A 72,089-nucleotide genomic window follows, 5' to 3' on the forward strand; every position below is an offset into this window, starting at 1 on the left:
GTTTTTTTTATATGTATTGGGGGGTTAAGTAAAATTTGCACGCTAAATTTGTTTTGCCCGTGGTAGGTGCGCTATGTGTTGGGGGGCCCTGCTCCTTTCATTTGTCCTGGGCCCCATGATTTCTGTTGACGGCCCTGCATAGGGTTCATATGTACACAGATCTGAAAGATATGTTTCCAACGTTATGTGCTTTGTCAGTGTTTTGGGGACCATGAATTATGTTTTAGGAAAGTTGACAACATGACAACAAAGAGAGACGGTTGAAAGTAAACATAATCTGTAACCACAAGATGCAATGTGGGAATAGATGCAGTCATGGTTGGTTTCAGTCCATGATGGCATCACAGCAATGCAAATGAAATTACAATTAATCCAGAATTACATAATTAATTATACTGTAATATCTTTCTCAGACTGTTCTTTGTAGCCAGGTTTTTTTCCCATCAGTCTTACAGAACGTCACTTATGGGAAAGTTTATGGCAAAAGAGGGCATTTTTCGAGAGCCACTTTGGGGGTTTAGGCAAATTACAATAGACTTCAGCTCTGTACTTGTGATTCAGGCCTTTCATTTGAGTGGCCGAATCCTAGAGGCTTCTTCAAATGAACAATGACCACAGATTATTTATTTATTTTTATTTATTTGTTTGTAACACACTTCCCCCCCACCCTCCCCCAATCGCAGATAGGGACCATGTGGGGAAATCTACGTGTATTACTGGGTGTGGTGCGTTACCTGTCAGGTTCACAGGAGGGCTGAGCCTCCGTCAGTGAGAGCCTGGGGTGTATCCTGGAACGTACTTACATAAACAGCGCCTCCACCTGTGCAGGATCCTAGAGTATAGAATAACCCCTGACACAGGACATCATACACAGTAACCACATGCACCAAAGTATATATAAACAGTTTACTGTATATGCAGAACAGAACAATAACATATCATCAACAGTACATTAGTGTCACCCTGTATCACTAATAATACAACTGCCTGGTCGCCTCGCAGGGCCTTCACCCCATACCGTGTACCCAGAGTCCCAAGAGTCCACAAGCCCACCCCTTAGGCGTGATCAGCGCCGTACCAGATGAAGTGTAAAGTTGCACTTGGTGACTGATACCTGCCCGGGGCTCCTGCACCCTGGTACAGCAGAACAGGAAGAGGATCCGTCTGCATCCAGCGCTGAAGCATCAGCGATGGCGTCCTCCTCCAAACAGGGTGGTCTCCCTCTGGATGATCTCACCATACAGATGGTCTCCAAACTGTAGTGAGATAGGTCTGGTCCCAGACCTCACTTGTCAGGGTCTGCGCAGTACTGCAGCTGTGTCCCTGAACTAACCCAATGCTAAAGGGGCGAAGTCCCTAACTGTAGGGGCCTTCCCTAAAGCAGCCACAATCTGGTATGAGTTGGGGCCTAGCTGGGGCCTAGGGGGTAACCTGGCCAAGTGCAGGAGCCACTTTCTCCCTGCACATACAACCTCCCCCTACCTTATCCCAGCACCGACTGACTTTCTGACTCAGCGTGCAACAATGTAACTCCTTTGCAGCAGGAGAATCTGTAAGCCCATTTGGCTGTAATGCAGTAGGTGATAGGGATCATAGGGCAGTCCCCAGAGGCTTCTGGTTGTTGTAATCCCTGCGTGACCTCTTTTGTATTGAGTCTGCGTGCGCAATCCTCACAGCGCATGCACAACAATGTAATGGCCACCGCTAGCCCTACCTGCGCATGCGCGCCCCTAGGGAGTCCCTGCACTAAGGGTAATGGACGCCACGACTCCAAACACGTACCACGCATGCGCGAACCTCGCGCCAACCGCAACATGGCTGCCGGATCGCCTCTGCACATGTGCGAACAGGAGAAACATGGCGGCGCCCTGCAAATGATGTCGCCGAGGGTACATGGTTACAAATACATGAGTACATTAGGTGAGCAGGGGTATAGATTATATATAAAGACATTGCAGATTGGCAGAATATACACAGTCTAGACTCTAGAGCTTTAGCTGAAATTACTGCAACAGAAGGACTTTGTTGTCTTCATCAAACACACACTGTACATAAATCCCATGTCACAATGATGCTTGCAGCGCAGAAAATAGCAGGAGCATGATCTTTATCCCTCTGCATTCATTTTGCGCAGGCCAAATGACGCAAAGCACTGCTTAATAAATGTACCCTGAATGCATCATTTCCACATTGGTTAGTCAGTTCAGTACATTTCAGCATGTTCTATTACAACTGAAAACATGTTGAGGAAACATTGAATAAACCCCCATGTTTAGGGTATAAATCTTGTCGTTAATAGGATTACTGTAATAAATGTGCTGTGCTGCAGTTGAAACCATTCACTGACATTGTGCATTAGCGCCATTTTATTTTACAGGCTTCTTGTGGGTCACGCGCAATCCCAGAGAAAAAGAGTGTACCATATGTGCCACAGAAACAAATCCCACGGAAAGCAATAGGATTTGTTCAGGTACATTTTTAATGGTTCAAACTGTGTCTCCTGGATATGGGATGTATTTTATATAGCCATGCATAATAATGGTATATTGCTTTCCTCTCTGTTGGCAGTAAGTCCTGGTAGGTACAGGTATGCCAGCAGTAGTTATGGAGGTTTTCCCTCATCCAATGGTGAGGTGCCCTATGTATGGAGGGGAGTGGCTGTATGCTCTGAGCCCCTGGATAGTGACATCAGGGATGCGCCTGCCGAATGAGATATATAAGGCACAACACAGTTAGTTAGTGTGTGGTTCGGCAAGAGTTCTACAGTGTTCTCTACGATGTAACTTGTATGGCCTGCATAAGGGATTGTGGGAACACTTTGTGACCCTAGTGACGTAACTAGCGGTCCAGGTTGATCAATCAGCCTGTCTAGCCACTCTGTGTCCAGGGACCTGGCACAGAGAGGGTCTCTCTAGGAGAAGAGGGAACCCCACTTCAATTCAGGAGGGCGTACCTGGCGAAGGGACAGCACAGAGAGATGTGCGGCTAAAGCCGGTAGCTGCATGTGGCAGTCTGCCACATCACCGTCTACAATAAAGATGCCCTGTTTAAAGATACCCCCACTGTGTGAGTGTGAAATTACTCGCAAGTGGATGGCACCACCGAGAAGGAGTTCCTCACCAGGACCATCTCCCTGCGGAAGCACAGATCCTGATGAGGTGGAGGCGCTGCACATGATGTAAATTGTACTCGCACCCACTACCTCAGCCACCTGTCTGTTGATAATCCCCTACTAACATCAAGCGGGAGACTCAGGAGTTCTGTTGCCTACAGGTGCACCACCACACACACACGTAATGGGAGTTGGTTATTAAGAGTACCCGGGCCAATGTGAGATGGGGGGGGGGGGTAAACCCGTTACATTTTGGAGGCGCTGCTGAGATATATATACCTATCAACAGGACAGGCTTTTGCTAGGCACGCTAAGAAACAGGGAAAGTGTATACTGCCACTTTGTGCTGCGTTGGGCAGGGACCGCAAGGATGGTATACCCTGGGAACCTGAGAGGAGTGAGTGGGTCTGGAGAGGGGCTATAGCTGTCCGAGTCACCTTGAGGTCGCGCTAGGGGTAGGACGCCTGAAGGGGTAGACTGTTAACTAATTGTCAGGAATCCTGGAGAGGGTCTGCACTAGGCTGACTAAGAGAGGTAGACGCCCAAGTACTGCATGGGAGCCCCAGAGTACTCTAGCCATTCCAGATCACTTACCAAAGGGAGCACAGACTGGGAGGAAGGAGATACAGTAGACACTGAGAGAGTGAGCCTAGCCTGAGGTAGTGCAGACACGAGTTGAACATATGTTAGGTACACGAGGTGGTGCACCGGGCATGTTTATTGTACGGATGTGGTAGCTGCCCAGCAGAGCGGAGCTCCATGTACAGTAACCCAGTATACCGTGAGCAAGAAGTGACCATCGGAATGGAGGATCTGCAAGGAGCAGAAGGTCCAGGATGTCGGGAAGAGGAAGGAGAACAAGCTACAGGAGAGACTCTTGTGTGTTTGCTATGGAATGGCGTGAAAGCCGTGGCTGCGCCGTGTTTGTCATGCTTTTGTTCTCATGATGACACCCCTGAGAATAGTGAGAACGACAGTCTTTCGAGATGGGAGGAACGAAATGGACTTTGTTACACGCCAATTAACAAACAGCCAGACGCTACCTCAAATGGAAAAAAGGACAGTACTTACCAAAATGGCGGTTCCCGCGTTCCCAGGACACCGCGTGGGCCAGCTGCAGAAAGCCTTGCAACTCTGCAGTTTGCAAATTGTTGGCCAGGATTGGCAGCAACGAGGAAACTCCACCCAGTTGGGGAGTTTGGCGCGAAAGCTGGAGCTGTGCCCTCATGGACGATGACTCACTCAGCCCCAGTGCTGGGTCAGCCTACAAAGAGGAGAGACATCCCCCTAGTTTCAACCAGGGGGAGTGGTCTAAAGTTCCACCGGATGCTGATGGAGGAAGTGGGGGGAAGGACAGATCAACCATCCCCTGCACTTCAGTTGCGAAGAGCCATCGATCACTACAGACCACTAGGAAGAGTGCTCCCGTTGGTGACCATGGCTGAGCAAGCGGAGAAAGTGGAACAGAGTCCCTTAATATCCACCCACCCCTACTCGGCTCCAGGAGGCTTCCTGATCATCCGAGTGGAAGGTGTGGAGACAGTGGTCTGTCTCTGCCTGCAGTGCAGACTGCCTGGTGGAGCCGTGGGCAGTGAGGCCCGATGCCCTCACTGTAGCCTGCAGTATATGTGGCCCATGACAACTTTTGTGCCGATACAAACTGTGGGGATGAAACATCCTACCCCGACGCTGGCAGCGGAGCTTCTGGGTACCCTGTGGAGGGAGAATACCGATGCCGTGGAGCCGGAACCCGACCGGGTTCTCCAGCCGGAGAAGCCCAGTCATCGCAAAGGTGACCGGAAAGGAGCCCATAGACGGTCCCCTACCGGAATACCCCGACCGAACTGAAAAATAGAGTCCTCGGACGAGGAGTGTGCCAGGCTGGCAGAGGCACAGGACTTGCTGGAGGAGTACCATGCTACTGGTATTCCGTGGCGAGATGCCATTCCCCGTGGTGTGGAGACACGAAGCTGTGTGTCTCCAGTGCCGCGACAACCCGATTGCCGGAGTCCCACTGCCGTGGTGACTAGCGGGTCGGAAGGAGGTCGATCTACTCCGACTCTGCGGAGCGGCAGGTTAACTCCGTGCTCACTGCAGATGCCGGAGTTGGAGGCGAGCGTAGAGCGGAACCAGGGTCAAGCTGGACCGCGCAGCAGATGGGCGCTGATGGATATCCTCGTGGAGGAAGAGGTCTCGCTTGGGGACCCAACCCAAGATGGCGTCGCAGCACGTGCGGATCCCGAGGCATTTCCGGACGACCTGGGAGGTGTCGAGTGGGAGGTAGTGGCGCCTCTACAGTCGAACAGTGGGAGTCGATCCCCTACGGACAGCCGACGGAGTGGGCGCTCGAATCGGAGGACGAGAGGACCCACTGCCGAAGGATCGAGCGGACATTGTGGTGCACGTGAGTCCGGTGTTGCGAAGGAGCAGGCCGTGACCCTGCCGGCACCTACCGTCCATTCCCGTCCCCCAACCCCGTCCATTCCCAGGGTTAGCCCCAAGGCCCTAGTTCAAACCCCTGTCCCTGTCACCTGTTCCTTTGGGTCGACATCTAGTCTGGGTATGTCAGGGGATTCCCGGGGTCCTATCACCGAACGGACTGGAAGCCTGGACTGGGGAACATCTGATGATGGATCGGAGGGTGGAGGGAGAGTTTCACCCCGAGGTTCCATTGTAAGCGCGCTGAGTCGTGAGGGCGGACATTGGTCACAAAGGAAGGAACGGGTTGTACGATCTGAGGGTACTTCGGGGGTATCCTCGGGCGGGCCTGATAAGGAGGAGGAGCCGCTAGAGCCTAGCTCCGAGGAAGTGAGGGAGACTAGGTGGTGGGCACCGTTATACGAGGGGTATGTCGCCTGGCTCGACCGCACCCATTTTTTTCTAGAGAGGGAGGGGGTGGTTGATCACTGATGGGCTCCCGGAGATTTTGATGATGAGGCATATCTTAGGGCCCTAAGGGTAAGATGGGATTGCATCCAGGGAGGCCTTATTACCCCAAAGGGATCAGCAGGGTTGGATGACCCGGTAGAATCAGATGAGCCCCTGTCATGGGTGTTGCCAGGAGCGGCTGGAAAAAGTAAATTGACTAGGACTTGCCGAGCTGAACGGGCTATCGCAGCTCAGTATAAGCGATCGCATGGGCTCGAATACCCTTATGTACCCGAACCTCTAATGAGAGAAATTGAGGAGAACCGAGAAAGGTGGCTCAAAAACGATATTGAGTACTATATTGTTAATAAGGGAGGGGCCATTAAGGGAATTCAGGCCGAGCAAATGGTTTCCCAACTCATGCGGGTCTGGAAAATAGGACGCAGTGTGTATATGCACAAGGTGGTGTACTGTAACGAGCGGGGGTTACCACGATAATACAGTGTAACTGTTCATGATGCAGCGGGGCGGGAGGTGAAGAAACCAGACCCTCGTCACTATTATTAGGTCCATCAACGAGTGGTCTGCCTTTTTTTTCTGTACTGCTTACGGCTGGTCCGTGAGCAGATGTTGTATCATTATTATGTGAAGTGATAATGTTTAAATGCTAAGTTTGTGTGTTCTTTTTCAGTGTTTCCTGGAGCAAGGTACACCAAATTTAGGACCCAGCCGGGACGGTGGGGATTCACCAGGGGGAGTATATAGCCATGCATAATAATGGTATATTGCTTTCCTCTCTGTTGGCAGTAAGTCCTGGTAAGAACAGGTATGCCAGCAGTAGTTATGGAGGTTTTCCCTCATCCAATGGTGAGGTGCCCTATGTATGGAGGGGAGTGGCTGTATGCTCTGAGTCCCTGGATAGTGACATCAGGGATGCGCCTGCCTCCTGAGATATATAAGGCACAACACAGTTAGTTAGTGTGTGGTTCGGCAAGAGTTCTACAGTGTTCTCTACGATGTAACTTGTATGGCCTGCATAAGGGATTGTGGGAACACTTTGTGACCCTAGTGACGTAACTAGCGGTCCAGGTTGATCAATCAGCCTGTCTAGCCACTCTGTGTCCAGGGACCTGGCACAGAGAGGGTCTCTCTAGGAGAAGAGGGAACCCCACTTCAATTCAGGAGGGCGTACCTGGCGAAGGGACAGCACGGAGAGATGTGCGGCTAAAGCCGGTAGCTGCATGTGGCAGTCTGCCACATCACCGTCTACAATAAAGATGCCCTGTTTAAAGATACCCCCACTGTGTGAGTGTGAAATTACTCGCAAGTGGATGGCACCCTCGAGAAGGAGTTCCTCACCAGGACCATCTCCCTGCGGAAGCACAAATCCTGATGAGGTGGAGGCGCTGCACATGATGTAAGTTGAACTCGCACCCACTACCTCAGCCACCTGTCTGTTGATAATCCCCTACTAACATCAAGCGGGAGACTCAGGAGTTCTGTTGCCTACAGGTGCACCATCACACACACGTAATGGGAGTTGGTTATTAAGAGTACCCGGGCCAATGTGAGATTGGGGGGGGGGATAAACCCGTTACATTTATAAATTAGCAGCGCCCAGTAAATAGGAACCAGAGTGTTTCCATTTTTGGTATAAGATACCAGGGGGTTATTTATCATTGTCTCCCACCTGCTATAGCGGCGCACAAAAACAGTACCATATTTATCAAAGAAACGGAATCCCATTCAAATCCTGATTGAGTTTTGTGGTAAATGCAAAACTAGCATAGACAAAAAAATATTAGCACTGCGCCAATGTCATTTATGCCTCTAGGGTGCAGTTGAGGTCTTAGATTAGCACCATCGCTAAACCTGGTGCATTACCCAGAATCCCAGGCTGCAGTGGAAGCATGGTCTTCTAAGAGATGACGGGGGAAAGACAGGGTTGCAGACCAGTCTGAGACATGCTCACATGTAGTATGTGTATTTGCTGTACGCTGTACGGAGGGTTTGCATCACTGTTTTACTCATCATAACTTGTTTTGTGTCTAATTTTTCAAATTTTCCTCTCTGTTAAATTGTATTTTTCTGTTTCTCCCTGCCGCTTGGTTGCCCAGTCATTGTATGGTTCGTGGCTGCAGACTGAGGTAAGTATGCGTGCTGATGCAATAAAGTACAAACGTTACGCGGACTTAATTATTAGACAGGCGAATGATTGCGAAAGACGTAAAAATAATTAACATCTAGTGGTGCTAATCTAATACCTCATTATCATATTTTCGGACCAGTTGCTAACAACTCTGTAGCACCCAACTATAAGGGGTGCATTCAACATCCGGTGAAGCAACCGATCGAGCTGTTTTCGGGCAACATTTCCCATTACCGTCAATGGGGAATTTTGGACAAGAATGGCACTATCGCCCGCTTTGTTGATCTACTCTATAATAAGGCCCAAATTGGGTTGTAATTCCAGAGTTAGTTATGGTGCAGCACTAAACACTCAACACCGCTGCTTTTTTGGAGTTACATCAAAACTCTAATTTTGGTCCAAATAATTATTATTACAGTTGTAATTATTGAGCATGTTGAACTAGATCAGGGGTGACCAACTCCAGCACTCAAGGGCCACCAACATATCAGGTTTTCAGGATATCGCTGCTTCAGCACATGTGGCTGAGTGAACGACTGCACCACTTGTGCTGAAGCAGGGATATCCTGGAAACCTGACCTGTTTGTTGCCCTTGAGGGCTGGAGTTGGCCACCCCTGATCTAGACATTTGCACTGGGTTTTATTATGATGATGTAGTGGTGAGATGGGGGAGAAAGGCAGGACACGTTGTTCATTCTGCACAGGGACGGTCAGCAAAAGAAAGAGAAAGGAAAAATGTGAGAAAAGGATTTTTTAAACAACATGTACTATATATAAGCTCACCCCACCCCACCCCACCCCATTTTTTAAGTGGTAGGTTTTTCCATGTACCTGTGCAGGACAGGTCCCCTGCGGCCATTCTCCCTCCACTGTAGATGTAAATGAGAATTTTTGCAGTTTAGTGTTAGGACCTGCATACTGGTCACACCATGACGTGGCTGCAGGCTTACAATGCTTTGGCCCAAGGGTTAAACTAAATGACCCATACTCATGAGATACTAACCTTGAAGTATTTAACTACAGTATGTATTTGGTCAAATTGGATGTAGCATTGGGTATCTTTGTCTTCTGTTTTAATACTGTAACAGTGTTTCCCCAACCCGATGGGAGATTCTGCCATTACAGTGTGTGGGGTGCATGCTACCTGTTGGTAAGCAGGAGGGCTGAGTTGTCCGCCAATGTTTGTGGGGACACAGGACAGGCTTCAGGGTACATACCCAACATAGATCTCTAGTGGTACAGCGCCTCCATCTGCCGCAGGCTCCAGATGTATGGAGGCGATCTCCTATGGTAGAACACAATCCCCTCTCCTTTCCCAGAAAGATCACACACCAGGCAGGAGGAATAATAACAGGAGCGGCTTTATCCTGTTCAGTACAATGCAGTAACAGCCGACCTCGGCCCTATGCAATCTCTGGTGTTGTATCCAGCTGTAGGATGGTCCCTGGACCTGCACTACGGGTCAAGGGCCCCCGCAGCAGTCCTTGCTCTTCCCTGATCCTCTATCAGGATCTGGAGAAAGGTACACACTCACTCTCCCCCAATGGGAAGAGGAACAGGGAAGGCCAGTATTCAGGCAACCTGTGAGATCTGCCTCTCAAGTGGGGAGAGGCAATGACTACATTTGGGCGGCAATCCCCTTAAGTATATCCAGGAGGAGGACACTAGGTCTGACCCATGATTGGGTGAACCCAGGCCTGATTCCACCTCCTCCTCTATCACTCAAGGGCAATGCTGAGAGTGGGGAAAACCCATGATAGGTTATTGGCAGGCCTGCTTTTACCAGGGTTTACTACCAGTGAGGGCAGACTGGTAGCCAAGAACCAGTCCTGGCTACACTCTCCCTCTGGTGGAATCTCCCATGTCCTCACTGGGACCGAAATTTGCAGGTACCATCCTTAAGATGCATAACCTAAACAGAACAGGAGAATCAATAACAGTATGAGAATCACAATATAAAAGATACATACATTTCTGTATTACAGTGCATATAACTTTGATTACATCCCAGCATTCCAACCCAGGACCCTCCCAAATGGATAACCTAATTTTGCAGTGGTAATGCTCCAGGTCTGGTTTGTTGACAAGTGCCCTAGTATTATCAGGCGCAGTTTCAGAAAATACCCTCTTAGGGTGCCGTTCGGATACATATTCTACCCGGTCCATGTATATGGATCTTCCTACTTTGCACACCCCTAGCGACCCTTTCCTCTACATGGTAGAAAGTACTCCTACTATGAGCAGTAATGTAGGCCCGGATTACATCAATCAACCACTGTTTCCTGTTCTCATCAATTTCCCACATGATAGGTTCTGGCACACGGGTTTTCAAATCCGTGGGACTGCCTTTAACGCAGAACCACATGTCTTTCAGCTCTACTGATTTAAGTGAGTCTACTGCCTTCAGCTTGGCCTGGCGTAACCCAGAATAAGGGCTCCTGGACAGTTGGTTCACAGTACCTGAATATGACCCCCTTGGGCTGGACTATCCCCAGACATAGGAAAAATAAGGGATGTCCCCATGGGACTGATGCTACAACTTTGTAGGTATAGTGTGGACAAGTGGAGAGAGTCAGTAAGAAACCACCGCAGCAACAAGATAATCAATAAGTCCATTAACATATGATTGTAGACCTCTATCATTGATGGGGGGCGTTTAAAGCACGGCTGGTAGAGATACCCCGGAGCCCTATCTGGACAGAACTCAGGAGTAAATCACAAATCCAGCTACTGCTAGCCTCACCTGCATCTTGTGATCGAGAGGTAAATCCTGCCGGTATACATCATTCCTTGAACTGAAGAACTACCGGGTGCTGCTGTGAAGGAGCGTTGCTTGTTGCTGTGTGATGCGGTGGTGTGCTCCTGCTCGCAAATGGTGTAGAGAGGTAGGCAAATGTTCACCATTTGCCTACCTATCCCCAGACATATTTCATGTTCTCTACGCCTAAGAGCCTCAGCGTTTCCTCGGGGTCAAACTCTCCCTCGGCCCACCAATTATCTACAATATCGCCCTCCTCTAACAGAAACCAGGTGTGGTGCATGTAGGGTACATACCCCTGAAATTTAGGATCCAACCAGGAAAAGGACTTAATAGGGGCAGCTTTAGTAGACCCCCAACCAAAGGTCATATGTGAAGAAAACCTGAAGTGTCGGAGTTCACTGACATTGCATACTGACTACCACCAGAGTTAACACTGTTGGCTGTGTTATCCCAAACACTATCCCCAAAGTCCCAATCTGACCAGTCAGTGAAGGGCTTCAGAGTCTTTGCAGCCCGCAGAATGCTCTCTAGAAGAAATTGGGATAGAGGTGGGCCTTGATGTTCAAATGGGCCCTGGGGACTGCCTGTGAAATTTTTTGTTCTTTTGCCTGCATAATTTCCTGCAACAGTCTGAGCAACAAAACATTGACCCCATCCTTCAGCTGTGCTCCGCTGCTATCCTTGGATAACCACTACTATGCATACCCACTCTGCGTGATGCACGCACACATGGACTAAGGATTCAAGAAGAGTTTTGTTTCTCCCCACTCATGGATTTAGGGGGAGTTGCTGACCAGTAACAGTGCCGCAGGTAAGAGAGTTTTTTTTAGTCTGTTGAGGTGCTTTTCTAGCATTATATATGTACCCTCATTACTAGACAAAATACTCTATCATGTTACTTCCTGCTTTATGATGCACTGGGTCCAATACTCTCAATCACCTTTCTAGACCTTGTCCTAACTTTGGTTATATTTTTAGGCACCAATTGCCGTTGTACCCCATTTGCTGTAGCACTGTTTATAGGGAACCTTTCCCTTACCTTCCATTGCAACAAAACATGTGCAGAAGTGACCAGAATTAAAGGGCTACACATCCAGGCAGGAAAACTACACAGCACTGGAGAAAACCAGAACACCACAGTTTGACTGGCAGGACTGCGACAGACAGTGACCCACACATGGGACTGATGCTGTGAACAGAGTCTACCCCACCACTGGTGAAAAAAAAACCCCATGGGATTTTAAAATGGTCGCCCAGCTGAAGTCAAATACAAACTGAAGGTGCACTGCAAGCTGCCAGGCATAACTGTGACTGCTCTGTAAATGATTGAAACAGGAGATGGAAGCTAATGCCAGCCTACAGAGTGATCTGTTCTCAATCGCCTTTGAATGTGGGACAGTGATGAACACAGAGCGTCGCTTACATAGTGACTTAGAGAACCAGATGACTGAGCTGAAGACAGCAAACCTATTACCGCCATGGATGAAAAGCAGAGCCAATCTGATAGAATGATTGCCAATCTGATGAAACAGAAGTATGAGGAGGCACTGAAAGAGATTAGTTTCTCTCAACAAGAGGTACACAATTGCCATAGAGGTGGAAATCTCTCAGAATGAGGTTCAAACTCTACCCGTAGCACTGGATGCCTCACACCAAGAGGTCAGCAGTTGCCGCACAGAATTGGAAGTCTCTAAAAAGGAACTTCACAGTCTCGCTGGGGAGCTGGGCATCTCTCAAAAAGCTGTCTACAGTCTTAGTATGGATCTTAAAGTCTCTCAGAAGGAGCTTCACACCCTCAACCTAGAGATAGAAGTCTCATGCCAGGAGACCGGGAGTCTCAACTCAGAACTGCGTAAATGGAAGGAGGACTACAAGGAGGCCCTGAATATTACAGACTGTGTAAGGGAGTCCAGGGGTAAAACTCCCTTTACAACGCTGCAAATTGCCCTGGTGTTGGGTTTCCTACCTGAACGTGGAGGTGGAAGTAATTAAATCCTGATTGAACAGGTAGAAAAGGCAGGCAGTGGCTGCTTTGCACTGTTCCTGTTTGGAGTCTATGTGAGGATCACAGAGCTCCCGCCCGCAGGGATCCAGGCTGGTTGACCAACAGATTTTGCCTGGCAACCATGAGGAACCCACAGCCTCACCAAGCAGAGAAGTCTGTACCAGAGAAGGGCAAAAGTACTTATTGGGAGAAGCAAGATTTCAAAGCTTGCAGCTGGAGAAATCGGAGACGCCGGACCAGCATCAATCAAAAAGACTATATACATTGTTCTCTTGTCTTGCTAATATTGTGGTTATAAGTTTTGGACTTACCCAGCCAGTCATATAGAAAGGGCCATTATAATGTTTAGTCAGTCTCCTGAAAGGAATAGCTGTTGGTTTTATGATTTTGTGTTTTGCCTTAAAGGGGTAGTAGCCCTACTGTTTGGTTGCTGTTTTGTGGAATAAAATCACTCAAGTTTGGTTTACCCTAAAAATTGCATGTGTGGAATCTGATCCCTTTTCCTGTGGCTGTCATCCTTTTCGGGTCCGATACAAGGATGCCGGGCGTCTTCATATGCATGTTACAAAGTGACCGAGGGACGAGCCATCCGACGGTGAGAGGAGACAAAGTGAAAGAGATTCCTTATGTGATTTAGTCTCACACATGGCCGTCTGAGTACTGATTTTATATTTATACTCTATCCCCGCTCACAAAATACTGTTTATCTATTTATTTTTCACCTGAGAAGGAACTATTACTACTTATAAGTGTTTATATGTTTTATTTTTGCATCCGCTCATCACCCCTTTTCGTACACCTTTTTAGCCTCGTGAATCACTGTACCAGGTGCAGAGAGCAGGGGAAGAAACTGTTTTTCACCTCTTCTGGGACTGTCCCTTTCCACGGCCCTTGATGCAAGCTCTGGACACTGAACCAAGGGACTATATACTGAGGAAGTACATTACATACCATTCGGTGTTCCATGGACTTTTCTCGGGAACACACACAGAGGACGTAATCGAAACCGGTTGGCGTCTAATGTGGTGTTTCAAGGGCGTTTTGCTATTCGCCAGGGAACGTTTGACCAAGGGGAAGAAGAGGATGTCGGTACGGAATTTTCGCAGGCTGATTCCAAGCCTGCTAAAAGACTATTCCATCATTGACGCCCTGAGGAGGATTAAACCCCTGCCTCCCCAAAAGTTTTTTTCTGTGCAAATAAAGTTGGAGATGATGTATGTATCACATGTATTGAACTATACATAGGTAATGCACTGCGCCATTGTGCACGTCAGCGTTTTTTCTACTTTTGGGAAAATATTCAATAAAGTAAATGTATGAGCGGTGTATCGGTTAGGCACTTCGCCGTTCACGCCACCGTTTTTTTTCTTTTGAAAAATTATTTATGTATTGTTATGATCTTGTTGTAAAGATTCACTGTATACTAAAAGAATTTTCAAAACAAAAATCTGTGAGTTGTTTTATTGGCTTTGCATCTAATCCACATGCTGTGCTTAAAAGCTGTGTGAACAGCAGAGCATTTTCTTATAAGGGTTCCACGTAAAAATGGATTTCAGGCAAAAGGGGGCACATTGTGTGCTCATTTGCATGTTATTTCCCAGAATTCCTTGCTGCAGTGGAAGCACTGTATGCTAGGTGATAATGATGAAAGGCAGGGTTACAAACCCAAGACATTTAAATATCTCTCTCTTTCTCTCTCAGAGAATGAATAACTGATATAATGATCGCATTTCAGAACAATATTCTTGGCAGTAAATAACGCTGAGACACTTTTCAGGCAAAGCATTGTTTAAATATTGCCCTCTGTAGGTACTTAACCTTTAACTTTTTTTCTGTACTGAGGCCACACATACTTTCCACACGTTGTTTTTTCTGTAAATACCTTCTACTTAGAAAAAAATAAATAAAACACACACACAAAGTACTGCATTATTATTGCTGGAAGTCAAAAAAGGTACTGAAGGAACACATGGATACGATAAAAAAAGATTCCTATTTGTTTGTCTGCTTTCTTTTGCCCTATTTGGTTCCAACCAAATACGATTGTCCTTTAACCGATGGCCGGCTTCGCCGACCAATCAGCAAAACCAAAACAAAATAAACATAATGATCAATATAAACAGAATAAAAAAGTAGAAAACACAGGCAGGAGAAGCATGGATTCGTTTTTAATATGTTTAGCACAAAAGTTTTTTTTTCCTCTCACAAAAATGCAACTACTGATGTGTAGCTATGAATGGTAAGGTGACCATACGTACCGGTTTTCACAACCACCATCTCTGCCATGGGCGCCAGGCATTGGACCCGCCCACAAGTCAGGCCCAACTTCTCCATATGTCAGTGGGGCTTGAATCCCCCCCACCCCCAAGCTAACATTATTGTGTGCATGTGTGTTTCTTGGTGGGGGGAGGTGTGTATCTGTGTGTGTTTTTTCTTGATGAGGTGTGTTTGTGTGATTTTTGGGGGTGGGGGTGTGATTCTTGGGGGGGGGGTGTGTAAGGAGGGGGGATGTGAGAGGAGAGGATATTGAGTGAGTGAGCAAAAGAGGGGGTGTAAGGGAAGGGATGAGGGAGAGGTGATTGAGTTAGAGGGGAATGTGAGAGGGAGGAGAAGAGAAAGGTAAGAGGGTAGATCGAGAGAGTGGAGAGAGAGAGAGATTGTGTGAGAGAGAGAGAGAGCTGCATGAGAGAGAGATGATTAAAAAAAATCATTTATGATTAATAAATAATTGTGTATTTTGTCCTGGTTTCTCACTTGAAAAATATGGCCTCCTTAACTAATGGTGTTCTCATAAATATCTTTGTCCTCTTTGACATCCTTTCACACATACAGTATGCCCTGAAATTGATTAATTGAAGACCAAGCAACGATAAGTATTAAAACATTATTATTTCTACCGGCTATCATGAGAAAATACAAAGGAAATATACGTTTGCGGTACAAACGTAAAGAGGAGTGGATACATTTGGTTCATTATACAGAGCAAGCAACTAATTTCTTGCATAGAGAGGTCACACAGGTCTTTAATTTAGATGCATATAATGGAGGGGAATCGTGTTTAAAACTTCCAGTAACAGTATCTCCTTGAGATTACAGTATTAAAACCACAAAAAAGTGGTTTGCATTTCCAGCATAATAGCCAAAGCAAGGCAGCATGCCATATTACTTCTGTTGGCTCGATTTCTTTGCATAACTGCCCTAAATGTAATTGCTCAGATTTGCTTTATCCATTCAGGTCTATGGAACGCCTTCAGTTCTGGAGAGGTCAGTATTGAATCGCAGTACTATCCCTTCCAGCCTCACTTGACCAGGTGAAAAAGGTGGAGAACCGGTTGAACCACAATGTGTTTTTAGAAGCATTTTACTAGTACGGATGAGGCAATGTGCTCATGTTAATAAATCCATATTAAGTTTAATCGAAATGCAAGTAGCTCCTTCGGTTGCTAGCCATTTTTTTTTACAGCAAGACATATGCTACAATCTGCCTCCTTATTGCATAAAGTGCGATAGCCCTGAGCCTGCGTTATTGCACAGAAAGCCGCTTTGACTTCAATGGGACTTCCTGTGTGATAGTGCCAGGTAAGCGCTATCGCACTTTATAAAACGAAGGCCACAACATGCAATAAAAAAAAGAGGCGGCGGAACATTGTGCACCCTTATTGTAGAGATGTTGGGAATGGCAGCTGTTACCCTCCTAGGGCTGAAGTGTACTAATGGCGCTGACATCTTTAAGGTTTATATCTGGGCGATGGATGAATTGACCAAAATCTGACACCTGTAAGGCCCAGATGCTCATAACGTTATGTTATCAAAATCAGTAACGGACGGTGTTTTCCCTGAGGTTAATGCAAATCCACAAAGCTAATTACAGTATGTGCAACGATAACAGCGCTTACTGATCTCATAGAATAAGCTTCACGCCATGATAAGTTAGCACTGCCTTGCGTTAGCTTAACATGGCTCGCGTTCTGCTCACCTAAAGGTGGTGTTAGCTCCATGCAGACAGACAGAGACGCGTGGAGAGACATTATTAGATATACTAATTGCCATCGCCCAACGTATTAGTAAATCCCTGCCCTAACATCAGATGTAGCCAGTCCCCGGTGCCGTGACCCCACCGATTGCAGCCTGGGAGGATTAACGTCACGGGGTCCCATTGAAAGGAATTAACCCCGCCACAGCGACGTCGCGGCTGCCACTTCACCCAGCGCAGCGCTTTTCTCCGTTTCGATGGCGGCGCCGGGAACAGTTAGACCAGCTCCATCTGTATAATGGAGCTCTGTGGACAGGCGTTGTTAGCGTTACCGTTATTGGCTCCCTAATAAAGAACAGGGTGGGATAAGAGTGGAGGAAACACTTGATTGACAAATACTCCCCCATTCAAAGGCACCAACAAAAAAAAGTGACTTACGCCTAATGTTAAAAGAAACAAAGGCAGCCAAAACTTTGCTTTAAGCACAGTTACATTTGGTTAAGAGAGCCCATTCTTAAATTATTTAAACATAATGTGTTTTGTTGTCAGCTACTGTACAGTACTTCGAACTGTCCTTTGATGACAGCAGTGCAAGAGGGTGTTGATTTACGTAAACAATTCACTGAGATAATACAGTATGCTAAACTTGCTTTCTTTTTTACATTGACTTTTTTTTCAAGTTGTTTCACTGTCTTTTAGGTTAATCTTCTTCGTTCTCATATGTTCCTTCTGTCACTATAATTGTTTAAGGAACAAGAGGTACCACAAGTGCACTCATATTTGCAAAATCCCACTTTTATTTTGCAAGGTTTAATTAATTATTTATTTATAAAAATGTGTTACCAGGAAGTAATACATTGAGAGTTACCTCTCGTTTTCAAGTATGTCCTGGGCACAGAGTTAAAATGACAAATAATACATGGTTACAAGAACAGTTACATAAATGAACAGGGTATATAATATATACAAGACATTGTATGCACAGTGAAGAAGATGTATATTATAGGCTTATGTAACAGTTACAGACCAGATTAAAATGTGAGACAGCCTTAGATTTGAAAGAACTTAAACTGGTGGTGGATGTGAGAGTCTCCGGTAGGTTGTTCCAGTTTTGTGGCGCACAGTAAGAGAAGGAGGAACGGCCGGATACTTTGTGGAGATATTTCTTTTTTGGTAACATCAAGTTTTTAAGCAATTCTCTCATTCCCCACATTGGTGATTCAGTTTTCCACAGTAAAGAATAATACCCCAAAATAGTCCATGTGAAGCTATGTTAAAGAATCAGTATATGTTCTTATAAAATGGGACTAAAACCCAGTGTTTAACATTAAACAAATCATATTACATCCCTGCCTTTCAGGCAGGGCCGGCTGGGATGTTTGCGGGGCTCGGAACCTGTGCGGGGCCTCGGCTCTTACCTTCTCCGGCGGCATCATCTGGCGTCATCTCCTCCTCCCGGCATCTCCCCCTGCATGGGTCGTCATCATGACTCTGCAACGTCAAATGGGGTTGTGTTGCCATGACAATGGGAAATCATGTAACGTCGCAGCACCATGAGGCGTCACATTGTCATGGCAATGTGACGCCATCTGACGTCGCGTAACCATGATGGACCATGCAGGAGGAGATGCCTCCGGTGGAGGTAAGAGTTACAGAGGCCTCCACGCTCACAGTTTAATTGTCGTAGGGGAGAGCGTGGGGCCTCTGTAACTGTGGGGCACCGCCATCATGCCGGCCCAGCTCTCAGGCTTGCTGGTGGCATTCCCAGGTCCAGGATTGAAATCTTGACCTGGGCCCAAGGCATCTAGAACCTGTCACTGACCTTTCACTGCTGCCACTCCGCCGCATACACTTTGCATCCGCCAGCCATTTTTCCTCCAAGGTAATGTATACCATAACCCTCTAACCGTACCCTAAAAACCTGTAACCTTACCCTAAAACCCCTAACCTTAACCCCTGATGCCAACACTAATTTTTACCCTTAAAACCTTAACCCCTAACCTTAACCTCTTACCCTAAAATTCCAGACTTTAACCCCATATCCTAACCCCCTAACCATACCCTAAAAAGCTTAAGCCTTACCCTTAAACCCCTAAAGTTAACCCCCTAAGGCTAACACTAATCACCTTAGGGTCAAAACAGCCAGCGTCTGAATGGCGGCAGCAGCGGAGTGGCTGGGGCGGAGTGGCGTCAGCGGTAGCGACGAAGCAGGGGGAGGGGCACAGAAAGATTGTTAAGCAGGGAGAGGGATGGGGGGGGGAGGTTAGTGGATGACCTGTTGGGTACCGTGGGGTCCAGTTTGTTGAGGTTGGGCCTGACAGAGGAAGGGGCCCAGACGGCAGATCATGAAGTTATTAAAATACTTGATTTTGCTGTACTTCAGCACTTGAGATTTTTCTGAAATTAATGAGAACATTTTTTTTTCTTCATACAATGATCCACTGTGTCCATCACCTCAGGTCCAGTTCTCCCCGAAGTTTGTAGACCAGTTAAAAGCAATCTCTTTCTTACAGAAAAACACTCTTAGTGCCCTGTTTAGTGTTACTGATCTATTCTTTGCAAATACGGCATGCTGCAGTTTGATGGAAATGATTTCCGGAAAGTGGGGAAGTTTCCTCAGCAGTTTTCAAGTTGGCTCAGACTCAGGAAGCCTCCTGTGAGACTATTTAACTGGTCATTAGGGAGACAACAAAAAGGCATTGTGGAATTTCATAACCAATATGTGCATCCTCTTTGAGAGACCTCTTGAGTATTCCTTCTTCTATTCTCTAGATGCTCTGCATAGCTAAGAGATTTTATTAATGTTCTTGAATTTCTGTAATGAAGTATTATTGTAACTTGCCAGTTATGTGTGGATATATTTAAAATGCAGTCCTACACTGGTTCCAGAAGTGGAAGGCATTAGCGTCTGTTCTTCTACAATATAGTATTATTAGATGGTACACTAGATTAGAATTCAGTTTTAAAGCAGAGCATGTTTGTAAGGCCTGGGACATAGAGGAGCAAACAGCGCCTCGCCGCGCTCCTGCTCTGCCTCGCCTGCTCCAAAATGCTGCTTTTTCCTGTCCTTGCAGGCGAGGCAGTGAGCGCGCTCAGGGGGCGGAGCGGAGGCGGGGGCGGAGCAGAGGCGGAGCGGAGGCGTGCCAGGAGGCAGAGCGGGAGACGAGGCTAGTCCCTCGCTCCCATTGGATGTGAGCGGTCACGTGACCGCTCACATCGCTTCCCCGAGCGGCAAATTTGAAACCTGCCTGTCTCGGCAAAGTTTCTCAGCCTCCGCATGCATCAGCGCGCATGCGGAGGGAGAAACTATAGCCGCGCTGATGACAGATGCAGGGGCTTTGTGCAGCTGCTCAGTGCGGCTGAGCCCGCCTCAGCGAGCTTAAAACTCACTATGTCCCAGGCCTTATAAACAATGATAAAGGACAAAGAGTAATGTTATTTAGTACATTCTGATTTACTATTTAAAGAATAATTCCAGAAGAACAGTGCAGTATAGGCCAATAATGCCCTGGATGGAGGAGTTGACCCTAACCTCAGGTCTTTAAACCAGCTAGGGTATTATTGGCCAGCAATGCCCTACTCTAAGGGGATTGTTACTATTATAGGTTATATGCATGTTTGCTAGTTTTCATTTTCATTATTTTAATTTTTATATATTAATTAAAACATAATATTCTACATTTTCTTTAACGTGTTTTATTTCATGAACTCTACAACATTTTCTTTAGAACTTGGACACCACTCTACAGCCCACCACAGTCCCCCCGAGTTGATGCCCTTACTGTGTGTATGATGAGTGATGCAACTCTAAAGGCTAGTTGGCTAGAATGAAAAAGTTAATTTAGCTATGTTTTAGCTATATTAAGTAATACTCCTGTAGCCAGGGTCCCTGCGGTCCCCCTGACCCTCGGCTCTCTTCCCCCTTACCTCCAGCTTCGCGGGCGGGTTCGAGCATGCGCAGTCAGTGTGTGGAGTCCCGGCGGCCATTACAGATTGCGCAGGAGCAGATAATGCTAGCGGCGCCCATTACAGCTTCACACATGTGCAGTGGAGATCGCGCACGTGGCCCCCATAGCAAGGAGCTCTCCAAGCGACTACAACTCCCAGCAGCCCCAGGGGCTGGAGAACTGATGACTCATTACAGCCAATAGGACCAGAATAGATACATTGTTGTGTGCTGTGTGTGTGTGAGGAGTTGAAGCTGTAAGTGAGACAGGGGAGGGTGTGTGTGCATGGATCAGGGACTCAGTGCACTAGGCCCAGTGCACCCCCACCGCCTTCCAGTCACATAACTACCCTCCCCCAGAGCACATAACTACCCTCTACCAGGCACATAACTACCCCCTTTCCCCTCCAGACACATAACCAACCCCCCACCCCCTCAGTACAATGAGAATGTATAATCAATATCATATTCTCATTTTTAATGTAAAATAAATCTGTAATTATAATTGCAGAATTTGTATTCATACTAATGAACAATATTAATTTTGGAAAGTTAATTGTACAGGCCCTGTCTGCTGAATGCTCTTATCTCGCTCCCTCCTCCTGCAACGCATGTTTTTATCTGCCTCCCTACGGCACCCGATGATTTTATCTCCCTCCTGCACCCCAAATGATTTTATCTCCCTCCTGCACCCCAAATGATTTTATCTCCCTCCTGCACCCCAAATGATTTTACCTTCATCCTGCACCCCAAATGATTTTATCTCTCTCCTGCACCAGAATTATGTTATCTCTCTCCTGCACCCCGAATGATGTTATTTCTCTCCTGCACCCCTAATGATTGTATCTCTCTCCTTCCTGCACCCCGGATGATTTTATCTCCCTCCTGCACCCCTAATGATTTTATCTCTCTCCTGCACCCAAATAATTTTATCTCCCTCCTGCACCCCTAATGATTTTATCTCCCTCCTGCACCCCTAATGATTTTATCTCCCTCCTGCACCCTGTAGGATTTTATCTCTCTCCTGCACCCCTAATGATTTTATCTCCCTCCTGCACCCCTAATGATTTTATCTCCCTCCTGCACCCTGTAGGATTTTATCTCCCTCCTGCACCCTGTAGGATTTTATCTCTCTCCTGCACCCCTAATGATTTTTATCTCCCTGCTGCACCCTGTATGATTTTATCTCCCTCCTGCACCCTGTAGGATTTTATCTCTCTCCTGCACTCCGAATGATTATTATCTCCCTCCTGCACCCCGGATGATTTTATCTCCCTCCTGCACCCTGGATGATTTTAATCTCCCTCCTGCACCCTATATGATTTTATCTCCCTCCTGCACTCCGAATGATTTTATCTCCCTCCTGCACCCTGTAGGATTTTATCTCCCTCCTGCACCCCGGATGATTTTATCTCCCTCCTGCACCCCGAATGATTTTATCTCCCTCCTGCACCCTGTATGATTTTATCTCCCTCCTGCACCCTGGATGATTTTAATCTCCCTCCTGCACCCTGTATGATTTTATCTCCCTCCTGCACTCCGAATGATTTTAATCTCCCTCCTGCACCCTGGATGATTTTAATCTCCCTCCTGCACCCTGTATGATTTTATCTCCCTCCTGCACCCTGAATGATTTTTATCTCCCTCCCGCAGATGGGACCTTGCTCCTGATCTAGCATGTAAGTAAAGAAATTCCTGCTCTCTGATTTGTAAAAGTGCCAACAATTCAAATCATTACTGATTACTAATGCTCGAAATCAAAGAGCAGGGATTTCAATAATGCCTGGAATTTTTAATCGTTTCCCCTATATTATTATATATGGCTATGTGGTAACTTTGGTGTGTTGATCCATAATAATTAAAGTAAAATAGTGGCATGACTATTTCCAATGCTAATATAACTGTTTCATACGCTCATAATATATATTTTCTTTAACTGTGCACGCAATGTCTTGTATATAATGTATACCTTGTTCATTTATGTAACTGTACTTGTAACCATGTATTATTTGTTTTACTCTGTGCCCAGGACATACTTGAAAACGAGAGGTAACTCTCAATGTATTACTTCCTGGTAAAATATTTTATAAATAAAATAAATAAATAATATAAGGCAATGAATTAACTACAGTAGAAGCAGAAGATAATAGGAAACATTGACAAGCTACTGTACAGAATCCTTGGAAACAGAAGTTGTCTAAACCGACTACAGTATGCTCATGTTGGAATTACCTGCAAGTTCTCCTACCTCCTCCACTACATAGTAACCACATTTGTCCTGTAAAGTGTAACACCTGGTTCATGCTCCCAGCACTCCATTTGTGTTCATTAAAACAATACGCATGATTTTAGCCTCATCTATTGCACATTTACATCTACTTATATGAAGTTCAACATAAAGTCCCTTTAATATAGTAAATGTACATATGCTCAACACAACAGTCCTGTTTTTCTCCAAACAATGGGATGTATGTTTCTGTACTATACAGAGACAGAAAAACATATGATTCCTCAAGTTTGTCCCTTACACACATATTTATGGGGTATATTCTCTAAGCTGCGAGATCACCGATCCATGCAATCTGACCCGGAAACCCCATTGACTTAGTGAGCACTAGTTCATGAGAGCATGAGTTTGCTCCTCTTATGACCAGACACAAAACAAAAGATGGTGTGTAAGAATGTGACCAGAATCCTCAACCGTACAGTGTACAGCACATAGCAATAGCACTTGTGGGTACATTCGCATGTCTCAGACAGGTCTCCAACCCTGTCTTTCCCCATTATCGCTTAGCAAACAATGCTTCCACTGCAGCCAGGGATTCTGGGCAATAACATGCAAATGAGCACAGTGTGACACTATTTACTTCTTGTCCATTTAACATGTAACATATAAGCTTATGCCTGCCGCATTACTCAGCTTTTTTTCAGCACGACACAGCACAGCGCAGGCTTTATCACATGTTCTCTGGATACCATTCACTCATACCTCATCTTGTTTCTGTGCTAGTATCCACTCTAAGGCCGCGTCCATGGTTATCGACACCGTGTGCGTGCCCACATACTGCGTGATCAAAATGCCTTAAGGCAATGAGTGCGTCCGCAGACCGCACGTGTGCGAGTGCGGCGCGTGAGGAATCAAATAAATTTGATTTTGCCGCGCGATGGCCGGGTCATGTGCGCAGTTCAGCCAGTGAGGGCCTCCCGGCACGCCCTCGGCACTCCCTCGGCATGGCCTCCGTCTCGCAATCCTGTAAGCCGTGTATCGCTCCAGCTACAGGCGAGCGTGATAGCACCATGGCCGCAGCCTTACTCATCTCAAAAACAACACCCTGGACCCTATGTGCCTTACTAACTACCACCCTGTATCCCTCCAAACAGTGACAACATGTCATGTTCTCCAGCATGTTCAACTCTTATAATACTTCTCTCATTGCTCATTTTCTGTCTCTGTTGCTAATATGTCTTTGTCTCTTGCTGGTCTGTTTGCTAATGTACCTTAGGGCTCTGTTTTGGGACCTTTCCTTTTCTCTCTCTACGGTATATGATGACCTCGTGAACTCCTTTGGCTTTAGGCATAACCTTTATACAGATGATACTCAGCTATATCTATCCACCCCTAACCGCACGCCTGCAATCCAGTACCATGTTCTTGATTGCCTCCTGACTAAATCCGTGTGGATGGTGCTCTGCCGCATCAAACTTCATTTGTTTAAGACTGTAACAACTCCAAGATCTGTCCTTTTCTCTGTCAATCTACTGCTAAAACTTTAATGCATGCCCTTATCCACTCCCATTAGGAATATTGTAACATGCTGCTATCAGTCCTTTCTGCCTTGCAGCTTTCTCCTTTGCAATCTATCCCCAAATCTGAAGCAATAATCATTTCATTTTCTCCCAGAACAGTCCCTGCTAAACTCCTCCCTAAATTCCTCTCCGTGCTTCCCATCAAGTTTTGGATCACCTACAAAGTTCTTCTTCTTACTTTCAAAGCTCTCCACTCATATGTTCTTCCTTACATATCAGCTTTGCTCTCCTATTATGCTCCCCTTCCACCTGTACTGCTCTCTCTTGCTTTAAACCTTATTCCGTTGCTGCCTCTTACCTGTGGAACTCCCTCACACTCGGTATACGCCAAGGATCCAACCTTTAAGTCAACCTAAAAACACACCTTGAAGCATTTCAATAGCCCAGACGGATGGCTTCTGCCCAACACCCACAGTCACCGCTACCAACCATTGTGGCCAAGCACCGCTATCTACTGCACTTATTCCCTCACCTGCTGTCTCTGTAACTCTCCCAACATACCACTTAGATTGTAAGCTCTCAGGGTCAGCCATATAATTCCATGTGTTGTATTGTCTTTTGTAAAGCACTGAGTACATTGTGGGCGCTATCTAAATATAGATATTCATACATATATGACAAACAGGACCGTATCGGTGGATTCTCTCATACACTCCAATTGTTTTTATTTATATATATGGCAAAGAGTCATCAACGTTAAGTCTACCAAGTTTACTATAATATATATTCTCTCATTTCGTTGATTCTCAATGTACTATATATTTTCTCAATTTGCAATTAAAAACATATTTTTCAAGAATGTAAATTTGATGAATTTAAAATTGTACTGGAAATAAGAGTTTCAATTTGTTCATGTCTGGTCAAATATTACGAACCTTAATCATTAGTTTCCTATGAGTTCAAATGCTACATACTCGTGTAGCCAGGTCCCCCTCTGGCTCTCCGGTTCCCTGTCTTAATCTCTGAACCTCCGTTGCTGTGGGGGGGGGGGGGGAGGGAGGGTGACGGGTTCGCCAGAGGCTCCCTCTGCAGGGCGCCGCCATGTTGGGTGTGCGGGCGCTCGCGCTTGAGCAGGAAGAGTTGTGGCGGCCATGACAGTTCCCGCATGCGCAGGAGATATCGCAAGCGGCGGCCAGTCAAAGGAGAGGCTCCGCGGGGACTACAGCCCCCAGCTTGCACAGGGGCAGTCGGTCAGGTGCAGGGAACCAGTCAATAGGGCTGCAGCAATCCCCTGCCCCCTGATGTTGTTACTTTTCGCACGCTGGGACCACATTAGTCGGAGCTGGGAGAAAGACAGGGTAGGATGTATGTGCAGGGTGTCTGTGGCCCCTACACTAGGCCAGCGACCCCCTGATAGTCCCCAGCTAGGTCCCGGCTCATGTGTTTAGAATGTGGCTGCTAGAGGGACAGGCCCTTAGTTAAGGATACTGCCCCATTAGCTGTTTGAGATCAGGGACACAGTTATAACGCTGCGCAACCCTGAAGATAGTGATCTGGGCCCAGATCACCTAACAGGAGTAAAAGACTATCTTTGTGTGGGACCCTCCAGCGGGATACCACCCCACGCTGAGGCGGAATCATCGCGGGGGACACCGCTGGATCAGCGGATCCCATTGTTCCTCAGTCGGGGCGCCCGGGTGCTGGATATATAAATGCCAATATAGTGTAATAAAATGAATTGTCTGATACTGTATGTAAATAATGCCGCATCTCAAGACACAATATATGAATCAAACAAATCATTTAAATCAGGAACCTTTGTTTGGCCAAGCCCACATACAAAATAATTCTTCTTTTGTAGATCCATTAGTGAAATGAACTTGTCACATCATTATCGACAATTCTTTCTTACAATTTGTAATGTAATTAAGACTTTTTTTTTAATGAAGTGAAATGCTCTTGGATGAATAGTATAAAGAGGAGAAAAAAAATGCTTTTTCAGCAAAAGTCAAAAAGAAAAATGATGGAAAAATCCTTTTACTTTTCCATGGCAAACTTTCATTACTTTTTCCAATATTTATACTTTACATGTTGTAAAATGCATTGATCAACTAAGATCCCGATGTCTTAATTGCATGCAAAACAGCAAATTCATACCAATGCTAATAATTGAAGAATATACCTACTGTCCATGGTTTACAGATTATACAGAGAGAGGGAATTGAACAAGAACATGTAGGAATTCTAATGCAAAAATTGTAATGTACTTGTAACCCTCCCTGCCTGGCTCTTAGGGAGTGTACATCAGTGTGTTAGGGCTGCTCAGGATGCGATACCTTGTTCAGGGTGCAGGTTTTGTGCAGGCTGGGCATTGGTAAGCAATGATGGGCACCAGGAACTTTATTCATTCAAACAGCAGCTTTATTATCTTGTAGGCACAGTCTCACATTTAGTATACATAGATCATCTTGTATTTCCAATGTGCTGTAGTGTCCTTGGCCAATGCTGTGTGCGCGGCTTCCCTAGCTGCCACCATCTCAGCCCGCTAGGAAGATGCTGATGCTTTATATTTACATGGCTACTTACAGCGTCCCTCTGCTCTCCAGCGCTGGTTGCGTTCCATATCCCGGGGGTTCCCTGACGGAGCGATCCTGCAGGCAGAGAAATGGAGAAGTAGGACTCCTCCTCTTACGTTCAGTTATCAGCGATGCTGCAATCCCATGATCGCTTCCGAAGAGTGGTCACGTGATCACGGAGTGCCGGAGAGGCTGTGGCACTCTGCTGATACACAGCTCGTCCAGCACTCAACGTGTTAAAAAAGAATGGTATTGGTTCTGCTTTCAGAAGAGCTGAAACTATTATGGTCAATGCCCCGATCCCCATTCTCCAAAGGCTCACATCATCACAATGCTGTAAGAGCAGGAAGAGTACATTTTAACAATGAAATTATTTTCTTTAAAAAAATAAATATGTATACAGTACATGCAGGTTTGCAGATGAAAAGCAGCTGCAATATAATTGCATTTGCATTACCTGCTTTTAAAGTGGCCACCAGAATTACTATATCAACAGCAGTGGCTGCTACATGTGAACCACATTTTAAAAAATTGCAAACAAGTGATGTGTGATAAACTTTGGGAAGCTAAGGGACGTTACCTATTTAGGTAATGTGACAACAATAGCCCACATTTAAAGCTCTGTGTATCTGCCCCTCTGAACTTTGTGAGTCCTACATGTAATTTACCCTAAAAATATGATCATGTTTCTTGACGGAGCTTAATGCCACTACGTTGCTAAAAATGTATTCCACAAAAGGAAATTACAGTCACGGGGTGTCATAATAAATTGTATAATTGTTTCAGCATCACTACTAATTTGGTTTATATGCTATAGCAGGGGTGCGCAAACTGGGGGGCGTGAGATTTTATTTTGGGGGAGGGGAGGGCACGGCGGGTTAAATTAAATGCCAGGGATCGTGAGCGAGGCCTCTGTAACTTATTTACCTTGGCTTCGCGATGCGTCGCCATGGCAATGCACGTCAAATGAAGCCGCGGGGGTCACGTGACATCACACGACCCCGCTGCGTCATTTCACGCCGGTTCCTAGGTAAGTGGGGGGAGCGAGCACTGGGGCTTAGCAGGCAGGGAGTGCAGCGCCGAAAGTTTCCGCACCCCTGTGCTATAGAATATAACTGCGAAATACAGTATCTGCAAGCTTCATATAAATCATGGGATTTCTTTATTTTCCTATTTTAACAAATAAATCGTTTTTATTTACCAGGTGAAAATAAATAAATACAAGCGTCGGAAAGAAAAGATATGCGAATGTCCTTTTCACCTATGCATTGGGATAGCAAATAAAGAATAGAGAAACAACGTAATTGGCGGAGTCGTGGGCTGTCCAGTTTTCGCATCATTCACATGTTTCCAAATGGATGCTTGAATAAGCCAGATGTAGAAAAGATGAGTTGTGTTTGTATGAATAAGGAATCATGTTGTGGAATTCTAAACTGCTGAGCACGTTACTTTATCAGTAAATAGGCATTTTCTACACAAATCTTGTCATATGAAACTCAGCAAAGGAAGAAAGGGGGGGAAAAAACCCAACCACTAAAATGCATCAGATCTCTGTGGTTATATCTCCAGTAACCATCATCTTCACTCTCTGTAGTGAACCACCGCTGTGATTGTCATGTTGTGTGCAACCACTTCACAAGGGCAAAGCCTTCGAAACAAACCACAGGCTAAATGAAGACAACCTGTCATTTCAAGAATTCATAGGGGAGTATAATGTACCCTGTGTGTTATACAAACCCAGTAATTATGTCTGTCAGTAGGTTGATATTTTACGCAGATATTGTACATGTAGCGAGCTGGCTCAAGCAACCCCACAGACAGCCAATGCCGTATCTTCTGCAAAGTACACAGCGGTGTGTTTGTCAGTTATAATAATGCATGCAACCACAGAAAAATATGTTTATTTATAAATACATCTGAATATTTTAAAGCACTGAGCAAAGCTGGTGGTATTCACTGTTCTATAATAGGTTGTATTTTGTGGTAATCTACCACATAAATAAATAAAAAAATATAAATATATATATATATATATATATATATATATATATATATATATATATATATATATACAATGTAACCCTGCCTGCCCGGCTTCTAGGGAGATTGCATAGATGGGTATTGTATGGCTACTCCGCATGGGTTATCTTGACTCTGGGGCTGGATTAAGGCGGCTGGGGGAGGAGGTGGCAATGTTGTAGAATAACGGGTGCCAGGAACTTGTGTAGTACAACAGTAATTTATTTGTGTCCCCATGGACAGGGTCCGCTCATATACATATTAATAACGTGTTACTGTAGTTTATAACGGACATACATGAATACAGTTCTTCCATCAGTGTCCAATCTTAACACTTCAATTAAGGTACTTTGGCTTAGTTGCTCTGAGTAAATGTGGGAACAGGCCCCCCTTATTGCTTAGGAACCATATGCAGTATCAATCTTATTACTCTGGCCCCAACGGGAATCCTGAAGGGTGTTTTCTTCCATGACCCAATACCTTTGGCCTGTTTGGGAACTGCCACTTCCATACAGACTGATGTAGAATATTAGCACCGATCTGTGGTTACAGTTGATCCACAGGCATCGGGGAGCCATCTTTCCTGAGGCCCTCTATGGCGTGCGTATTATTATAAGTACTTATTCAGGACTCCGCTCCTTCTTTCGGGGAACCTAACTTAATGGATACTGTCCCTATCTACAACATAATAAACAGGGGAGCCTAGTCTATCGATTACTTTAGAAATATTACTTATCCACTCTCCCCCAGGCTCCTCTCCTCATGTCGTCCTGGAACCTAACCTTCCAAAACAGTCCCTCCTCCTTAAATACCCTTACGTTACATAGTTACATAGTAGATGAGGTTGAAAAAAGACAGACTTCCATCAATTTCAACCTATGCTAAATTTAGACAGCAGATACTTTATCCTATATCTATACTTACTTATTGATCCAGAGGAAGGCAAACGAAAAACCCCAGTGTCATATCATCCAATGATACAGATGACGCGGCCGTTATTCGAACAAATCATTTCGTGTGCGCTGCTGTATTCCACGCGGCATTAACGCGGCCAATCGCCCCAGGCACACGTGTTTATCGCGGTTGCTTTGTTTGAATTTCATGGATTCTGTTTCTTTGTGTGCAATGAAATGAATGAATTGTAATGTGTACATATATGTGTTATACTGTACATATATGGTAGATGCATTAAGGAGCATGCCTTGGTTTGTGATGTGTCCTTTTCTGCAATGAGTGCATGCTTTGTAAGATCTCATTACCATCATCTGCCCTCAAACAAGCATATTGAAAAAACAAATACAATTAGAACCTGACTAATTGACTTTTTTTTGCCCCGTTATATGCCTGAACATTGGATAGCTTGCAGTAATGTGGCTATGACAGGTCTTATACCTCAGGGGGAAAAAAAACTTGTTGCACATTAAGTTTGTCATTGAGATTTTCGCCTTTCCCCATGGCTGATTCTAACAGACTCTCCTAATAAATGAGACCAAGTGGGACTGAGGATGACAGGGTTCAGGCCATGAACACATTTAAATATAACTCACCGGGGGATTGCAAATTTCACATCCTGACAGACGCTACCCAACCTGAACTGAATCTGCAGGCAAGATTGAGTGTCCTGATGTCAGTGTGTAGCTAAAGCACATGACTCCAGGCCTCTATTGCTAAGTAGATTAGTGCTTATAGGCAATTATTAAGCAGAAATTAGTCTGCTGTGGTGCTCTCTTGACTCTGTGCACTGTGTAAATTTAATCTAGTGACAACAATTATAAAATGTGATTCATAGTAAGTGTCTCAATGTGATGGGGTAACCTTAACACGTAAGAAGACTGAATCTATTAGTCTTCTTTTTTCTTCTTCTTGTATAGCACTGACAGTGTACACAGCACTGTACATAGAATTATTGCAGGCTCGAGTCCCTGCCCTATGGATCATACAATTGTGGGGGGTTTTTGGTGCCTGAGGCACAGGGACATGCCATGGGTCACAAGGAGCTAACACCAGGATTTGAGCCAGGTTCCCCTTTTATAAAACTTAATTAGGGTGACCAGATTTTGAAAATGAATAACCGGGACACAATATTTTTTTTTTACATTAACAGTTTATTTATTGTATCACACGTATACTTTACTACCATTAGTCCTTGTTACATAGTTATGTGTGCGTGCGCATGTGCATGTGATGACCTCACTAATCAAAAATTTAAAAAGCCAGGTGTGAATGACTTCTGAACCCATTAACCAGTGTCAGGACGCCCCCTCTTCACAATTTCTAAAGCAGCAATCCCGCCTGGGATCTTACCAGATCCGCAGTCCCTCAAGGTACTATACTGGAGGGGAGGTGTTCCCTACCTGTCTTCCAAGGTCTCCCGTGTGAAACTTGAGTCAGATCTGGAAGAAAGCAGTATAGGTTATTTCGGGGTAGGTATACGGCAGTTAAGATAAGACAGAGAGAGTGGGTGACAGAGTGAGACAGAGACACACACAGAGTGAGAGAGAGAGACAGAGACACACACAGAGTGATAGAGAGATACAGAGACACACACAGAGTGAGACAGAGACAGAGACACACACACACAGAGAGACAGACAGAGAGAGGCAGAGAGAGAGAGACACACACACACACAGAGTGATTGAGAGACACACAGAGTGAGAGAGAGACACACACAGAGTGAGACACACACACACACACACAGAGTGAGACACACATACACAGAGTGAGACACACACACACACACACACACACAGAGTGAGACACACACATAGTGAGACACACAGAGTGAGACACATACACAGAGTGAGACACACACACAGAGTGAGACACACACACAGAGTGAGACACACACAGAGTGAGACACACACACACAGTGAGACACACACACAGAGTGAGACACACACACACACACAGTGAGACACACACACACAGTGAGACACACACACACACACACACACACACACACACACACAGTGAGACACACACACACACACACACACACAGAGTGAGACACACACACAGAGTGAGACACACACAGAGTGAAACACACACAGAGTGAGACACACACACACACACACACAGAGTGAGACACACACACACACACACACAGAGTGAAACACACACACATACAGAGTGAGACACAAACACAGAGTGAGACACGCACACACACACACACAGAGTGAGACACACACACACAGAGTGAGACACCACACACAGAGTGAGACACACACACACAGAGTGAGACACACACAGAGTGAGACACACACACACACAGAGTGAGACACACACACACACACAGAGTGAGACACACACACACACAGAGTGAGACACACACACACACAGAGTGAGACACACACAGAGTGAGACACACACACAGAGTGAGACACACACACAGAGTGTGACACACATACAGAGTGAGACACACACACACAGAGTGAGACACACACACAGAGTGAGACACACACACAGAATGAGACACACACACAGAGTGAAACACACACAGAGTGAGACACACAGAGTGAGACACACACACACACACACACACACAGAGTGAGACACACACAGAGTGACACACACACACACACACACACACACACACACACACACACACACACACACACACAGAGTGAGACACACACACACACACACACACAGAGTGAGACACACACACAGAGTGAAACACACACAGAGTGAGACACACAGAGTGACACACACACACACACACACACACACAGAGTGAGACACACACACAGAGTGAGACACACACACACACACACACAGAGTGAGACACACACACACACATAGTGAGACACACACACATAGTGAGACACACACACAGAGTGAGACACACACAGAGAGTGAGACACACACACAGAGTGAGACACACACATAGACAGAGTGAGACACACACATAGAGAGTGAGACTCACACAAAGAGAGTGAGACACACACAAAGAGAGTGAGACACACACACAGAGAGTGAGACACACACACAGAGAGTGAGACACACACACAGAGAGTGAGACACACAGAGTGTGAGACACACACACAGAGTGTGTAAGAGAGAGAGAGACACACACACACAGCGTGTGAGAGAGAGAGTGGGTGAGAGGGTGGTTGACTGACACGTGGGTGGTTGACTGACACGTGGGTGGGTGACTGACTCTTGGGTGGGCGCCCTAACTCACCGGCGCCCCCCCCTGTTGGCGGCCCTGTCCCCCATTCTCTCTCTACTTCCTTCCCCCCATTCTCTCTCCCTTCCCTCCCCCGTTCTCTCTCCCTTCCCTCCCCCCATTCTCTCTCCATTCCCTCCTCCCATTCTCTCTCCCTTCCCTCCCCACCCCCATTCTCTCCCCCCATTCTCCCAATCCCCTCTATTCTGAGTGAGAGAGAGAGACAGAGAGACACACACACAGAGTGAGAAAAAGAGAGAGAGAGAGAGAGAGAGAGAGAGAGAGAGACACACACACAGATAGATATAGAGTGACACACACAGAGTGAGAGAGAGACACACACACAGAGTGAGAGAGAGAAACACACAGAGAGTGAGAGAGAGACACACACAGAGAGTGAGAGAGGGACACACACAGAGTGAGAGACACACACACAGAGTGAGAGACACACACACAAAGAGTGAGACACACACTGAGAGTGAGACACACACACCGAGAGTGAGACACACACACCGAGAGTGAGACACATACACCGAGAGTGAGACACACACACCGAGAGTGAGACACACACACCGAGAGTGAGACACACACACCGAGAGTGAGACACAAACACCGAGAGTGAGACACACACACAGAGTGAGACACACACAGAGAGTGAGACACACACAGAGTGTGAGACACACACAGAGTGTGAGAGAGAGACACAAACATGGAGTGTGAGAGAGAGAGAGTGGGTGAGAGGGTGGTTGACTGACTGACACGTGGGTGGGTGACTGACTCTTGCGTGGGCGCCCTAACTCACCGGCGTCCCCTCTGTCACGATGGACCCAGCTTATTAACACTTTTAATTACCGGGATCATGGATTTGAGCAAGCAGAGAGATAAAAATAAATTGCGTTTATTCACCTAATGAATGCACACAACTATGTTACACAAAAATACAGTAAAAAGACACACTCACTTTAGAAACTGGGATTACAAAACGAATCTTTCCTAATTGCAAACCCACAGCAAAATATTCCAGGCCACTTTTCATTCCTGTGGCCTCTTGCTGTTGAATTCCGGTCACATCCTCTGAGAAATTTAGACAATTTACTGAAGAGGTGGAACTTCTCCAATGGGACTGAATCTCAGGTGAATCACACAAGATGGAACTGATGGACTCATGAAAAACTTAGATGGATCTCTTAGAACTGATGCATCTTGAGCGGGGTTCAAATCTGTGATGGTGATAAAACTCCTCTTCACCCCCACCCCCTCCTTCTTGATGTTACAGCAGAGAACAACTTCCCCATGGCCTGCACCAGCTTATAATACCACCTGGCCAAACCCCCTTTGCTCAGTGACAGGAATATCTGGTTCTGGTCAACTTTTGTATACATCCTGGAGGGCCTCTCCCCAGGGTCCCGTATACGCTAGGCCTTTGGTTATGCTTAATTGCCCCCTGGTATTATGGGTCATAAACAAGCCTCATTCCTGGCACACATTAGAAAAATACTTTAAAACTTTGAAAACACTGCAAATCGGCTCAGCTTCATAACCTTAGCGTGAGCACCTTCCTGAACCCCTACTCTAGGCTCAGGATACCTGGACATGTACAGTATGTGGGTACGTCTGCTATACTGGGGAGCCACTTGCTATACTAAGGACTCTGTGTATACCAGCAGATATCTTTTAACCCCTTCATACCCGTTTTTACCTTTTCCTGCTCTGTGCTGAAGCAGGGCGTCACAGCACCTCTGGAAACGGTAAAACACAAACGGCAATTGTCTCATATTTTGCACACAGTCACAGTAATGCATACACAATGCCCGGGCCAAAGAGCGGACACTCTAGGACCCCAAAACACAGGTCAGGGGTAACCAAGTGGGCTTGACCTTTATTATAAGCCTGGTTCTCCCCTCCCCCGCCACAGCCCCCCCCCCTGTTGGCGGCCCTGTCCCCCATTCTCTCTCTACTTCCTTCCCCCCATTCTCTCCGCCTTCCCTCCCCACCCCCATTCTCCCAATCCCCTCTATTCTCTCTCTCTCCACAGCCACTGATACACACAGCCACTGATACACATACACACAGCCACTGATACACACACACATCCACTGATACACACACACACACACACACACACACACACACACACACACACACACACACACACACACATCCACACACACACACACACACACACACACACACACACACACACACACACACACACACACACACACACACACACACACACACACACACACACACACACACACACACACACACACACACACACACACACACACACACACACACACATCCACTGATACACATGCACACACACACACATCCACTGATACACATCCACTGATACACACACATCCACTGATACACATCCACTGATACACACACACACATACACCCACACACACCCACTGATACATACACACAGATACTCACACAAACAGCAGTACAGAGACAGCGACGAGCAGGCGGCTCCCCGCCTCCCCCTGCAAACAACGCCCGCCCCCGCACCAAGGGGACGCGAGGGAAGGGAGCGACGGGACCCAAAGGTAACAACATCACCCTCCCCCTCCCCCCGGCGGACATCCTATCACCCTGGGCAGGCAGCCTATCACCCCGGGCGGGCAGCCAAGGGTTCCCGGGGCAGAAGGGGGACACACCACGCAGCCACCACTGCCCGCCCCCGCGCCCATCTCCTGCACCAAGGGGACTGGGGGAAAGGGAGCGCTAGGACAGGAGGCAAAGGTACAAACCCCCCCTCCCCCGGCGGGTGCACCCCCGCTACCACCCCCTATCACCCCGGGTGGGTGGCAGGGGGAGAAACACCGGGCAGCTGGGGCAGTGGGGGGGAGACACGGGGCAGGGGGTGGGCAGGAAGACACCGGGCAGCCGGGGCAGGGGGAAACAGGGGGGGGGGAAAGAGACACCGCGCAGCCGACAGAGGAGCGGGAAGAGACACACACCACTCACCCTGTGCTCTGCAGAAGGAAGCGGAAGCCCCGCCCCTGGCTTCCTCTGACCTGCAGCCAATCCCCTGCGGCCCGGCTGGCATTCTAAGCCCACCCCCTGGCATCCATTCATTCATTCTGCATAGAAAAAAAATTTACCTGCTCCCGCACGGCATCCTCCTCACTGCCACCGCCTCGCCGCATACCGGGACCAGGGCCAAAACCCGGGACATTCCGGCAACCGGGACAGGACACAAAAAAACGGGAATGTCCCGGCAAAACCGGGATGCCTGGTCACCCTAAACTTAATTTAACTTAAGGCTTCTCTAGCAAGTATGTATGTATGTATGTATGTATGTATGTCTTTATTTATATAGCGCCCTTAATATGCATAGCGCATCACAGCAGTAATACATGTGTCAATCATATAAATAACAAATAATACAGATAAAACATATTGGGAAGAGTGGAGGAAGAGTGAGAGGGGGGGAAGAGACGACCAAAGACGACAATCAAAATTTAGAAGGGAGGAGGAAATCAGAGGGCTGAAGATGATGAAACATAGAGATGGGTAATTTATTCTCAGACATTCGCCTTTGCTGTGAATGTGGCATTTCTTCACAGGCGCAGATATTTGCAACTCAATCTCAGATTATCGCATTCACCTATTTTGTTTTTATCAAAAACATGCGCAAGTGAATGCTTTGCGCATGGCGCCACCACGGAAGTTAAAATGTCCCTGCTCCCTTCCCTCTTTCACAATAATCTCACAAAAACAACAAGATTAGGAAAGTGAGAGAGGCTTCGTGCACGAATCGAATGTTGAAACATTCACTTCAAGCGAGGGCGAAAATTCAACCACAAATAAAATTTTGCTGAAGAAAACCCACAAAGAATTTGCAGGCCGATTTTTCACACATTCGCCCACCTCTATATCAGGTTTGGTGGTGCGTCCACGTGGAGAGTCAATGAAAGTCTTAATCGTGTTGCTCACCAGAGGTAAATGTCTAGAATCTGGATCAGTGGAGCGGATGGTAGACAGAGTTCAAAGGAGCGGGCAGCAGTGTTAGGAGTCAGGTCACACACAGAGGTCCGGGGCAGGCAGCAAAGTTACAAAGTCAGGTAAGAGATGGAATTCCAGGGCAGGCAGCAAACACGAGGGTCAGGGGGCAAGCCGAAGTCAGGAACGGGGTAATCCAAAAGTACAAAGCAAACAGCAGCAGGGAGAAACACACTTATCTAACAGGTACCAGGAAAGTTGTGAAGCAAGGAAGAGACTGGGAGGTGCCTTCTTATAGGCCAGGGAAATCACATGCTGCAGTTAGTACAGCTGGCAGCTGAGAGGCTGTATACCAGGAAACAGACCTTATGAATTGAGCCCTGATAGTACCCCCAACTCTACGGGAAACAGCACAAGAAGGTTTCTGTGGATGCCATGGCATAGAATTATCAGATCAAGTGCGGGGCATATACTTGGGTAGCTGCTTCCCAGGACTGTTCTTTCGGGCTGTAACCTATCCAGGCCACCAAGTAAAATAACTGCCAGACAATTTTCTTGGTGTTACAGATTGCTTCAAACTCAGATTGTCCCTGGATCTGCATAGGGTTTTGGGGGGCTCCAACCTCAATTTTGAAAGGGGTTAGGAACAGTGCTTTTGAGCAATGAAACATAGAATACTGGGTGTATTTTCCAGGAAGCCGGTAGTTGAAGATGATACGCCACAGGTTTGATCTTCTGAGTGATCAAAATGATCCGGAAAACTTAGGAGAAAACTTATTTGACGTGTTTCTCAACAGAAGATCCTGAGTCGACAGCCACACTCGATCTCCCAGTTGGTACACAGGCACGGGCATCCAGTGACTACGCAAATTTCTTGTAATTGACCTCAACTTGATGCTAGAGTTTTTCCAAAGTCAGATGAACCTTCTAGAGTGAAGACACCAAAGTAGAGAGAGTGGGTACTGGAGACCATTCCTTTTCAGAGTGTAACATCTTTTAATGATATGCGAAGGTAGCAACGAAAGGACTATGGTTAATAGATGCACGTCGGGAACTGTTGTATGAGAATTCTGCAGTTGCAATTAAGGTAGTCCAATCAGATTGGTATATATTAGAAAAACACTGAAGGTACTGCTCTAAGGTTTGGTTCAGACGTTCAGTTTACCCGTTAGACTGTGGGTGATAGCCAAACTTCAGTTGTTTTTGGATATGCAGTAATCATCACACTTCAGACCAAAAACAGGAGATGAATTGAGATCCTCGGTCTGAAATAATCTTACTTGGGAGTCCATGTAAATGATACACTTCTTTGATGAACTCTTGGGCCAGCCCTTGGGCTGTAGGTGATTGAGGAAGAGGCACGTAGTGAGCAAGTTTAGAAAATGAGTCGATGATCATGAGGATTAATGTAGCACCCACAGAGGGAGATAATTTTACGATAAAATCCATAGATATAAAAGACCAAGATTGACTAGAACAGTCAATCGATTGTAGTAATCATGCTAGTTTTTCTTGCATTTGGTCCATGCGTGTTCAAGTTTCACAGGAAAAATTGAGCAGTATCGTGGGGAAGCCTCGGCCACCAAAAATATCTTTGGAGCAACTCAATGGTCTTTGTGAACTTCTTGTGCCTGGCAGCGGGTAGGTCATGGTACCATTGAAGAGCTTGTAGACGTAATGTTTTGGTGGAAACAAAGTATATTCCTAAACCATAGACACTAGTCCAAATTCTGAATTTACGGGTTGGCTACATACAATTGTTTTAGCAAAAGTGTCCTTTTCAGTAGCCCGTCTCGAAGAAGAAAATTGTCGCATATTTTGACTGCAACCAATACTTGTGCAGGAGGTATAATCAATTCTGAAGAACTTAGGAGAGTTGTATGTGACTATTTACATAAAAGAATATCTGCTTTTGCATTATTCTTTCCTGGTCTGTAAGTTACAGTACTTTGAATTGGAAGTGAGAAAAGTATAAGGCCCAGCGAGCCAGTCGTTGATTGGTTTAGCGGGCAGTCTATTACATTCTGTCCACACTTACACCTCATGCTCTGCCCCCTTCAAAAGATGTCTCCACCGAAGGAACGACGCTCAGTTAGCCAATAGTTCTTTCTCCATAATTGTATAGTTGATTTCAGGATTAGACCACTTTCATGACAAAAAGGTGGCAGGGTGGATGAAGGAATCCAAAGGACATCATTGAGACAGAACTACTCCGAGGGCAAAATCAAAGGCATATGCTTCCACAATTAATGGTTGGTGAGGATCGGGGGGTGCATTAATATGGGTACTGTGGATAATTTCTTCTTTAAATCAAGAAAGGCAGCTTCGCTAGTAGTTCCCAAGAAAAGGAAACATGTTTCCTAAGAAGGGTCATTAGTGGAAGTACCATAAGCAAAAAGTTCTGAATTAAGTTACTGTAAAAATGAGGAAATCCTAACAATCTCTGCAAGGATTTCACATCTATCGTTCATCCAGAGCTATTCTGGAGGCTAAGATAACATGCCCCAGAAATTCAATTTGGGATTGATCAAACAAGCTTGGCATATAATTTAAAATGTTGTAAGTGACTCAACACCTCCTTGAAGGGACCTTCATATAGTTGTGGGTCACATGAAAAATGAGAATGTCATTAGATAAACAACAAGAAATTGATCTAAAATATCTCGAAAGATATAATTTACAAAATGTTGGAAGGTGGCAGGAGTATTGGAAAGTCCAAAGGCCAGGACCCAATATTTGAAGTGTCCAAACCATGTTTGAAAGACCATCTTCCATTCATCTCCAGCCCGGAAGCAGACTAAGTTATAGGCCCCACAAAGATCCAATTTAGTGAAGATCAAGGCTTCCTTTACTTGTTCTAGCAATTCTGGAATTAGCAGTAGTGGGTATCTATGCTTGATGGTGACCTCATTCAGAGCACATTAGTCTATACATGGTCTTTTTTTTAAGGACTAAAAATAGTATTTCTCCGGTGGGAAATTTAGACGGATTAATAAACCACTTTTCCAGGTTTTCCTTTATTTATTGTTGTACTTCAGTTTCTGGACTGGACAGAGGATATATATGACCCAATGGAATAGAAGCACTGGGTTTCAGGTCAATAGGACTGTCATATTCATGATGCAGAGGTAAAACCTCAGCGTATTTTTGGTCAAATGCACCCTGAAAGTCAGAGTATTTAACAGGAAGCAAAGAGGCTACCACCTTATCTGAAACTGGGCAAGAAATGATCAATACTGGAGCAGTAGTTGCTGGAATAGATATGCAATGAAAGCAATTTTATGCACAAAAGGTAGAAGAGAATTCAAAGGTTTTCGTAGTCCAGTCAATAATAGGATTATGCAAAGCAAGCAACGGCAAAGCAAGCCACGGGAAAAGCCACGAATAACAGGAAAGTTAGGGGCCCGGATTACGTCCAAAGAAAAGTATTCCTGATGTTTATGTGAGGCCAGAAGGAGTGGAATAGTTTGCATAGAAACGGGTCCAGACTTTAATGGGGATCCATCAATCGACTCCACATCCTCTAATCGGTTCTTTTTTAAAGCGGAATTTGGCATTCCTGTACATGAAGTTCATCAATGAAATTTAATGATGTCCCTGAATTGATTACACATATATGGATGTTTGCTGCAAAAAAATAAAAAAGTAGTGATACTTTTACCGGTGCCTGAATCGATTAAAGCATCAACAAGACAAGGAGACTTACCAGGACGATGGAGCATCATAGGCAAAGTCAAAAGGGAATATCTGTCAATCAATCTTATTTTAGCAGGTTTGAATAGGAATAGTTACATCTGCAGAATCTTTACTACTAGATGGAGCTTCTCCTTTCGTCGTCGAACAATGTAGTTTTCCGACCTCAAAGTTTATTTAGGATGGGCAGTACATTTTCATAGGACATGTCCGATTTACCGCAACACAAAGAGATTCTGACCTACTTCATCGTCTTTCCTCCGAAGTCAAGTGTAACCTGCTAGATCCAATCTGCATAGGTTTAAGCAGAGAGTGTCAAGCTGAAGAATCTTTCGCGAAAACATCAGAACATAAAGCTGAGCGTAGAGGCGCAGGAAAACGTCTTTCAGTCCTGCGTTCACCCAGTCTAAGATCAATCTGATGCACGTCCATCATGGTGGAACAAGTCTCTGTACAGGCGACACATGCCAGTTAATCCTTGAGTTCATCACCTATTCCGTGATGGAAAAAACGTAGCTTGTGCATTATAATCAGTCTCTGCCATCAAAGTCGTGAATGTGAAAATATACATAGATAAATCACTTGAGCGTTGTCGAAGTTCCAGAAGCGCATACAGGCATACCCCGGTTTAAGGACACTCACTTTAAGTACACTCGCGAGTAAGGACATATCGCCCAATAGGCAAACGGCAGCTCGCGCATGCGCCTGTCAGCACGTCTTGAACAGCAATACCGGCTCCCTACCTGTACCGAAGCTGTGCGCAAGCGGGGAGACTATAGAGCCTGTTACATATGCGTTATTTACATCAGTTATGCACATATATGACGATTCCAGTGCAGTACATGCATCGATAAGTGGAAAAAAGTTAGTGCTTCCCTTTAACTACATTTTCGCTGTACATACATGCTCTGGACCCATTGCGTATGTTAATGCGGGGTATGCCTGTATTCTGCTGTTTGGCTAGAAGCTGTGTGCTCTAACGCATTCTTAAATTTGGTTTTAAAGTTAGAATAACTTCACAGAAGAGGGCTGTTCTGAGAGAGCAGTGGTGTAGCCCACATAAGGGAATCCCTTCCAGGTTACTGAGGACGAATCCAATTTTAGCTTGATCATCTAATAACAAGGTCTGACGAAAACCAAAAACGTATTAAACATTGGTTAAAGAAAACCTGAAATTTGTCTGGTTTCCCATGAAAGCGATCAGACATGGGTAAAGTCAGGGCTAGAGCAGCGGGATCAGAAATCAACTCCACCTGAGCAATCAACTCCATCTGCATCCTGCAGCACAGCTTTTTCCACCTCTAAGGTATTGACGTGACGCTGCAGGTTGGGGACTAAACCCAGGAGATACTGCAGCACATTGCACAATTCTCGTATCTCTGACATAACTCTCCATGTGGACAATTTTTTTTAATGGCAACCCAAGCTATCAGGTTTAGTGGCATGTCCACGGAGAGATTCAAGGAAAGTCATAATAGTGTTGCTCACAAAGTCCTAAGGAGTGGGCAGCAGTGTTAGTAGTCATGTCACACGCAGAGGTCTAGGGAAAGCAGCCAATCCACTGTCAGACAGATGGAGAAAGTTCAAGACTACAGCCACTCTACCCAGGAGCAGTCGTCCTACCAAAATCTCTCCAAGAACAACCCGGAAAATCATCCAGGAAGTCACAAAGAACCCCAGAGTAACATCCAAGAACCTGCAGGCCACTCTTGCCTTGCCTAATGTGAGTGTTTATGACTTATCTATCAGAATAAGACTGAACAAGAATGGTGTTCATGTAAGGATAGCCAGGAGAAAACCACTGCTTTCCAAAAAGAACATTGCTGCCCGTCTGACGTTCGCCAAAGAACACATAGGTGATTCACAAGACTTTTGGAACAATGTTCTCTGGACAGACGAGTCAAAGGTAGAACTTTTTGGCCTCAATGAAAAACGTTATGTTTGATGAAAACCAAATACTGCATTTGTAAAACAATAACAGGAGACCCTCATCCCAACCGTCAAGTATAGTGGTGGGAGTGTGATGGTTTGGAGCTGCTTTGCTGCCTCAGGACCTGGACGGCTTGCCATCATTGACAGAAGCTTAAATTCTGCATTGTATCAGAACATTCTAGAGCAGAATGTCAGGCTATCCATTCGTGAGCTGAACCTGAAGTGAAAGTGGGTCATGCAGCAAGACAATGATCCTAAACATACCAGAAGATCTACAAAATAATGGCTGCAGAAGAAGAATTTTCACCTTTTAGAATGACCTTGTCAAAGTCTGGACCTAAACCCCATCAAAATGTTGTGTCAGGACCTAAAGTGAGCTATCCATGCAAGGAAGCCCTCAAATGTCATTGAGTTGAAGCAGTTCTGTAGGAAAGGAATTGGCCAAAATTCCTCAAAACCGATGTGAGAGACTAAACAGCAGTTACAGGAAACGCTTAGTTGAAGTCATTGCTACTCAAAGCAGCGCCAATAGGCACTGAATCTAAACTCCACATACTTTTTTCACATATGGAAATTGAATGTTGCATCATTTGTGGATAAATAAATGTTTTATAAAGTATCATGTTTTTGTGTAATTGGTTTGATCAGGTTATCTTTATCTATTAATAGGACAGATTAAGATCTAATAATATTTTAGCTTTGAAATATGTGAAATATGTGAAAATCCTAAGCACTTCATCCTAAGTATGTATGTACTGTATGTCTTTATTTATATAGAGCCATTAATGTACATAGCGCTTCACAGTAGTAATACACTTGACAATCATATAAATAACAAATAATACAAATAACAGATCATGGAAATAAATGCATCAGACATAAAAGTAACATTGTGGAAGAGGAGTCCCTGCTCTGAAGAGCTTACAATATAATTGATAGGGAGAACATACAGAGACAGGAGGAGGGCATTCTTGTAAGTGTGTCTGCAGGGGGCCAAGCTTTATGTATCTTGTATAGTATTAGCCACAGTGCTACTCATATGCTTCTTTAAGCAAGTGTGTCTTAAGGTGGTTCTTAAAGGTGGATAGAGAGGGTGCTAGTCGGGTATTAACACAATGCCAAGGAGGAAAGATATCAGCAATGATCTTAGAGAAGCAATTGTTGCTGCCCATAAATCTGGGAAGGGTTATAAGGCCATTTCCAAACAATTTAAAGTCCATCATTCTACAGTGAGAAAGATTATTCAAAAGTGGAAAACATTCAAGACAGTTGCCAATCTTCCCAGGAGTGGACATCCCTGCAAATTCACCCCAAGGTCAGACCGTGCAATGCTCAGAGAAATTGCAAAAAAACCCCAAGAGTTACATCTCAGACTCTACAGGCCTCAGTTACTATAGTATGTTAAAGTTCATGACAGTACAATTAGAAAAAGACTGAACAAGTATGGTTTGTTTGGAAGGGTTGCCAGTAAAAAGCCTCTTCTCTCTAAAAAGAACATGACAGCACGGCTTAGGTTTGCAAAGTTGCATCTGAACAAACCACAAGATTTCTGGAACAATGACCATTGGACAGATGAGACCAAAGTGGATATGTTTGGCCATAATGCACAGCACCACGTTTGGCGAAAACCAAACACAGCATATCAGCACAAACACCTCATACCAACTGTCAAGCACGGTGGTGGAGGGGTTATGATTTGGGCTTGTGTTGCAGCCACAGGACCTGGGAACCTTGCAGTCATTTAGTCGACCATGAACTCCTCTGCATACAAAAGTATTCTAAAGTCAAATGTGAGGCTTGGTGTCCGACAGCTAAAGCTTGGCCGAAATTGGGTCATGCAACAGGACAATGATCCCAAGCACACCAGCAAATCTACAACAGAATGGCTGAAAAAGAAAAAAATCAAGGTGTTGCAATGGCCCAGTCAAAGTCCAGACCTCAGCCTGATTGAAATGCTGTGGCTGGACCTTAAGAGAGCTGTGCATAAACAAATGTCCGCAAACCTCAATGAACTGAAGCAACGTTGTAAAGAAGAGTGGGTCAAAATTCCTCCACAATGATGTGAGAGACTGATAAAGTCATGCAAAAAACGATTACTTCAAGTTATTGCTGCTAAAGGTGGTTCTACAAGCTATTGAATCCTTAGGTATACTTAGTTTTTCACACATGGCTTCTCCATTTTGGCTTTATTTTTGTTAAATAAATCATGACACGCTGTAATATGTCATGTGTTGTTGTTCATCTGAGGTGGATTTACCTAAATTTAAGACCTGCTAAGGAGCAGATGATTGTTTTTATATCCTGATATGTAAAACCATAGAATTCAAAGAGGGTGTACTTTCTTTTTCACACAACTGTATATTGCCTTAAGTTATGTCTGTTGTCTCCTGACATTGAAGGCCACTGCTGGTGATTTACGGTATGTGTTCCATACCTATAAAGTGCTATTATTTATAAACTACGTGCCCCGCTGCTTTGTCTGACTCCAGCCTGGTTCTTTGCAGGCTGCATATTCTCTCTCAGGTACAGGGGAGGTGGACTCAGGCCCCCGCCCTAGTATATACATATTCAAACATAAAGGTAAATAAAGAGGGGTTACAGAATGAAAAAGATTGTTTGTGCCCAGTATGACATCTGATTATATATATATATCCCATTCTAGTTGGTCCTACAATAAAAATATTAAAATGCAAATATTCCAAAGCTTTAAAGGCACTTTGTGTTGTTTTTCTTGGATTGCTTTTTTAAAATGGTTCTATGATAAAAGATGTTACTTCTATCATTGTTTATAAGTGTAATTGCTTTCTTTTTGGAGCTTTTCTGATCTCGAGCATAACAGACTCTGGCTCCACTATAATATATAATTGCTGTATTATTTATGAAATGCTTTACTTTACCATTTTCTTTTTTTTACAATAATCATGTGCTGAATTGCTCAGGGATCGTCTCATTGCCCAATGATGCATGTAATGCTCTTAGATTAAATGTAATGCCAGCTGTTAGACACCTAGTCAAACCACTGTCTTTATTGGTATCTGTGTACAATTTCTTTGGGCCTGTAAATGGTGCCCCATTGTCTGAATTCACTGTAACAAGTTTCAGTGATAATTACAGAATTCAATTTTGAATAACTGATGCGAGGCCAGAGAAACGCTGATAAAACCATTTATGTGAAAATGTGCGAGTTCCAAATAATTCGATTTTAAGTGTAAGGACAGAGCCTTCTCTTAACAAACTTTACATGCTGCTGTGCCATGGGACATCAAAGACAATGAGCTCTGAAGTCCTGTCTTTCCTTTTTATTGCATTGGGAACCTGTTATAATATAACTTTATTTTTATAAGAGAGGCTCCAATGACCTGATACACTAACACTACAGTCAGATTTAGACGTCCCCTACTGCTTAAAATGCAGAACATGTTAACATTGTAAGAGTGGCTAATAGAGAACAAACTAAGTCAAATAATAAAATAAGAAATGCCAAAAAAAAAGAACAGAAAAGTAATACATATCTCAGATGTCCAAGATCAGGTTCACCATCATTCCTTAAAATTATGGAAAGAATGATAATCAAGTTAAGCAAGGATTTCATTATACACATTATGTATGTAGCAGTCATGTAAAATGGCTACAGTCATCTCTCCTGCTGACAGTAAGGCCTGGTAAGTTGTGGGCATGCCAGCAGTAATTATGGAGGTTTGCCCTCACACCCTGGTGGGGTGCCCTGTGTATGGATGGGAGTGGTCACATGCTCTGACTCCATGGTTAGTGATGTCAGAGGTGTGTCAGCTTCCAGAGTGTACATAAGGCACAGCACTGTGTCTAAAAGTTAGTTCTGCTAAGTGGAGGAGGAGTTCTGAGAGTTCTGCCAGAGTTCTATTCAGTCATGAGTTAAGTACAAGTTCTAGCAGATGGTTATGTTATAGTAACTGAAGAGGAGACTGTGTCCAGGGACCTGGCACAGGGCAGAGATCCCTGAGGGGATAGGGAATCCCTATCTAAGGAGAAATACACCTTTTAAAGGGAGGCACTGACTGAACATGAGTGGCTAGAAATCTACTGCGAGGGGCAGCTAGCCCACTCAGGCAATAAAGATGTTCTCAATCACAAACCCTCTCGTGTACATGTGTGGAGTGAATGTACAGAGAGGAGCACCACGAAGGAGTTCCTCAACAGGACCATCCCCATGCGGACGCAGGGACCCTGATGAGGTGGAGGCGCTGCACTGGAACTAGGTAGGACTCAGCACACTACCTCAGCTGCCTGTCTGGACGGGTCCTCCCCACACACCATCATGCGGGAGACTCAGGAGTCCTGTTGCCAACAGGTGCACCACCAGACACTATCACACTGTAATGGGGACTGGTTAGACCACAGGGGCCAATGTGAGATTGGGTGGGTCAGGCCGGTTCAGAAATACCGTTACATTTGGAGGCGAGCTGCTGAGATCAGATCTGTCATCAGGACAGGCTCTAGCTAGGCACACTGGGAAACAGGGAGAGAGTCTGCTGCCACTCTGTGCTGCGTAGGGACGGACCTAGGCGTGGTCAGGGGGCTGACGGGATATTGTCAGTTCGCAGGGACGACCTAGGGGCCTGAAAGGAGTGAGGGGTTTGGAGCCGGGCTATAGCTGACCGAGTCACCTTGAGGTAGTGCTAGTTGGTAGGACGCCAGAAGGGATAGCCTGTTAACGTGGTCAGGAATCCTGGAGAGGGTCTGCGCTAGGCTTACCAAGAGAGGTAGACGCCCCAAGTACTGCATGGCAGAGCCAGAGTACTCTAGCCCATTCCAGACACTTACCATAGGGAGCACAGACTGGGAGGAAGGAGTTACAGCAGACACTGAGAGAGTGAGCCTAGCCTGAGGTAGTGCAACATGAGTCCAGCCTAGATCAGGTACACATGTGGTGGTGCATCTGAGCAATCTTTATTGTACTGGTGTGGTGGCTGCCCCGCAGAGCGGAGCCCCATGTACGATAACTGTTACGAGTGAATGGAGGATCCGCGTGGTGCGGAGAGCCCAAAATGGCGACCAGAGGCTGATGGGGAAGGCACCCGTGGCGTGCGCCCCACTGAAGAGCAAACTGTCACTGAGCTGTCTTTAACCAATCTGCTCTGGAGTGGAGCAAAGGCCGTGGCTGCCCCGTTTTTGTCCTGTCTGGGACACCGAGGGGCCACCCTTGAAGAGTGTGAGGACATTGTGATAATTGGGGGAGAACCCCGCGAGGAGAGCAAACAAACTGACTTTTCGGGCTTAAAAGCCAACCAAAATGGCGGTTCCCGCTTGCTAGGGAAACCGCATGGGCCAGTCGCAGAGAAAATGGCTGATACAGAACTTGCAAAGAGCTGGCCGGGAATGGCGCGAATAGCAGAGCCCCGCCCTGATGGGGGGCATGGCGCGAAAGCTATGGCTGCGCCTGCATGGACAGTGACTCACTCGGCCCCTGTGCTGAGTCAACCGCTTAGTCTATGGGACCCTCCCCTAATTTCCACCAGGGGGAGTGACTTTCAATTATGGCCGGTGGGAATGCACCCACTGGGCCCAGGGACTGATATCCAGACGGCGCCACTACAAGAAGTAGTTCCGGCCGCGGAGGTAACGTGCAAAAAGGAGGGATATTTTGCACGAAAAGCAGCAGCTAGAAGAAGGCGGTAACTAGCCGCGGCCCAGGAATCCCACTCTGATGAGGAAACTGGCGCGAAAACGCAGACTGCGCCCACCAGGACTGAGAAAGGCGCGGCCTTAATTAAGGGGCATGATATTCCCCTGTGGGATCTGCCCATAATTGCAACCCCTGGGGGCGGGTTCCAGCTATGTCAGCGGAAGGAGGAGCCGAAGCAGGAAGTGGCTGGCCCAGAAGCTTCTACCGGTCAGTTGCGAGGAACCACTGACCTAGAGAGACCCATACTGAAAGTGGTCCCTACCAAAAGAATGGCCTGCTCCTCCACAGTGGGAACTATGGTATCCACCCAGCCCTACTCGGTACCCGGCGGGGTACTGGTAGTCAGGGTGGCTAACACCGAGACGGTGGTCGGGCTCTGCCTACAATGCGGGCTGCCCGGAGGCACTGTCAACACGGCGGCACGTTGCCCACATTGCGGGACATTATATTTGTGGCCCATGCCCACATTTATACCTATCCAACCTGCTGACCCCCCGGGGGATACGGCTAAGCGCTCCGCCGAGTCCCCTGGCGCACTATGGATCAGCCGTGCGAGTCCCGGAGAAAGGGGACTGGAGTCGACCAAGTCGGCTGGGTCAGTAGCAACCGAGACGGTCGGGTCACCCCCCGACCGCGCAGAGAAAAGACTTTCGCCACGCTCGGTGACCCCGAGATCAGGGAAGGGAGATTACTCCGACGAGGATCTCCGTGAACTAGCGGTGGCGAAATTGTGATCCAAGAGGGACCCAGGACGGACGACACCCCGTGGGGTGAGTGGCAGTCTGGAAAACAGGGCGTCCCCCGCAGATCGGCGAGCCGAGAGACGGAGTCCCGCCGTCCCAGGACCTGGCAGCGACGGACGAGAGACGCCAACGCCCCTGCGGACTGGTAAGGGAAGCAGCCCCATCACTTACCTTGTCCCGGCAGACAGCGCAGCGGAGGAAGGGCCGTGCCAGGCCCGAGGCGCACGTGGAGAGACGGCATCACTTCTGGTGAAGACGACGGCGGAGCTTCCGGATGTCATCATCGAAGAAGAGATCCCGAATGGGGATCCGACCTAAGATGGCGGCGTTTCCGGTTCCGGGGAGGACATCACTTCTGGTGGCGACAGCGGAACCGCTGGGAACGACGCAGCGACGCTTCGGCGATCGGGGGGAGGTCCCCGATCACCTCCAAGGCCCAGGAGTTGGATGGGCGATCCAAGGACTGAGGAGGGTGAGGTATCCTCATTGGACCAGTCTACGGACAGCCAGGAACGGGTCGTAACCCCGTGGGGTCCTATCACTTGCCCTTATGCCCCATCCCATGGCCTAGATAAAACCCCTGCCCCTGTCACCTGTTCCACGGGATCCCCGCCTAGCCTGGAACTTATGGACATACCTTTGGGGGGGGGGGAGAGACGGACTGGGGAAAGACAGCGCAGTGGCGCTACGGAGGGCGATTCTCGGGGAGGGGGAGAGTTGAGAGTGGCCGCGGTAGGCCGGTGGCTGCCCCCTGTAGCTCCCGAACCTGTGAAAAAGGCCCAGGATCTTATAGGTGGTCAGTACCACGATCTGATCGGTCATCGGGGGTATTTTCCCTGGAAGATGATAGAGAGTCAGGGGAGTCACATAGATTCAGAGAGCACCGTTGGTGGGCCCCACAATTTGAAGGATACTCCGCATGGATGGACCGCACTCGGTTCCTCATCCGGCGAGAAAATGTAGTGGATTACTGGTGGGCTGCGGGAGAGTTCACACCTTAGCAAAGGGATAGAGAGTTGCAGGAGCGGTGGCTGAAGATCGAGCATAGGGAGATAGAACCCATGGGTCCCAGCATCCTGTCAGACCCCGTAGACCCTGATGAGCCCCTATCATGGGTGTTACCTGGGAGGGCCGGTAAGGCTAACCTGACCAGGATAAGTAGGGCCGAGCGGACCATAATGGCTCGTTATAAATCATCCCACGGGTTGGAGTACCCGTATGTCCCTGAGCCTCTTATGGATGAAATAGAGGAAAACAGAGGGAAGTGGCTTAGGGAGGCCATTGAAATGTACTTAGTCGGAAGAGGAAGTGCAGTGGTAGGGAAGAAGGCCGAGGAGCGGATAGAGCACTTAGTACGCATATGGGGCATAGGAAGGAACATACTGTAGACATTTTGTTATGATATTATGGAAATTTGTATGTGAAGTTAACCTAATTATGTGTTGTGTTTCAGTGCTTCCTGGAAAAGGGTATACAAATTTAGGTCCCAGCGAGGGCGATGGGATTCACCAGGGGGAGAATATAGCGGTCATGTAAAATGGCTACAGTCATCTCTCCTGCTGACAGTAAGGCCTGGTAAGTTGTGGGCATGCCAGCAGTAATTATGAAGGTTTGCCCTCACACCCTGGTGGGGTGCCCTGTGTATGGATGGGAGTGGTCACATGCTCTGACTCCATGGTTAGTGATGTCAGAGGTGTGTCAGCTTCCAGAGTGTACATAAGGCACAGCACTGTGTCTAAAAGTTAGTTCTATCTGAGTCCAGTTCTAGTAGTCTTGGGAGTTCTATTCAGTCTGGTTTAAGTGCAAGTTCTAGCAGATGGTTATGTTATAGTAACTGAAGAGAAGACTGTGTCCAGGGACCTGGCACAGGGCAGAGATCCCTGCAGGGATAGGGAATCCCTATTTAAGGAGAACTACACCTTTTAAAGGGAGGCACTGACTGAATATGAGTGGCTAGAAAATCTACTGCGAGGGGCAGCTAGCCCACTCAGGCAATAAAGATGTTCTCAATCACAAACCCTCTCATGTACATGTGTGGAGTGAATGTACAGAGAGGAGCACCACGAAGGAGTTCCTCAACAGGACCATCCCCATGCGGACGCAGGGACCCTGATGAGGTGGAGGCGCTGCACTGGAACTAGGTAGGACTCAGCACACTACCTCAGCTGCCTGTCTGGACGGGTCCTCCCCACACACCATCATGCGGGAGACTCAGGAGTCCTGTTGCCAACAGGTGCACCACCAGACACTATCACACTGTAATGGGGACCGGTTAGACCACAGGGGCTAATGTGAGATTGGGTGGGTCAGGCCGGTTCAGAAATACCGTTACATGTATAAAAAATAAAGCAATATTCCATTAGTCCTTAAGGAAAGACTACATATAGAGGTTGCTAAATGCTCTTGCACTCCTGAGACCTATTGTACTCACTAGATAACTACTTTATTAGTGTTATATCTATGGTTATATATATGTGTGCTCATTTGCTTGTCATTTCCCAGAATCCCTTGCTGCAGTGGAGGCACTGTATGCTAGGAGATAACAGTGAAAAGCCGGGTTGCAGACCGGTCTGAGACATGTAAATGTGCTCACAAGTTAAGATTTTTTTAATTTGCTATATTTATGGTTAAACGATTTTCCATAAACAACTTTAACTTTCCCTACGTGAATAATATAACTCAGAAAATGTATCAATTTAATTTATTTATCTACTGAACTGGTATATGTCAAATTGATAGAAACCCGTAGAATAGTGTAGTGGTCTAATATAATTAATTATACGCGTACTTTGATAAACAATTGGATTTAATTTCTTGGTTTGGAATGTGCGTTAGAAAATCAAATCCCCGTAGTGTGGGTCATTATTATGTTGTTAGGAATCTGTTTTCATTTTAGCAGCACAATTAAGTTATGCATCTCCAACTCATTTAATATAAAACCCAATTTTTTTCACTCATATCTTTACTTTTCGATTTGCCTCAATGTGGGGCCTATGCAGAGAGCTGCGAGAAGCCGAATCTCGCCAGGTTTTTGCCAAATATGCCTATAGCAATTTAGTAAATGGCGAAAAACTGCCGAGATGAGGAAAATGCGCCAGTTTTTTTTTCTTGGAAAAAAAACCTCGTCGCGCGGGTGGCGAGAAGCAATATCTCGCCAGTTTTAAAACCCGCCGTATGCAAGTAGCCCCGATCAGCATCTCGCCGCTGATTGCGCCAATAAAATGGAGAGATTTTCTCCAAATCGCTCCGCCAACAAAAGTTGGCAAAAAGCTGGAGCTGAGCGGCGATAGGGGACATAAAAAAAAAATCAGGCCCTTTTCCTGGCTGGGATTGATGCTGGGGGTCTCCAGAGCTGATACCCAGGAATATCAGCACCGAAGGCCCCCGGCATGCATCCGAGGCAGGAAAAATGCATGTACAGCCCACTTCATTATCTTAGCGGCTAACCGCTAAGGCAATGAAGGGGTTATCCCACCGTGCCAGCTTAATTGTGGGTAGCGGGTGTGGGTGAAGGGGTATTTGGCCCGTGGTGTGAGTTTAGGGCTTGCGGGGGGGTTGCGGGTGCATTTAACCCCTTCACGACCGTAGCAGTTAATACCGCTAGGGTCATGAAGGGGTTAACCCCTCCCGCTACCCCCCCTCCGCAAGCCCTAAACAACCACCGTTGGGGCTAATACCCCCTTCACCCACCCCCGCTACCCACAATAAAAAGAAATCACACACAGCAGCCCCACAATAAATAAATAAATCTAAATAAATAAATAAATACATGAATATAAATATATATATATATATATATATATATATAATATATATATATATATAACAACAACCCCTATAACCCCTAAAATACACATATATGCACATCAATGAAACTATAGGCCGGCGGGGGCCCTCGGGTGTTACACGCAGGCCTGCAGTACCAATTATGTGCCCCCCCCAAATTAATGAATAAACACATACATACTTTGAAAGAAATAACCCCCCCCCCTAACACATACAGTACAGTTATGGCCACAATTACTATTATCCACAAAGGGATAATAGTGAATGTGCCCATTTTAAATACATAAACAGCAATAAATACATTAAATACATATAGTACTCACCCATGTCCGGCTGCCACGATGAAGGCCATCCTCCTCTTCATCCTGCCCATGTCCCCTCCGCTGCTGCAAAACAGACACAAGAATGAAAACATCCAAAGTAATGTCCCCTAACCCCTTAATCACCATAGCGGTTATTAACCGCTACAGTCATTAAGGGGTTAACCCACCCTCACCCACCACTCGGGACGCCTACATACCCTCCCACACTAACCCCCCACCCCGTGAGGCCTAACCACCCTCACCCACTACCCACAAGGGAGGCCTACCCACATACCGTTGGGGAACCCCCCCCCCAGTACCCACAATAAAAACAATACAGTGACCCACAATAAACAGCATTCTATTTATTAAATACATTACCCACCCCCTGTGCCCCCCCCCATAATTACAAGATTTATCCTTTTACAAACAGGGTTCATAACACAGCCCCACGTGAGTCCCCGGTGGGCTGGCGGGGCACCTGACAGACCTACAGGGTACCAGCAGCCCTTTTCAAACAGGTTCTGGAGGCCTGCTGGTGGGTCCCGCCAAGCGCCATAGCCCCCAGGTGGTCTCCGTGGGTCACCGTGGGCCACAATTGGGTCCCCATGGTAGGCCCAAGGATGTCTGGGAGCCCCGGGTCAGACCCACAGGTGTCTGCGGGGCCTCGGGTGGTTCCCACGGGGGTCTGGGGAACTCACGAGTGTTCACTACGGGTCCGCGGTGCCCCCACGGATGTGGGACCAACTCTTTATCCCTGCACCTATGGGTCGGCGGTGCCCCCACGGATGTGAGACCACCGCTTCATCCCCGCAGACTACGGGTCCGCGGTGCCCCCACAGATGTGAGGCCACCGCTTCATCCCCGCATGTGTCACCCGTGGAACCACCAGCCTGATACTCGTGAGATACCCGAGGAAACCACAGGTGGTCTCCATAGGTCTCACGCAGAACCACGGAACAAACCCTGAATGTAAAAAAAATAAACCTGCCCTATACATTCAATACATACCCCCCCCCCAACACCTACAGTATAATAATGTGCAAAATAACTATTATCCAGATACTGATAATAGATTATTTGCCCATTATTAAAAACATTAACTAGCATAATCAAATAAATAAAGTACTACTGACCTCACCAATAAGAAGTCTCCGTCGCCAGCAACATCCTTGTCTTGCCCACAAAAAACATAGCCAATACAAAGCCAAATACATTGCAATTACATTCAGATATCAATTAACCCCTTAAACACCTTATCGGATAATAACCGCAAAGGTAATTAAGGGGTTAAGCCACACTAGCCCGATACCCACCCTTCACCCATGAATTTGTACATTGGCTTCATCATGCAAATATATATATACACACACATGATGAATCAATATACAAATAAATGTAGAAGCGTTATCAAAAACATGCTGTACTCAAAATAACACTTCTCCATAAAGACACACTACAATAAAATTAATTTCATTTCATAATCCTAACTGATGTGTTTTAAATTAATTTGACTATGCAGCTATGCTTAAATGTGTGTTTAAAGTATTTTAAAATTAGATAGATGTAATCGTTGCTAATCTATGTTGTACTTGAGGTCAGGGTTAGCCTTGGTTTTCAATTTTGTATGCTTGTTGGTACTTATACTTTTTCTCAGGCTACATTGTTCAGTTCCAGGCTTGAATTAGTTAATTGTTTAATTGTTAGTGATGGAATGTAAATTGCTTAGGGATTTCATGAATGAATGCTAATTGATTTATGTTTACTGGATTGATTAAAATAGTATACTTGTTTGGAGTTATCTGTATTTTGCTTGCAATGTTATTGTTAACATTCATTTGCAGAATGTATATGGTGCTTAGATTGTATGCATCATATATACAATGTAAATGCAATGTGTTGATTGTCATTTGAGGTTTTTGATTGGCATTTGATGTTTTTGATTGTAAGATCAGTTAGGATTATGAAAGGAAATTAATTTTATTGTAGTGTGTCTTTATAGAGAAGTGTTATTTTGAGTACAGCATGTTTTTGATAACCCTTCTACATTTATTTGTATATTGGTTCATCATGTGTGTGTATATATATATATATATCTCTCTCTGTATATATATATATATATATATTTGCATGATGAAGCCAATGTACAAATTCATGGGTGAAGGGTGGGTATCAGGCCAGTGTGGCTTAACCCCTTAATTACCTTTGCGGTTATTATCCGATAAGTTGTTTAAGGGTTGATTGATATCTGAATGTAATTACAATGTATTTGGCTTTGTATTGGCTATCTTTTTTGTGGGCAAGACAAGGATGTTGCTGGCGACGGAGACTTCTTATTGATGAGGTCAGTAGTACTTTATTTATTTGATTATGCTAGTTAATGTTTTTAATAATGGGCAAATAATCTATTATCCCTATCTGGATAATAGTTATTTTGCACATTATTGTACTGTAGGTGTTGGGGTGGGGGGGGGGGGTAAGTATTGAATGTATAGGGCAGGTTTATTTTTTTTACATTCAGGATTTGTTCCGGGGTTCTGCGTGAGACCTATGGAGACCACCTGTGGTTTCCTCCGGTATCTCACAGGTATCAGGCTGGTGGTTCCACGGGTGACACATGCGGGGATGAAGCGGTGGCCCCACATCTGTGGGGGCACCGCGGACCTGTAGTGAGTGGGAACCACCCGAGGCCCCGCAGACACCTGTGGCCCACAATGACCCAAGGAGACCACCTGGGGGCCATGGCGCTTGGCGGGACCCACCAACAGGCCTCCAGAACCTGTTTGAAAAGGGCTGCTGGTACCCTGTAGGTCTGTCAGGTGCCCCGTCAGCCCACCGGGGACTCGCGTGGGTCTGTGTTATGAACCCTGTTTGTAAAAGGATAAATCTTGTAATTATGGGGGGGCACAGGGGGTGGGTAATGTTTTTAATAAATAGAATGAAGTTTATTGTGGGTCACTGTATTGTTTTTATTGTGGGTACTGGGAAGGGGGGGTTCCCCAATGGTATGTGGGTAGGCCTCCCTTGTGGGTAGTGGGTGAGGGTGGTTAGGCCTCACAGGGTGGGGGGTTAGTGTGGGAGGGTATGTAGGCATCCCGAGTGGTGGGTGAGGGTGGGTTAACCCCTTAATGACTGTAGCGGTTAATAACCGCTATGGTGATTTAGGGGTTAGGGGACATTACTTTGGATGTTTTCATTCTTGTGTCTGTTTTGCAGCAGCGGAGGGGACATGAGCAGGATGAAGATGAGGATGGCCTTCATCGTGGCAACCGGTAATGGGTAAGTGCTATATGTATTTAATGTATTTATTGTTGTTTATGTATTTTAACTACACAGGGGGTGTATGTTGTTTATTGCAATGTTTATTGGGGGCAATTGTCCCCAATAAACATGCTATTCTGCCTTAACCCTTCATTGCCTTAGCGGCTATACGCTATGGTAATGAAGCAGCATTTCTGTATTTTAATAATATTGTGCGGGAGCAGGGGGTCCCCTGAGCTGAACCGCATTAATTTGTGGCTCAGAGACCCCCTGCTCACAGTACACTATTATTAAAAATACATTCATGCTGCTTCGTTACCGTAGCACATAGCCGCAAAGGTAAGGAACGAGTGTTTATTGATATGTGTGTTTTACTGATAGTGTAGATGTGCAGAGGGTCTCCCGAGCTGGAGCGCTTTGGTTTTAGGTCCGGGGACCCCCTGCTTCCCAAGATACAGGCCCCTTTATGGGGTGCCAGTATCCCTCTGCACTGTTTACATTCCCCGGTCACGTGATCGGGACCTTTAAATGCAGAGGGATACCGGCACCTCATAAAGGGGGCTGTATCTCGGGAAGCAGGGGGTCCCCGGACCTGAAACCAATGCGGTTCAGCTCCGGAGACCCCCTGCACATGTACACTATCAGTAAAAATGTATTTTAAATAATTTATAATGTGCCGATGTTTGCGCAGAGAGAGCGGCGGATCTCTCTCTGCTGCAGACACATCTCGCCAGGGGACGGCTTCTCTGCAGTTTCTCGCCAGGCAGCCGTCTCGCCACCAGTTACTAGCCATTTTTTCAAATGGTGGTGGCGCATTCATTCGCCAGGGATTCGGCCCTCCCAGCATACAGTGAGGTTAACACGCCAAAAACCTGGCGAATTGAAACCCTGACGAATGCAATTTTTCAGACCTTTCTGCATAGGCCCCTGTGTGTCTAATTATTTTAGAAACAAAATGTCATTGATTTGATTTTGGTTTGTTTTGAATGCTAAAATATGCCGAATCCCATAGTTACCTGTCTGAAACTGTATGAGATATCTGTACAGCATTGGCAGCATAAAAGTAACATTATAACGTGTTGATTCTGCTGAAAAAATATTCATATCTCATATTAAATCCAATGTACTGGCCCAAGAAGAAATCTACTGTTGGCTTTTTTTAAACCAGTACTAACAAAGAAAAATAAATCAGGTGTCAGCGACTTGGAAAGATCCAGCAAAGGGTCTAATAAAGCATGACACAAATAAAAGAGGGTGCCATGACTAACCATTTCTTGCTCCAGATAAAAGAAAGACAAATGGCACACAGCACCACTTAGTTAAGGGATATCAAAAGATACCAAAAAATAGCAAATAGCAAAAATTAGCAAAGGTGCAAGAGAGATAGGTATTCCCTGTCCATTCCCAAATAAATGTAGCATAAATTAAAATCTAGCCCGCACTCATAGATAGAATACACGTATATCAAGATGCTTTAAACAAATACAATTGTATATTCACTGATGAGTAAAACTTGCATACTGTATACAGATACAGAGCAAACCTCTATCACTGCATACAGAATGTCAGGGAAAAGGTAGGAGCACGGGACAATGTATGATGCGTCTAGCTTAGCACTACAGCGCTACAGTCACGAAAAGCATCACAAATACTGTGAAAGGCACCATCATACCCCAATATAGGGGAAAAAGGGAAATATGTCCATATAGTAAAGGAATGGACTAAAGGCAATAAGACAATTTACACAAACTTATGTAAACAAGGGTATAGTTACTGATGAGTAAAAATGCAGAACTTCCCTTAATAAGATGACCTGTCCTCAAGAGCCTCCATCATAATTCTGCAATCTTAAGCCTCATCCAGGGTGAGAGTGCGCTCACTGGTGCTCGAGCGGCGTGATGTCAGGCACTCATGTTGCCCGGGCGATTCCTGGCCAGCTAGTTGCTCGCGTTGGGGGGTGTGCCGGGGGTGTGACGTGACGTGAGCGGTTCACCCTCATTGGCTGAACCACGCATGTGACCAGGGCAAGCGTGACAAATACAAAAAAAAATGTCTCGGCAAGCAGCTGAGCGCGGAGCGCTCACTGGCACATGCGCACGCTCACGGGCACGTGCGCATTCTGGACCAACACATTGTCGCAATATGTTTGATCGCACTGAGGGCGTGCATGCACGCGCACTCAGCTTCACCCTGGACGCGGCCTGAGATGAAGAGAGAGCAGCACTTAGAGGATCCCTGTATGTGTGGCTTCCGTGAAAGGGTCAGTACCCTGAAACATCGGTGTTGCCCCCCTTATAATTGACTTTTACATAAGTTTGTGTGACCACTTATTGCCTTTAGTCCTTTCCTTTACTATATGGACATATTGCCCTGTTGTTGTTTTTTTACTTCCCTATATTGGGGTATGATAGTGCATTTCACAATATTTTTGACATTTTTCAGGTCTGTAGCATTGTAGTGCTAAGCTAGGCACATCATAGGGACAATGGCCTCCACCAAGAGCCAAACCGGCAAGGTCCCCACCACTATACTCCCACCATCCCTCCATACTGAAATAACAATCACATAGTTAACCCAAAATGCTGCAACAAAATTTAAACTTAGAGGCCAAAATGCCACCCTTTCTTGCACCCCTTAAAAAACAGATACCCTTCACTGGACAAACCCATTCCAAAACCCCAAAATATAGGGACAAAGGGCGGAGCTTCTTCTACGAGATAAACTAAATAAAAAGAGAGGGTGGAACAAGGTGAGTGAAACAATATATAACATACACAAACTCCACCCCCCCCACCCCTTCATACACCCATCACCTATCCTGCCTGGCAACATCCCACCCCCTTTTAACCCTTAACTTACCTATTAGAGGGGACCATAGGCATGTAGTCATGCCGCCCCTGCACTTAAGAAAAAGGGGGGCAGGGCAAGCACTACTACCAATAAGAAACAGCTGAACAATCAAGCCTCATCAAGGAGATGGTGCACTCACGCGTAATAATAGACATGTGACCAAAAGCAGAGTACACTCTTAATAGGCAGGAGTTGCAGAAACACCTTATAGAGGGGCACGCAAGGTTGTCAGCAAAAAATGTCAAATTTATTAAATACATATAATGATGGGAAACATATTCATAATAAAAATTAAATGAAAAAACATATAAACAACCGTGTCTCAGTAGCCTGTAAATATGTCCATGGTGCCATTAAATGCTGTGTAGCTCCTGAGATGTGAAATGGAAGATGTGTGTGAGGGTGACAGGTAAGTGCAATATAATTACACACACAAATGCATAGTACACCGTTCAAGATAACAGGAATCCATTAAATAATGGAGGGGTGACATGAAGTACCCTCCAAAACAAATGGATGCCTGCTTGCCGGCAGGAAACTAAAAAGAACCCAACAGATAAGGCATAATAGCAAGGCTTCAAGGTAACTAGCAGTGTATATCACATGAAATAAACCCTGCACGTACCTGTTGCCTGAGTTGGCCATCCCTTGCAGCTCCTGGATGTTGTTTCTCCTATTCCTGCCTTGTCTGCTTTCCCACTGACAACTTCATGGACAGCTGATTGCGGCACACTCGGCCATTCCTCCTGTATATATATATATATATACACATAGGTAGCCAGGTCCCCTTTGGCTCCCCGGTTCACCATTGAGAAGGCAGAGAGGCAGGAAGGCCCTCTAGAGGTCGCGCAGGCGCAGTTAAGCATAGCGGTGGCCATTACAGCTTCGCACAGGCGCAGTAAAGATAGCGCACGCGGTCCCAATGCTAAAGAGGTCCAGAGTGGACTACAATTCACAGCAGCCTCTCGGGACTGCCCTTTCACCCACATCATGTGCAGCCAGCCAGCAAATAGAGTTTGCAGCCTCTCCTGTTGGAGAAGGATACAATGTTGCAGAGACCACGCTAGTCAGTTGGAACTGGGAGCAGGAAGGGGGAGGAAGTGTGTAAGGAGCAAGGCTCTTACACTAGGCCAGGTTACCCCCAGGCCCAAGGTAGGTCCCACTCCCCACTAGGTTAGTGGGTAAGTTCATAGTGAAGGCCCCTTAGGTAGGGACCCTGCCCTTAGGTGAGAGTAAATCTAGTCAGATACACAGCTGCAGTGCTGTGTGCTCTGACAAGAAGAGACAGTGTTGTGTGCAGTGCAGCTAGAGTAGTTGCTTTGGCTGTGTCAGGGAAAGGCCCCTCATAGGAAGAAGGGGGGGTTGTTTTCTAAGTTATACAGTGTGTGTAATATCGCCAGTGCCAGTTGCATGTGGTCAACTGCCAGAGTCTGGGATCAGAGAATCTACAGCAAGAGATCTTCTGCATGCAGGGGCTAGGGTAGAGGTATACCCCCAGGACCCAGTTAGTCCCCGGAGACACTGCAGAGGGAACTTGTATGGTATAGGGTCGGCCTTAGGACAGGGACACCTTCATCATACTCAGAGAGAAAGAGGATTGCTGTCTGACAGTACCTGACTGTCAGTACAGCGTGTATCAGAGACTGTGTTAATGGAGATTCCTTTCCTGTGGAGTCAGTGTGTACATCCATTCCTGCAGAGAGCAGCGCAGCATAGCGTGGGATCAGCATGTGCGGTGTTGCTGAGGCCAAGGATTATCCTGATCAGGAGCAGTGATCAGGGAGGTAGTAGAATAAGTGCACCACCGGGCCCCAACACAGGGAAGCGCTATCCCTCACACTCACACTTTCTTTATTGTTATGGACACTCAAGAGACTGAGGGGAATGTGATGATGGACATGTGGGTGAGGGGATGGTATGCATTCAGGGTGATGCACTGTTATTCATTTGCTGTATTGATGTTATGCAAAGAGAGTGTCATTGAAGTTACAGTTCATGCTCAGTAAATACTGTTTATTCACACGCTGTGTATTTACTGTATGGTGTTCTGGTGAGGGCACACTCCCACCACGTTGGGATCCATCATCAGTGGAGGCGATGCACCAAGTGTAAGTATATACCCCTGGTTCCCCGTGGCGGAAGCTCAGCTCTCCTGGTTGCCAAACAGGTACAGCACCACACTGATAAGTAGTCAGATACACCTACCCACCACAATCTCACTTAGGGTGGGAGGGAAAGAGGGCTACACATATATACACAGTGTCGGATTTTAAAAATGCTGCCCTTTTTCACTTACCAGGTGCCGCCCTCCTCCTCCAGCACGGCGCCATCTCGTTACCATGGCAATGCGATGAGGTACGATGTGACATTGCAGGCCGTGCATGGTTATCGGCGATTGGCAGCCACATACGAGTCACCGGCAAGCTCTGATCGCGCAAGCGCACGAGCGGCTGGCAAGCGCCTATGTAAAACTGACTATTCCTCTGTCTATCTATATGTTGTATAGCTGTTAATCTGTATAACTATTTATCTGTCTAACTACCTCTCTAGCTAACTTATGGTTAAATGATTTTATTGGTTAATTAAATTATGTTTACTTTAGCTATACTTGTTTCTCTTTAACTACCCCTCTATGTATCTATCGATCAGTTTAGACTAGAGACTTAGAGAATAGGTAGCAGTTTATTGGCATATAAGGCGTAGCTTATTTACGGGCAAGTGGTTAAATTAATGTCTATTGCCATTGACATCCATGTATTTATATACTTCCTTGACACTTTGTCTTTCTCTGTAGCTAACAGTGGAGAAGTGGACCCATGGACACATGCCCAGCACTTAAGCCCCACCTACTGACGTCATGGAGCATATTTAAGTATACATCTCCCTCACAACAGAAACTCCTCCCTTGAAGAAGTGTCCGCAGTAATGCAAAACGCACGTTGGATTTTAATGACGTCAAGATAGTGATGGCAGCAACGAGGAGACGGCTGATCTGAGATTTTCTCTGCATTTGATTCCCTCCTTCGGCCTTCTTCTCCAACTTCCCTCCCTTGACTTCTCCTCAAGCCTTTTCCAACCACTTTAAAGGCAAGGTGGATGCTATCCATAATGAAATTACTTCTGTCCCTTCCCACTCCTCTCTACTTCTACCTACAGCTGCTGGTTTTAAACCATTTGCCATGGAAAATCAGTGGCTATCTCGCAGTAAAGCTGCGAGATTTCTGCAGCACACTTTGAGATTTCTGCAGCCAGACTAATGGCCCATCGGATTAACACAGCGGGGGACCCTGCATTTGAATGGGGCTCACGCTGTGTGAATCCTAACGGGTTGCGAGTCCCATTCAAATGCAGGGACCTCCGCTGTGTTAATCCAAAGGGCAATTTCAGCCTGCTCTAGACCATCTCACGGGTTTCTGCGAGATAGCCACAAATTTTTCAAGGCAAGTGTTCTAAAACTGACAGCTGTATCTGCATACCTCCCTCTTCCACTCTTGATGCATTTTCTCCTGTTATGGAGTTTGAAGTCCTAAGCTGATTTTCTCTTCTCTCTCTACTACATGCTCTCTCAATCCCATTCCCTCACACCTTATCAGAACTTTCCCTACTGGCATAGTCCCCACTCTCACCCATATATTCAACTCCTCCCTGTCCTCTGGCCTTTCCCCCTCATCCTTTAAGCATGTGGTGGTCACATCTATTCTCAAAAACAGCCTAGATCCTACATACCTTACTAACTACCGCCCTGTATCCCTCTTGCCTTTTGCCTCCAAACTGCTAGAACATCTCATTTTCTCATACATGATCAACTTTCTTAATTTCCATGCACTCCTGGACCCTTTACAATCTGGATTTTGTACAGCTCACTCAATGGAGACTGTGTGCACTAAAGTTGCCAATGATCTCCATAAAGCAAAATCCCTATGTCATTATTCCCTACTTATCCTTATCAATTTCTCTGCTGCCTTTGATAATGTTGATAACTTTCTTCACCTTCATATTTCACACTCTTGGTATCCATAACAAAGCTCTATCCTGGTTCTCATCTACTGTATCCTCTCCCATCACACATTTTCTGTCTCTGTTGCTAACATGTCTTTGTCTCGTGTTGATCTGTCTGTTGGTGTACCTAAGGGATCTGTTCAGGGACCTCTCCTTCTCTCTCTCTACACACACTATGACTTGGTGACCTCATCAACTCTCTTGGCTTTTGGTATCATCTCTATGCAGATGATATGTAGATATATCTATCCATCCTACCCTCACTCCTGCAACCCAATCCCAAGTTTCTGATTGCCTCCTGGTTGTATCCTCATGGTAGTTGCTCTGCCAATTTAAACTTAATGTATCCAGAACTGGGCTACTCATATTTACTCCTAATCCCAACCTAATATCACATTTTTCCATCACAGTAAACGGTACTACCATCTATCCTGTCACCAAAGCACATTGCCTATGTGTTCCCTTTCTTTCTCCATTCATAATCACAGCATGGCTAAAATGTGTCACTGTAAGGGCTCCAGTCCAGGCTTTGACTGGAGCCTGCCCGTACCTGGCTGCTGTGGACATTTTGATTACTGGCAGCCTGCTATATTGGCTGCACCTGTTCAAGGGCTTAAATAGCAGCCAGTGACTTCCATCCCCTGCCTGAGCATTGTATATGTTTCCGTGTGTTCCTGGCCACCTTGGGTTCTAGCAGCTGAGCCTTCCTTATTCGTGAGCCTTCCCTGTTCCTGAAGCTAGCCTGTTGCTGTGCCTTGCCTGTTGCTGTGCCTAGCCTGTTGCTGAGACTTCCTTGTTCTTGAGCCATCTCTGTGGCTTCCCTGTCCCTGAGGTTAGCCTGTTGCTGTGGCTAGCCTGTTCATTTGAAATCCCTGTTGCTGACCCCGGACTGTGACCCCGACCTCACTACCTGCCTCCTGCCCTGACCCTTTGCCTGTTGCCTGGACTTTGCACCACTGCCACCAGCCCTGACCTCCTGCCTGCTTACTGACTATGGATACTCTTACAGGACTCTATCCCTGGGCTCTGGTCAGCTAATTTGCATCCCTACCTCAGCACTGTGGGTCCGCTTCCTGATCGGAGGCGAGCACCGTCACAGTCACTTCTTCAACCGTAACATTGCCAAGACACGCCCTTTCCTCTGTCAATCTACTGCTAAAACTCCAATGTGTGCCATTCTCCTGCTTATCGTCAAGGCTCTCCACTCTTCTGCTCCTCACAACATATCAGCTTTGATCTCTTGTTCTGCCCCGCTCTGCTCATAACTGTCTACTTAATACCCTTTTCACTTCAACTGCTCTCTCTCGCCTTAATCCTTTTTACATTACTGTCCCATACCTGTAGAACTCCCTCACACTCGGTATACAACAAGCACTTTCTCTCCCAACCTTTTAGTCAAACCTTAAGACTCACCTTAAAAGTCTCTCCTACCAACCATTGTGGCTAAGCACTGTCATCTACAGCACTTATTCCCTCACCTGCTTTCTCTGTAAGTCTCCCAACATACCACTTAAATTATAAATTTCCTTGGGCAGGGATTTCCTTTCCTACTGTCTGATGTTGCTTGTTGCACCTTTTGTATTAGAATTCCCTGTACTGTATTTTAAACCCCTGAGTAGTACACTTAGATCAATATCTAAATAAAGATATAATGTACATACATTCATAAATACATTCAGGACCGCAGACCACTTTCCTTAAGCCCAGGGCTGGAGTTTCCACTACATCCAAAACCTGCCACCCCCTCCCCCCCAGTGTCGTCAGCCTTGCAAGACTCCCCTCAATCTCTCACCCCCATATATCCCTTCCCTCTCATCCTATCTCTCCTTCCTCTCTCACCTCTCTCTCTCTCTCTCTCCTACACTCCACCTCTCTCCCTCACAACCCACCTCTCTCTCTCTCTCTCTCCCTCACCTTCACATCTCTATATCTCTCTCACACACCTCACCTTTCCCCAAACACTCAATAACCCCTCTGCCGCAATACATATAACCCCCTCCCCCACCAATACACATAATAACCTGCCCAATACTCATAATAACCCTCACTCCTGGTACATACATAATAACACCCACCCTCACCAATACACATAATAACCCCCAATAATCATAACAACCCTCTCCCACAATATACATAACAACCCCCACCCTCCTGAATACACAAACCCCCCCCCAATACTCATAATAACCCCTCTCCCGCAATATACATAATAACCCCACCCTCCGCAATACACATAACACACACACACACACACCTTACCTTGGGAGAGGCCCCTGGTGGTCTCACGGGCAGATGTGGAAGTTGGGCCCCCACTTTTGGACAGCCCCAACTTCCAGCGCACAGGTGGGGCTTACACTGGAGGCTGGGCCGCAGCAGGGGAGAGAGGGCCACTGCAGCTAGGGAGAGCTGGGGCTCAGAAGCCAACAGAGGATGTTAGGCCCAACCTCTGGCAAGGCCCAGCTTCCAGCAGCGGCCCGACCTCCCGCAGCAGCTGGGCCAGTGACAGTTGTCCCAGATCTCCTACCCTGTTGTGGCCCTGCATACATTTCTTAGTTATTATCTCTCTCAGCTTCTTACTATTCGTTTATCTTCTTCTCTTACTTTTCACTCTGATTTCTTCTCTCCTTCACTTACTCATTCTATCACTCACCTAACTCTCCTGCGTGCTTTCTTTTACTTTCTTTCACCTGTTCACACTTTCCTGTTTACTTTACACCCCTATTTTTCTTACTTTTCTCCCTCCAAATATGGGGGTAAATGAGAATTTGGATCTGGTTGTGTTAGGACCTGCTAATGGAAAAAAAAAAAAAAAAAAAGGACCTGCTAATGGCCATGCTTTGATGTGGCTTTCAGGCTTATAACGCTTTGGCCAAAGGGTTTAACTAAATGACCTTTTTCAAGAGAATATATAGGTATTTCACTGTGTATTTTTGTCATATTGGATGTAGCATTGGGCATTTCTGTCTTTTCTCTTGTTCTATCACTTCCTGTCTTCTGACTCCCTTCACTGCCATTTTTATTACCCCCTCTAGTGGTGCTGGCTCACACTTAGGCCTCACCCCCTGCTGCATGGACCCCATCATACCTACCCCACACCCCCAGCTTGGGATTGGAATGCGAGGGTGTGTGCCCCAAGAGATGCACAATAGCACAGCCCCAAAAAACGTGTGCCAGTGTGCTCCCTTTCATGCGCACACACACAGTGGACACTTTGGTCCCTGGAGACACCCTTTCACCTGTCCATTTTTGCACATTCATGAGCACCGGGACCTCTAGCAAACCTTTCAAAAGAAAAGTGAGAAAAATGACACGTAGCAAATTTGAAGACATTGGCACAACCCTACCACTTATTCAACATGGCACAATGTGTCCCAAAATAATCTAAAACAACAAATGATGCATCATATGTATCAAGTCTTGTACATATGACACACATTTTATGATGGCTTGTATTACATTTAAGCACTTAAAGCAGCAATACAGCCTTCATTCAATGTTTTTCATTTAAAAAACAAAAAATATTACAGTATTTAAGCAGGGGATCGCCGGACCTGAACTGCATTAATTTCCGCTCTGGATACCCGTTGTTTCCAGAGATAATTACCTCCTTAGCGGTGATGGTATGATGGTCACGCGGGCCAATAGTAAGCCGCACCGAATGACGTCACAGCTTTCTATTGGCCGGCATGACGCAGCACATTTAAACACTGCCATTATGTAAGGCCCACAGTTCCCTGCCTGCATAGATACCGGCAATCTCAATAAAGGTATCTCTGGAAGCAGGGTGTCCTGGGAGCTAAAATTAACTCAGTTCAGCTCAGGAGAACCCCTGCTTCAATCCTGTAGTAATAAAATAACTAAAAAAAACACATTAAATGAAACCCGTATTGCTGCTTTAAAATTTGGGAGCACAATAACAATTTTAAATATAATCTTAGCACATACCCCCACCTCCCCCCATCTGTGTACTCCAGTTTTATTTGCTCATACTTATAATTTCTCCTAATATACTGTAATATTATTGCATGCTCTCTACTTTTCCTCACAGCTATTGTGCTCATCTTCTATAATTCATGTTCTTTATGACTTTTCGTTCCACAGGGACATACAGCAGGTGGACAAACTGAACAAAGACCGTGATGAAATCTCGGCTGGAGAAATGTGAGTATTTGCAGCAAATACATTGCATTATAATTACAGGAAGCAGGGCAATTAGAAACAAAGTGGTATGGTATGTATAAAACAGAACCCACACCAGAGACAACCAAAGAGAAAAATAGATAAACACTCCCTTAGCTAGAATAATATCTCAATGTATACCCAGCAGTGCGTCCCAGAAGTACACATGAAGATGGGTCAGAAACCTTGAAGAAACAGGAACACAGAGTTGGAACAAAAATATAAAATACACATTTATTGAACACAAGTATTCATCCAGTAGCAAAAACAGTCCAATAAAAATAATAAACCATATTCCAGTCAGATAGATCAATGGTTAATTCAAAGGACACGTCTTTTTTCAACCTCATCTGCTATGTAAATATGTCGCTATGTCACGATGTAACTATGTAATGATGTAGCTATATAACTATGTAGCTATGTAGCTATAACCCATGACTAAGGATGGGGGCGGAACTGTCAAAATCTGTTTCCCAGAATTTCCCAGAGTTGGGACTACGAGGCAGTGTAAGAGAAAGAGAGGAGAGGGAGTGTAAGAGAAAGAGAGGAGAGGGAGTGTAGGAGAAAGAGAGGAGAGGGAGTGTAAGAGAAAGAGATGGGAGGGAGTGTAAGAGAAAGAGAGGAGAGGGAGTGTAAGAGAAAGAGAGGGGAGGAAGAGGGAGAGTAAGAGAAAGAGAGGGGGTGAAGAGGGAGTGTAAGAGAAAGAAAGGAGAGGGAGTGTAAGAGAAAGAGAGGAGAGGGAGTGTAAGAGAAAGAGAGGGGAGGGAGTGTAAGCGAAAGAGAGGAGAGGGAGTGTAAGAGAAAGAGAAGGGAGGGAGTGTAAGAGAAAGAGAGGGGTGGGAGTGTAAGAGAAAGAGAGGGAAGGGAGTGAAAGAGAAAGAGAGGGGAGGGAGTGTAAGAGAAAGAGAGGAGAGGGAGTGTAAGACAAAGAGAGGAGAGGGAGTGTAAGAGAAAGAGAGGGGTGGGAGTGTAATAGAAAGAGAGGGGAGGAAGAGGGCGTGTAAGAGAAAGAGAGGGTAGGAAGAGGGCGTTTAAGAGAAAGAGAAGGGAGAAAGAGGGAGTGTAAGGGAAAGAGAGGGGAGGAAGAGGGAGTGTAAGAGAAAGAGAGGAGAGGAAGTGTAAGAGAAAGAGAGGAGAGGGAGTCTAAGAGAAAGAGAGGGGAGGGAGTGTAAGAGAAAGAGAGGAGAGGGAGTGTAAGAGAAAGAGAGGGGAGGAAGAGGGAGAGTAAGAGAAAGAGAGGTGAGGAAGAGGGAGTGTAAGAGAAAGAGAGGAGAGGAGTGTAAGAGAAAGAGAGGGGAGGAAGAGGGAGTGTACGAGAAAGATAGGGGAGGGAGTGTAAGAGAAAGAAAAGGGAGGAAGAGAGAGTGAAATCGAAAGAGAGGGGAGGAAGAGGGAGTGTAAGAGAAAGAGAGGAGAGGGAGTGTAAGAGAAAGAGAGGGGAGGGAGTGTAAGAGAAAGAGAGGAGAGGAGTGTAAGAGAAAGAGAGGAGAGGGAGTGTAAGAGAAAGAGAGGGGAGGAAGAGGGTGTAAGAGAAAGAGAGGGGAGGAAGAGGGAGTGTAAGAGAAAGAGAGGAGAGGGAGTGTAAGAGAAAGAGAGGGGAGGGAGTGTAAGAGAAAGAGAGGAGAGGAGTGTAAGAGAAAGAGAGGGGAGGAAGAGGGAGTGTAAGAGAAAGAGAGGGGAGGAAGACGGAATGTACGCGAAAGATAGGGGAGGGAGTGTAAGAGAAAGAGAAGGGAGGAAGAGAGAGTGAAATAGAAAGAGAGGGGCGGAAGAGGGAGTGTAAGAGAAAGAAGGGAGGAAGAGGGAGAGTAAGGGCTGTTATATACAGCATGCGGCCGTGTGGCCGCACGTTCCTATGCGGAGCTGCAGGTTAGTGTATACAGTATGTGTGTATGTGTGTGTATGTGTGAGTATATGTGTGTGCATGGGTTGTGTGAGTGAAAGTAAGTCCTAGATAGATTTTTGTAAAGAAAAAAAAAAGTTTAATAAATATATATTTTTTTTGTTTTACAATCCTTGACACACACACACACACACACACACACACACACACACACACACACACACACACACACACACACACACACACACACACACACACACACACACACACACACACACACACACACACACACACACACACACACACACACACACACACACACACATCCATCCATACAAACACACATCCACGCATACATGCATACATACATACACACATACACACATATACATACATTTGAGCGCAGGTAGCGGCGCGAAAAGATGAATTTCTTCATCTTCGCCGCTGTCTGTCGGCTCCCCTCTCCCTGCCGTGCGCGCGGCCCTTCTATAGAAAGGCTGACTGACGTCAGCCAACTGAAATTCCGCGCGCGGCGTAGCACGCGCCCGGCACTATAGAACGTGCCTAAGAGAAAGAGAAGGGGGACTTGCAGCTCTGCCGACAGGGGGCCCCCAGGTGGAGACTCTAGTTGTGGGCCGTGGGAAAGCTGCCAGCAGTCCTGTATGCACTGAACATACAGCATACACTAATAGTAGACAGACTGCATCTTACAGCACGTAGAAGAAAGCTGGTAAATTGTGTGGAGTATGATTAACATAAACGCAGCAATAAACAAGACTATTGCAGACTTTTTCCTTTTGCATACCATTTAAAAGGGGAGAGCCGTGGATTTGTACAAATTCTTTGTGCGTTTAAACAACTACAACTGGAATCCTATTCAAAAGATATGTACAGTGGCGACCAACTTTATTTTAACTCGGCTAGCTCCGCGAATTTCAGAATATCCCGGTGATGTACGGTTTTGTGTCGTTTTCGCCCGGAGTGTATTGCGTTATTTTCGCGGCTGTGATTTAAGCATTTTATTCCCGCTGTCTGCAATACTGCAATGCCGTGTAAAAACTCATGGGGGCGTTTGCGAGCTGTTGTCTTTGAAGCCGTCCCTTATAACCCCTAACATACACATACAGTAGTGTATATGCACATCAATGATACTATAGGCCGGCGGGGGCGAGATGTGTTTGCAGCAGAGAGAGATCCGCTGCTCTCTCTGCGCAAACATCGGCACATTAAAAATGATTTAAAATACATTTTTATTCATAGTGTAGATGTGCAGGGGGTCTCCGGAGCTGAACCGCGTTGGTTTCAGGTCCGGGGACCCCCTGCTTCCCGAGATACAGCCCCCTTTATGAGGTGCCGGTATCCCTCTGCATTTAAAGGTCCCGATCACGTGACCGCGGCATGTAAACCAAGCAGAGGGATACCGGCACCCCATAAAGGGGCCTGTATCTCGGGAAGCAGGGGGTCCCCGGACCTAAAACCACAGCGGTTCAGCTCCGGAGACCCTCTGCACATCTACAGTATGAATAAAACACACACATCAATAAAGAATCGTTCCTTACCTTTGCGGCTATGTGCTATGGTAACGAAGCAGTAATGTATTTTTAATAATATTGTACAGTGAGAAGGGGGTTCCCTGAGCCAGAAATCAAAGCTCAAGGGACACCCCCTGTTCCTGCACAATATATTTAAAATACAGAAATGCTGCTTCATTACCATAGCTGATAGCCGCTAAGGCAATGAAGGGGTTAACCCACTGTGCCCGCTTTATTGTGGGTAGCGGGGTAGGGTGAAGGGGGTATTTGGCCCTTGGTGTGAGTTTAGGACTTGTGGGGGGGTTTCAGGTGCACTTAACCCCTTCACGACCGTAGCAGTTATGAAGGTGTTAACCTCTCCCAATACCCCCCCGCAAGCCCTAAACAACCACCGTTGGGGCTAATACCCCCTTCACCCCCCTGGCTACCCACAATAAAAAAAATTCACACACAGCAGCCGCCAAAAAAACAAATAAATAAATCTAAATAAATAAATAAATACATGAATATAAATAAATAAATTTAAAATACATTTTTATTCATAGTGTAGATGTGCAGGGGGTCTCCGGAGCTGAACCGCTGTGGTTTTAGGTCCGGGGACTCCCTGCTCCCTGAGATACAGGCCCCTTTATGAGGTGTCGGTATCCCTCTGCATTTAAAGGTCCCCATCACGTGACCGCGGCATGTAAACCAAGCAGAGGGATACCGGCACCCCCTAAAGGGGCCTGTGTCTCGGGGAGCAGGGGGTCCCCGGACCTAAAACCCCAGCGGTTCAGCTCTGGAGACCCTCTGCACATCTACAGTATAAATAAAACACACATCAATAAAGAATCGTTCCTTACCTTTGCGGCTATGTGCTATAGTAACAAAGCAGCATGAATGTATTTTTAATAATATTGTACAGTGAGCAGGGGGTTCCCTGAGCCAGAAATCAAAGCTCAAGGGACCCCCCCTGCTCCTGCACAATATTATTAAAATACAGAAATGCTGCTTCATTACCATAGCTGATAGCCGCTAAAGCAATGA

The sequence above is a fragment of the Ascaphus truei genome, chromosome 3 (genome assembly GCF_040206685.1).
Source record: "Ascaphus truei isolate aAscTru1 chromosome 3, aAscTru1.hap1, whole genome shotgun sequence".
NCBI lineage: Eukaryota > Metazoa > Chordata > Amphibia > Anura > Ascaphidae > Ascaphus > Ascaphus truei.